The 57282-nt window shown below is 43.7% G+C and overlaps 1 protein-coding gene across 1 annotated transcript; it reads left to right on the top strand.

Annotated features, from left to right (window-relative positions):
- Window positions 1-8215: 8215 nt before the first annotated feature.
- On the top strand, window positions 8216-32403 carry EXT1 (exostosin glycosyltransferase 1; the record flags this gene model as incomplete). Its single annotated transcript, XM_009876265.1, has 10 exons — window positions 8216-8309; window positions 10955-11062; window positions 14687-14806; window positions 19798-19930; window positions 21266-21384; window positions 22117-22212; window positions 24931-25020; window positions 28782-28942; window positions 29924-30095; window positions 31947-32403. Coding segments are annotated over 10 exons (1279 nt in total), but the record flags the coding sequence as incomplete, so codon positions are not given.
- Window positions 32404-57282: the final 24879 nt, after the last annotated feature.

Genomic DNA, 57282 nt, shown 5'->3' with positions numbered 1-57282 from the left:
CAACCCTTCCTGCAGGCGGTTCAGGACATTGGTCGCTCGAGACTGACCCCAGAGATGACAGTCTTGTTCGGTAACATCCTGAATGACTGAGCAGCCTTTTTCAAGGAGAGCACTGCTTGCTCCACACAGAGAGGGGCCTAGAAAAGGTGGCCTAACCAAAGATCATCTCCACTCTCCACCTGGTTGGCTAACTGCAGCCAGTGGGCATCTTCTGATGCAGTTGAACAAACACAAAGAGACAAAGGCATACACCTGCCTCCAAAGGTGTGTTCAGATTGACAACGCAGACAGAACCGTGCCTCGCCAATACCACCTAAGGAGACTTTCCGCTGTGCCTTTTGCAACCGGACTTGCCTGTCCCGCATCAGCCTTTTTAGCCGTCAGCGTGCTTGTAGCAAGTGTGAGTAGAGCCCTTCCCATATCTTCATTTGCGAAACCTGGTCATGATGATGATACTGAAACGCCACCGTAAGGTTTCCCCGGAGCCTTCTCTTCTTCAGGTTGAACAACTGCAACTCTCTCAGCCTTTCTTCAAAGGAGAGGTGTTCCAGCTCTCTGACCATTCTCATCGGGACCTGCTCCAACAGGTCCTTGCTTTGGGGTCACTGGAGCTGAACACAGAACTGCAGATGGGGTCTCACCAAACCAGAGTAGAGGGGGAGAATTTTCTCCTTCGACCTGCTGGCTGTGCTTCTTCTGATACAGCCCGGGATATTAGTTTTCCATTGAAACAGCAAAACACACTGTCAAGAGTTAGATATTACTTTCAACTTACTCCTGCATTTTTCTATGCAGAATACTGGGGAAAAAGGCTGAGTAAATGAAGCCCCAGTTCAGGCTCCATGGTGGTCTCCCCATCAGTGAAATGGAGATACTGCTTTGTTCTCCTGCCAGCAGGCTGAGGTTCTGTTCAGAAAGAAGTTTTTGATCTCCAGAAAATGGCAAGGTGGATGTACCATAATGATGAATTGTGTTGGTGGAGTTTATCATTAGAAGAATCCTGCTAGAAAGAGCCTGCCTGAACAACTGGATCATTTTAACAAGTTGGTCGTGTCTTTACCGTGTTAGAGTTCAGCAGCTTGATGAGCAGTAAGTGCCAGATGGGCACATTTCATGCAGAGAGGATTCGTATACATTCACATCTCTTCAGAGGGAGTGACAGGGGAGGTGGGGCTACATAAAATCTTACCCTGAGGCTGTGTATGTGTGTCCTTGTGCATACATCCACACTTGTGTGAGCATCAGCATCTTCAGTGCTTTCCCACCGACCTAGAAGGTGTTGAACTCACGACATGTGGCGTTGCGTTTACTTCTCTCAGAAGCGAGCGGTGTATTTGCTTCCTCATAGACTTTTCTTATTCAGGAGTGTTGTGAGTTTTCTTGCTGCCAGCACAGCGAGGAGCTGCTGTGAAACAGGCGCTCTTAGAGGACTTCAAAGCCTGGGAGCCAGCGTTTGGTTTTAGAAGCAGCACTACACGATGCTGTTAGTGGGTTGCTGGTAATTGGGGCGTAATGGTGCCTAGAGAGGCACCTCGGCAAGGTTTGCCTCTGACACGCTATTTACAAACCCTCTCTGGCACACACGTTAAATAAGCAGTTATCTTTAAATATCAGATGATGTTGCTGAGACCACATTTGCTATGTATAAGACTACTTGTTCTAGATCGTGTAACCACCACACTGGGAGCGGGTTGGATAGAATTTGGCAGTCCAAACGTTGTGCGTGCTTTGCATGCGCCATATAGGTTTACAGGGCATTCTGTGTATATATTTCGACAAAAATCGTTAGAGCATTTTTATTTGCCAGGCTGTACATTGACTTTAATGGCTTGTGTATTCAAATGTTTCTGTGCCTAATATCAAAGTGAACTGAATACAAGCATGATGTCACTGAAGACTTTAAAGATGATTTAAATTTCAGTGTTTACCGTCCATCTTAAATGTAACAAAGTTCCTTTAGCAGTACATTAAAGTAAAAACTCTACTTCCCTGTTATGCAGCCTTCTGAACTAAAGAAGATGCTGGCACAGAAAGGAGAAAACAGTTGTACCTTGACATTAATGCTAAATGTTTGCAGAGTTTCATTTCCACTGCCAGGCCCAGAAGAATCATGCAGGATTTTCATTAATTTAGCAGCATTTTCTGACTGGGCTCACGCTCATACCCATACTCAGCTGTTACCCTTGTGCCGAAATCACTGTTTGCAGATAATGCTGCTGTACTTCCACCATAGCATCCCTTGGAGTCCTGCAGCCAGGACAGCGTGGCAATGGCGGCTGCGGTAATGAACCAGACTGAAAGAAATACTCCAAATCTGCCTTTCTGCACTTGGCAAGAAAATCCTTTTTATGTTAGTTTCAAGGTCGTCAGATATCATTATAGCCAAGTATTAAAAATTTCAAAAAAAGGAGGCACTGTGTTTGATTTATAGAATAATTATCTAGCTTTAGCTCTAACTTGGCTTTGGCAATGGTTTTGCAAGCACTTGAAAATTAAATCCATTTTTTATGGCACTACAAGGTATTATCTCACAGCAAATGATAATTAAACACCTGTGAAATCAATTAGCCCTTTAAGCAGGGGGAAAAAAAAAGTTTTCCAACTATGTTTTTGCACCTCCAAACTTTCTAATTCGAGAACCAACGCTTGCAGAGAGGGAGGTGAACTGCCAGCCAGTAGCCTGTTAACTAGCATTAAGATCACCCCAAAGCGTTTCACAGCTGTAAATCCAAAAGGAAGCATTTCGCGGCGACGGCACCTTTCCAAGTAGAATGCTTTAGCCTTTCGAGCTCAGTCTTGGGCAGCTATCTATCTGATGCACAGCTGAGCTGTCAGCTTTTCTACAAAGGCAGTTACTCACTTGGTGTTTTCAGTGCCAAGTTTTACTTGACAGTTTATTTAAAAAGCCAGCATACCTTACTGGAAACCAAGCAACGAGGCGCTCTGTGTAACAGAGTGGGTTTCTTTTCAGGCTTTCCAGCCAGTAGTTCAGACCGATCTGCATTAAGCCGGTTGGTTACTCACTGGAGCAGAGTATACCGGAAAACTGGGGAGCCCTTCGTTGTATCGCCCTGTGTTGTAGGTATTTAATAACTGTCTTTGTTGTAGCATGTGAACTGATGCAGACTTCTGGAAGATGCAACGTGCGTTCATGGGTTTGCAGGTTCAGGTGGGCAGCCCTGGGTATATTTGCTTAAGTGCCATCAAAAGTTTTGGCTTGGGAAAGACAAAAAACACCTCTAGTCCCATCCGACATCTACAGTGGTACGTACTGATGCTCCCTGCCAAAGATTAGCTCCGGCATTTCTCGAAAGATAGATTATGCGTGGCGCTGTTAAAATACACGCTGCTGGGCTGAACCCATTGTATTCGGGCTGAGTTAAACCCATTGTATTTGAGCTGGGTTCAGCTCGTGTGTTTCCATCTGCATTTTGATAACCATAACATGTGGCTGGTTTTAGTGAGTGCTGTATCAGCAGAGTGGAGGGGGGCTGGTGAGAATGCGAGGGTTTACATTCCCAAGGTCTGTCTAGCTGCTGGAGAAGCCACCAGTCATCTATATCTCAGTCATTTCATCTGTGAAATGGGAATGGTGACGGTATCAGTGGTCAGAGGATTAGATAAGGAAAAAATGTGTGGTACTTTGTGATTCCTACATGACAGGTAACACAGCTGGATAAAGTATAATAATCATTACCTCTGGGTCGCTAGACGTATCTGCTGGTCTAAATAGCCAGAATATTTTTAGACCTCTCGTCAATCAGTTATGATGATGATGAGGCTTTGGGAAAAAATAAGTTTATATTAAAATTGGTAGTGAAAATGTTTCCCAGGCTAGTTTATAATCTTTTAAGTGTAGTGACATGGGGAAATGCTTAAGCTGTAAGAAGGAATGTATGGCATGGCTGATTAGTCACTGCAGCGCCTCTGCAGCCTGCCCAGACTCCTTGGGATAATGGTGAACCAGGAATCCCAAGCAGCTCTCTAATCCACATGCTGATTGACAAGGTCGGCACATAAGAAGTAAAAAAGAGAAAAAAAAGGTAGGGATGGGGAAAGACAGAAGCAGTGTGCTGGATCAAGAAGTTAAAACGGTAAGAGCATTTGGCTGAGCAGTGTTTCTGTTTGAGATAATTGCCCATACAGCGCTGCAGTGTTTACACCTGCGTGATAGATGGGGCCGAACATGTTTTCTCAGCTATGGGTGGTAGCAGGGAGGGGATATTTCAATTAAAGTGTGAATAAATTAGAATTGATTGCAAATAGAGCTATTTTTTATATGCTGCCTAAAAAGGTATTAACTGTGAACTAGGTGCATTTAATCATGGTGGAAGGAAGCCTGGAAGTTAATAAAACATCCTGCTGATCCTTACGGAGGGACGCCAGCTTTGGGTTAAATCTGTAGCCATTTTAGTTTTAAAGCCCCAACTGTCATTTTAAATGCATATGCATTTGGATTTTAACATGTTCAAATGATGCAGCTGAGGCCCAGGCCAAACCGACCCTAAAATTGGCAGTAAAATGTTACCTCCGTGCAAGCGTGCAGAATGAAGGAATACAGGAATATGAGCGATAAGCATGTGCCTCCTCTCCCCAGCAGCCTTCTAACATGGAAACCAGGAGCTTTCTGGAAATAAATACCCTCTGAGCAAAGCAGAGGACTTCTCTCAGAGCTCTCCTGCAGTAAATGCTTGGGAAGATTAATTGCCAGCAGTAAAGAAGAGGAAAGCACCAGGAGTGGGACCCTGGAGCAGCCCAAGTAAGGAAGAAGTGCCCGGCCGGCTGCCTGTGCAGTTGCTGTGCAGTGCTGGTCTTCGCTCCAGTTCCTTGGCTGCAAGTAAAACCTGAAAAACCTCCACAGCTGGGTAAAACCAGAGTGTCTGGATAGGCAGGTGTTGCAGCGCTGTCCCCACAAGCTGGCAGTGTGAGGTTTGCAGAAACCACAGCAAAGCGAGCTGGAGGACCGTAACAAATCTCCCTACCCTCTTCAGATGGCTAATGGAAATAAGTAGTTCTGAAAACAGGTATAACCCCTATTTGCCAAGGGAGGAGAAGAAGAGGAGGCTCAGAAAGAACCTTTTCTAAACACTTGACTATTTTCTCTCTAATTAAGGCCCCTCCGCCAGTTCCAAGTGGGGTTATAATGCTTCATTGCCTCCCTGAGGTCTTGTTGAGATTAGTCACTGAAGATGGTGGGGAAATCAAGCCCGTCATTGTTGCGGTACCGGTATTTGCAGTAGATGCCAGATTGGTTCTTGCTGTACAAGTGTCCTGCTGTAGCTGAGAGGGTGTTCCTGGATGTCTGTGCCGGCTCCTATTTCTCTCCTGCAATTTCAAGTCCAGCAAAGATTTAACTGAGATACGTGCCTTTAATCATAGAGATGATCTCACTGGCTTCACTGAAAACATTTCAAATCCGAGTTAAGGGAACTGCAGAGATGCTTTCAGGTGAGATGTGTATGCTTGCTATGTGGAAAAAAACGCCAAATCATACAAAAGCAATTTTCCCTCCCTGACAAACGCCAGCAAAGCTCAAACTTCCTGCTGTGTGCGTGGTTCCTGCAATGCTGATTGGGAAGGAGTCTGAAACTAAGGGTTGCCCTGACACCTTCTGCCCCCTCCATGGTCTGTAGGCTGGAGCTTCATCCATTTTTGTGGCCAGGATCTCCTCTGAACGCTGCCTGGCAGTCTGAGAAACACACATGAAATGATCTTTGCTGCTAACTCAACTCCGAAGTACTATTTGGTACATGTGACTGATTTCCTCTGCAAGCAATGCTTCAAATTACAAGCGATGCTTGCAGCTTGACAACGATGTTTGTGTATTTGTGGCTGGCTGCATGTGTGGTGCGAAAGGCATTTCTGAATTTATTTTTAAACACATTAGGCTCTCTTCCATCTTTCAGCTAAGGGGGTGTGCCCCTGTTGCTTTCTGTGCTACCCACAAACTAGCAGGAGTAAAATTAGCACCTTGTGTTTAAGTATTTCTAATAGATGCCTGATCCTGGAGTGGTCACTGAGGGGAGAGTTAAACTGGAAATCAGTCCCTTGGCACAGCACTCAAATATCGTGCTGAGCCACCTTAAAACATTTGGGTTGAAATTGCAGAGAAATTTGTTCATGAGAAGAATCTCTGGTGCAATTCGTTCACTGCAGCAGCTCTCGATGGATATTGCTTTACTCTGGGTCTGCTCCTGTTGTATTTGCGGGTTCTCCCTGAATTGAGTGGAAAGTTTGTGCCCGTACATCAAGGTTAGGGTGAGGCTCTCATGTACGTGTGATGTAGATAAATTGCTTGATGACCAGGAAACGTGCCGTTCCAGAACTCACCAATAAATCACACGTTAGGCTTTAAAATGCACAAATGGGAGCAAGACGCTAACCGGTTTCCAGGTGGGAAATTATCAACAAAATCTTTTTCTCTCTTTTTTTTTCTTTGTAAATATATCCTGATGTCAGCAAATTAGATATGAAAGAAAAGGTGCCCAATATAAGATGCCACTGGAATATGGAGGATTCACTTGCGCTGACGTCGTTCTCTACTTTTCTTTGTGTTCTGATTCTGCCATCGATGTTTTGTGGATATTGTTGCATTCCAGAGTATTAACAAGATTTTATATTTTTAGCTAGCTAATGATGGGGGCCTTCTGACTGGCATATTCTAGCCCTACGGGGTATTCTATTTTTGGTTTTTATTAGCATTTTCTGTCATACAATATACAGCGAGAGCGATCAGCCGCAGACCTCTTGGTATGTAAAAAAAGAAAGGTTTAAAAAGACAACTTTTTCTATTATTTTGGTATTCCAATTTCGTAATATTTTCCCCCATGTGCTGTGTCACTGCTGGCTGATGAGCTGGGACATGGCTGCTAATCAATCTCTCACACTGAGAAAAAGAAATTGCTGCCACTGAGATGGAATATGTACATATATATTTTAACCAAAGTTGAGATACGATAAAAAAAAGAAATACTTTGAAGTCTGTTTTGTAGTTTTAATTAATGCAGCAAGGGTTTTTATTTTACTCTCAGCGCAGATAATCTTAATCCATTCACAGTGACCTTTTCTTGTGCAAATTAGCTATACACGCTTGTTTAAGCAAATGGGCCCTTGCAAGATGTCTCTTCCTAAAGACGGAGCTTATAATTGAAAATTGGCTTACTCCCATCTGTCTGGCCTGTGTGAGAATACAAACGTAGATCCGGACTTTTTTATATATGAAATATAATCATATACATATGGATATACATGCACATCTACATACATACAAAAAAAAATTGCTCTGCCTGCGGGCTGTGGTTAAATTAGATTATTAGTGTTCGAAAATTTCAGTGCTACAAGTTACTGTCAAAATAATATCTGTCTGCTGAGTCCAGGACATTCTGGAGAACAAAGAGCGTTTAATTTGAATCCTTTTGTCTCAGACAAGGTCGATGCCATTCGCAGTTTCATGGGTTTGCCAGAACTACAATTAGCTAATAACAGGCTGGAAACTGTTAGGATTTGATGTGTGGTTTTGGTGAATGCTTTTGAGGTGATTGATGGAATCAGAAAAAAAAACAAAACAGGAGTGTCTATAAGCACTATAAGTTTTAATTTGGAGGAGCAGGGGTCATTGCAGCTATGTTGTTAATTGCCAAAATTTGGCAGTTTATCCCTCTCACTACACTCGACAATAACCACCAAGTGAGTCATTGTAAACCTCCCTCATCCCCTTTTTAGTGCCTGCTTGATAAGGGAAGATTTCTTTGGCATAGTTTGAATATTTTTTGCTTTGTACAAACCTCTTGCACACAAATGAACACGGTTTTGCATGACTTTGACTAAATCTGAATAGAAATCAGGGTTGCAGAAGTGCCGCAACAGTGCTTTGGGTATCAAAATATTTCGTATAAGTTTGTTGTGAGAACTCACCCACACTTTATGTAGAAACGGCTGATTACTGGGAAAGCAAAATTATTTCCGCCCTTCTCAGTTTCATTACCACTCTCCCCAGCTCTCTCCTGTGGTGGTTGCTCCTGAAGATGAACAAAAAGGAGCTGGGGAGATGGCTGCCACACGTGCACAGAGGGAGATAGTTAACCTGGCAGTGAGCGGTCTTGGTCGGGGATTATTTTATCCAGATGTGTCTCAACAGCTGTTTGCATTTTCACGCCCAGTTACTCTAGGACTCACTGCTAATTGAATTTTCTCTTTTCTCCCCTGTTCTTGTTAGGTATGATTACCGTGAAATGCTGCACAATGCCACTTTCTGTCTGGTTCCCCGTGGCCGCAGGCTTGGCTCTTTCAGGTTTCTGGAAGCCTTGCAGGTAAGAGCTGCAGTTTAAAGCATCTGCTACACTGGCTGCAATTCAGTGTGCAACAGCAAGGAGGTGGGGGGGAGGAGAATGTGTTTCATTTCCCCCGTGGACAGTAATCCACTTTGCAAAAGCTTCTATTCATACTTCTGGAGCAATTGGCAGCTTCTTCCCAGGAGGGGCTGAGCACTGAGCTCATCTGAAGGTTGAATTGCGTTGCCTCCAGGAAGAGGGTTTCCCTGGATTCGGTGAGGCTGAGAGGTTGGACCAGTTTAGAGCAGTATTTTATCAGGCTGTGAGACTTCCCGTGGGAGACACTGGCCTCTACAAGTAAGCCTTGGGGCGGTAAAAATAGCTTTTGGTTTTCACTTAGACAAAACAGACCTGCTTATGCAGTGCCTGTCTTGACAGTTTTTTTGCAGAAGGTGGCCTGGAGGTTGTAAAGCTCCACCTTCACATAGGGTGGATATAGGCTGATCTCAGCTCACAGTCTGAGACAGCACCTGAATCCCTGTCGCCTCTTACAAACGTTTTGGCTAATGGTCTGCCTTTTTGCGTTGCCCAGCAGCAGAGGGCAATGCAGAAGGGCTCCTGAGTCACCGCGACAGCGGGGCTTGGCAGCGCAGTGATCAGGCCTGGCACTGACCTACTCTGCTGCAGCTGATGTGACTTTTTTTTTTTTGGCAAACATCAGCTTAGCCCTGGGGTCCTGGGTCTTCAGTCAGCCGTACAGAGCATCCTGGGAGATGCTCAGCTTCCCTCTAGAACTGGCATCTGGATTTCCATGGAGGCTGCAGAGGGAGGGAGAGGCTGAGGCGCTTCTTGGTAGTGGTGAGATGGCAAATGAGGATGCCTTCCAGGGTCCTGCCTCCAGGTGCCCTTTTGTCATTTGGGAAGTGTCCCAGCATTGGCAGTAAAGCTGTTAATGAATAGCACCACATAACTTTTCTGCAACCACCACAAAATGTCGCAGCCGAATTAAAGAGCATTGTTTACCACAATGCAGAGCAGGATTCAGATACCTAAGTGTAGGTGTATAATGCCATTTTAGAAGTCATGGAGTACCCTTCTAGCTTTCTGCTACTTCTCCAGAAGGTCTCCAGTAGATCCTGTGTCATGTCTGCCAACCTGTGATGGGTTTCTTGGATACCCGAGAGCATCTCAAATGCACTGAGTGCTTAGGTTTAGCCACTGAACCCCACACCTACTGTCATATTTGAGATCCAAGTTCTGGACTGTCACTTGCCTCTTTGCTCCTACTCAGAAGCATTCACCCATTATGATGAATTCCCAGTTTCTGTCCGGCTCCAAGGCATGTTGAAAGATGCAATCCACGTTACTGAAATGTTTTAAACATGAAAACACATTGCTAACGGGTTTCTGGTCGGGTTTTTTTTTTCATGCACTAATGTCCTTTCCTTGCAGAAAATCACAGATCTTTATATGTTGTAAGCGCTATGATAGTGTAGAAATTTGACCAGTCCAGGATTCTGTGTGTAATACATGTTACCGAGGAAGGTGGAACAGTCTGAAAGGTTCCCCTTTATACCACCTTTTGAGAGGTATGGGGAAGTCTGAGCTATAGTCTGGACCGAATTACAACATAGAATGGCCTAGGCTGGAAGGGACCTTAGAGATCATCTAGTCCAACCTCCCTGTTGCGGGCAGCGCCACCACCGCTCGGATAGCCCAGGCAACACAGGGGGACCGAGCAGCAATCGAACCCGCGACCTCAGTGTTGGTCCTTGTTGCCAGCACGGCGCTCAAACCACTGAGCTAACTGGCCCCCTAAGCTTAGCTTGATCCAAAAGAAACAGAACCAGATGCATATCTAGATGCAGAACCTTGATGCAGATCCTCTGGTAAGAGATTCTTTTATCGCATCAGGTTTTTGATTTGGATCTTAAGTTGTGATATCTAGCTGACCGAAATGTAGTGGTGATCGTTTATTTACAGACATGACACCCTGTATACTGAATATTCGCAACCTTGCTGTCTGTGCAGAGGAACTTGCACAACTTGCAAAAGATTAAATAATTCAGACAGATCATACCAGTATGAAATAGATACTAAGTGTTCATACTTTTTGTTTGTTTTAAGACAGAAAGCAATTCTTATTTTTGTAGACAGGTGATGACAGATGAATGGTCTTTGTGCAGTTGCCTCTGTTTGGAGAGTTGATATCGAACAGGATAGAGAATTCACTCCTTTGTGGAGAAAGTGCTGTGGAATTAAATGTGATCTATATTTTCTTTAGGATTGTCTTGCAACATATTATAAAAATTGAGGGAGTTAGCTCCCTGCTGAATGGTTCACAAAGCAGTGAGGGAGGTCATCATCCTATATTAAATTCTCCAGCATTACATCTGCCGCATTTTAACAGTTCTGCCTTTGTCTGGCAGTGTAAGCCCCTGATTTCCAGTGCCACTCTCCATGCAAACCCCACCTTTCCATGAATGCATTTAAGCGCAAAATAAAAAAAACAGAAACATTTGGGCTGCCCTCCCGTGACCTCTAGCTTTTGGTGTGCTTTGCCGTGCTGCCTCTCCTCCTGACCTCGTGCAGAAAGCAACGGTCCCGGTGTTGGTGCTGGCCTCAAAGCTTGCCCTAATCATGGGGTACCCGCTAATGACTGCGATGCCTCTGTGTGCGTGCAGGCTGCCTGCGTCCCGGTTATGCTCAGCAACGGATGGGAGTTGCCGTTCTCGGAAGTGATTGATTGGAACCAAGCTGCCGTCATAGGCGATGAGAGATTGTTATTACAGGTAAGAAAAAGACTGCGGCCTTCAGCGGATCAGTTGATTATTGCTGCTGCCGTCTAAATGGATGGGAAAGATGAATCCAAAAGGTCAAGGCTGTAAAAGAAATTTTATCATGGAGGGATTGTCTGTGTCACACCGGCTATGAACTCACTTAATATGACATCATTCAATTTTTGACCTGAAGGTCATTGCAGCCACCAGGCCACGTTCTTAAACTCCGGAGACTCTTTTATTCTTCCTAAGAGCATGAAATCTCCTCTGGTATGGAGCACCTGGATGCCTCTCCGAGGCAGAGCTGTCCTGGGCCAGGAGAGAGAAAACATTTGAAGGCAGGTTCTGCTCTAGTCCTTCAGAAATAGTTTATTCTTGGGGGTGCCAGCAGCAATCTGTGTCTGGCTGAGGTTTCCTTAGGCAGGAGTTGCCACCTAACAATTTTGTGGGAAGCAGAATCTGTCCCATTTCTGATGTCTGGACCGTGCAACATTGCTTTCTGAGGCAGTGTTCACATCAGTTATTGTTAATCTCCTTGAGATCATGGAACAAAAGTAGGCTGAGAAGTTAGAAATTCCCTGCTACCTTCAGCATCTGCTTTGGTTTCAAATTCTCTAGTTTTGGGGTTGTTTTTTTTCTGTTTCTCTAACGGGTTTTATAGTCTAAATACATTCTGTAAAGTATGTGGGGAAATTGATGTTAGGAAAAGTTCTTGAAAAATTGGTTTCACCAAAGTAGCATTAGATAAACGTCATTTCACAGCATGAAGCTGAGATCCATGAGATGTGGAATAGCCACAAAAGTAGCGACTAAGAAGGGCTTTTCTATGGTTGAATTTAACTCATTTCCAAAGTGCCAAGCTATTGTCATCCACAGAGGGAAGCCTTCAAAGCCACAGGTGTCTTTGCACCCCAAAAATAAAGTACCTCTGAAAATCTCATTAGATGCCTATTTACTTGTCTGAAGAAGTAAATATTGGTGAAGAACTGGCCGAGCGAGTCTTGCAAAGCACTACCTGTTCTCCTTAATGCAATACAAGCTGCAGATATAAAAGAGCCATTTGATTTTTGCTTCTGTGGACTGCACATTGTTCTGAGCAGAATTATTTCTCTCTTTAAATAATAATAATTTGCTGATCTTCATGCTTTCCGGTAACATGCCATTCGTTCTCTTCACAGCTGCTTCCATATTGAACAGCTACTGCACCATTATTAACAGTGTTTTTAAAGAGCTGGCAGAGGGCCTGAATGTCTGCTCTGGGAAATGTTTTTGTTGTGTTACAGTTTTTCATTTCCTGTTTGAGAGCAGCTCGGATGTTTTTATTTGCATATTCTCCGCATCATAGCGCTGGGAGAGCTTAATCCAGCCTTTCTGCATTTATTTGTGCAGGGTGGTTTTTCCCTTCCCCCTACTTATTACTGAAATGACCTTTTATTAAGACGTCATCCCGTTCTAATAATTCCAGTGTAATCCTGCCAGATTAGTATTAATATATCATTTTCCCCACCCGTCTTTCTGGACAAGTAGATTAATAACTAGTAGGCAAATGCAGTTAAAATGAGAGCTCTGATTTTTCTTTCCAGCTGTTGTAACAAAGCAAACACCCAGGCTCTTTTTTTAACCTTGGCACTGTGTTGGCAGGCGCTCGCAGGCCCGGTGTGGTCTGTGAAATCCTAACTTCTCACAGTAACCTCCACAGTCAGAGCAACCTCCCCTTTCAAAAGGCACAACTGGGAATGAGTATTGATTTTGTTTGTTGCGCACACACATACGCACGCACATACAGGATTGCACATAATGCAGTGAAATGTTTAAGTTTATAGAAAAAACACTGTGTCACCACTGTGAAGTAACTTATGTTTGCTGCTGATAATGGTCCTGGGTGTGATTAATACACGTGTGTACAGCCAGCATCGATAATGTTCTTCATCCCTCTACTTATTGGAACTTATTGGAAAAGTAATGCAAAGAAAGAGTATTCACCTCAAAAGATGAAATTTGATGCAGTTATTTGCAGTATTATGTCATGAATAGTGATGTGATCAGTTAGAAAAAACATGTACTAATACATGCTTTTAGCCTCTATATTTCGTACTAGTTTTGCAGGGAATATTCTGCCTAAAGACCTATATTTTACCTAAGGGGCCTGTAGCAGAGGAATGTAAAGGACCATCTTTGACAGTTTGACCATTTGCTTCTGTTCTGCTTTGCTGTGGTGGTTAACTCTCTCATAAGCTCAAGTTCTGTACTATAGTTAGGAGTGTCTCTAAGATGAAGGTCTAAGAGATGAAGGGCTTAGAGAACAGAGATTGTCCCATCTGACACTGCACCCTCTGGAGCCATTTGGAAAAAATGTCAATAAGGAATGTACTGATTCTTGTGGACATTTTTTACATATATACATATTTCACGTTTCACATGAAATCATTTGATTCAGGAGATTGTGAAAGCAAATAATGATCACTGCCACCTCTCAGAATATCTTAGGAATGAGCAAAATGCGTTCTGATCAGGAAAGGGTGGGATGTGGTGGGGTGCAAGTAAACTTCAAAATAAGCTGTGGTGTTCAAAAAGCAGCACACGGGTATATGCTCTTGCAACTGACAACTTGAGTAAAAGAATTACAAGAAACGAGTGTCTGAGAACAAGGTGGTCTAATTTGAAATCACAAAAAAGTAGGCGCAAAAGCACAGCTCTTCATTGCTGGAAAAAAATAACACAAATAAGCAACATACCTTAGATGCCTTTCTGGTACTGTGAGTAGCCCTTGTAATTGAAGCAAATTGCAGTTAAGTTCCCATGATAATGTCTCTTTGCACTGTCAGAGGGATGTACTGGAGGCCTTGGTCAATGTCCTGAGGTAAAGAATGACGTAGACGTATATTAGTCTCTCTCCAGAGTGGAAGAGTAACGAGGGGATGGGGAAAGATGTAGAAGTGAAGCCCTCCCCTCCTGATCCAGTGAGCATTTTTTAATGGCAAAACGTTGCAGCAGAACAATTGGGGGTTTGTTTGTAAGGCAACTAATACTGGAATTAATGTGTTGATTTAATGGAAAGGGGAAAAAAGAAGCACTGTTTTCCCTTGTGAATAACAGGTGTTGGGGGAGGCATTATTCTTTCCACCCACAGTAATTAGTAAAATGCAGTTTGATCCATGGGCTCCCAAAAAGTGGAGTCTTTCTCAAGACTTTCATTAGTGTTGCCATGCTGCAGTAAATGCAATTCCACATCCCTTTAATATACTTTGAGAGTGGGAGTTATTGTTGGACTCTCAAGAACTTGAGGTACTAGTTTGCTAAACTAGCAGCTCATGAAAAGTGCGTGAGGGGTGTGTGGAGGAGCTCCTTTCTGTGCTGCGCCATAGCGCTGGAGAGAAGGGGCTTTTGTTGCCATAGAAGAACCAAAAGCTAAAAGAAAGCAGAAGAAAAAAGATAATCATATATTCAGTACCAAAGGTCACGAAGGGTTGTTTCTCATTCATTTTACATCAAGACTTTAACTGTTGACACATGCATCTCTGTCGGACAGGAGCGCTGAAGCTGTGCGGCTTGCTAATGGAGGAGAGGGCTTGTCAGTAGCATATTAATTTGATGAGATTGCATTGTTTTCTGACTCTATTATATCTTGTATTACAGATTCCTTCTACAATCAGGTCTATCCATCAGGATAAAATCCTAGCACTTAGACAGCAGACACAGTTCTTGTGGGAGGCTTATTTTTCTTCAGTTGAGAAGATTGTATTGACTACACTAGAGGTAAGTAAAAATTGTCTGGGACCTTGCTGAGCAGCGAGGTTTTCGAACTTGTGCAGCTGCTCCTGTCCTCGGCCAGCATCGGACCTTGATTTTCATGACATGCAATTGGTCACTGGGAAAAAAAGCTCAGCATCCTGATAAGTTTTCTCCCCTAAGGAAATACTTTCTTCATTATCGGAATCCGCGTTAGAAAACTGACACGGTGAAAAATGGGAGCTACCCAACACATGGAAAAGTTATCATGTGTGATCTTGCCTTTTTAAGGCTTTATGTCTTATGAATCACTACCCTTGCCATTGGTAGTGAATGTGTTTCTTTAAGAAACCTTTATGGAATTCATTTTGGAAAAAATACTGCTGTAGAGCTCCTCCTTGACCATTCCTTAACATTTTGACGTCTTGCGATGGGGCTGTTGATCTCGCTCAATGAAAACCACTGTCTCTTTTCTTCACACACAGGATAAGGGAAAGGCCTGATCATCCTTATAAAATATTAATAAATAATCATAATTAGACTGCTATTAAACAGGGAGACAGATGATCTCAAATGTGGAGAGAATCCTTTCTGAATTCAGAGACAGAGGAGAGATGAAAGGCTCTTTAGAAGTAGGGCCCAGGCTACAATTTCAAAAGCAGGTTTCTCTTCTAATTGTTCCTCAGTTTTGCACATAAATTTTTGACACACTTTTACTGCTGGAAGTGACTCACTTTGTAGGTTCAAATGCATTCATTTTATGCTAATGCTTCTGCAATTGCATCCATCTTTGTGCACAGTTGTAAAGCTCCACATTTCCCGCTGTGCCCACTTTCCCCTGAAAACTGCAAATGAGCGCTGCTGCCTGCAGTACAGGTTGCCCGTGGCTGATCTACCTCCAGCTGCTGCAAGACGATCCCTTAGATTTTTCTGTGCCAGGGAAGAAAACCAGCCAGGGAACATTTTCAGAGCCCCTGACGTATCTATCCTCACAATGCTCTCCTTGCCCTCCGAAGAACGTGTCTTCATCTGTGCTGCCTGTTGGGAACTGCTCTGCATCCTCAAACTCCCCATAAGCACTGATGAGGTAGCGATAATTATCACAGCCCACACCAGGATCAGACTCACAAATCTGGAAGACGGTGTCCCAGTGTTCACCATCTAATTTACCCATGCAGAAGCACTCTGTGTGACAAGCAGGGTGGGTGCTTCACATATCATCTGCCCCTTTCCTGCACACACCCTGGTATTTTTAGGGATTGCTGAAAGGAGCGGGGTGCATGGATCTCCTCACTGCCCTTCTCCTGCCTGTGCTGGGCTCGAGGGGACATAACCTGCAGCCCCCACAGCCTTGGTGTCTGTCACATCAAGCTCTGATGCTGACAGATGTGTATTCAGCTCTGCCCTGGGACACATTGGCCCATGTGGCCTCAGGTGCTCAGGGGAGAGCAAAACCCGTAATAAAGCTGAGGCATCTGGGCAACCAGCAAGCTGGAGTTTCCGCTCAGAGGGGGAAAAAATCTTCCTGAAAGGTTTAATTTAATGAAACCGAGTAATGTATGCCTGGTGTTGAAGTTATTTTCTGATTTTTTTTATTTGTTTGCGAGGGTGGTTTTGGTTTGGGGTTTTTTTTGTTTGGTTTTTAATTCAGGACTCTCTGAAATTTTGGAGACAGCTGGGAAGGATTCTGTTCTTATGAACAGACTCGTTTCACATTTCAACTTGCCTAAGTAAAATCCTGAGAACTTTCCTTAGGAAAGGAATAAAACAGTTGAGAGTGATTTTTGGTGTCCAAAGTCTGCAAGCAGTATATCCTCTTCTTAAAGTCTAATGCCTGGGAGTAAATTCATAGCGGGATTATTTTTTTTCCTGGTGGATGTTATCCATCTTCTGTTGTAACAGTGTTGTGTCAGAGTGCTCTGATGATGCTAGATACTATCAGAGTAATCACTTGCCTGCTAACTGCAGCGCTGGTACACGTCTACATATGAAGGTATCAGTACAGAAAAAGTCTTCACCAACCCAGATATCTGCAAGGACATCACAGCTATCCTCTGCCCTCTATCTTAGCCACCTTTGAAAACATGAAGTCATGTTTTAAGGTCCTTGACCTTCTCATACCATTTGGTGACCTAAGACAAACAGCTCATAGCCCAAAATAACAGGTTTGAATCCTTTGGCCAGCAACCCCACACTGCAGGCACAGAGGAACTTGCCAGTGCCCTGGACACAGTGAAGGTTAGGAAATAATGTTTGTGGGTGTCTCCTGCAGGCTGCTGAGTGCGAGCACCAACAGCCCAGCTGTGGACTGCTGTGAACATCATCTGGACACATGCTCTCCGATCTACCTGCACCTTTTTCAGCTTGGTTTTCACAAAAACCAAACCAAAAATGTCCCTAGATCCCTGCACAGTGGACTTAGTCCTCCGCTCAAGAAGAGGAGGGGAAAGGGACAGCTCAAAGTACAGTCAAGAGGTGTTTGATGCTTGGCCAGAGCATATTGAGAAGCAGCAATCATTAAGGCAATATGTGAACTTTTTGAAGTATAAGGGTGTGGGAGACAAAAATATTGGACTGTTAATGAATTCCAAAAAGAAAGGTAGATCTCACCAGAGAGCCTAAACTTTTCCTTCTCTTATTAAACTTCCTGTCATGCCTTATCATTGGAGAGACCATGTAGCTGCTGTCTCTCTCTGCAATATGTGCTACACTCTACATTCTGCATTTTAATTGATTGGTCGTCTGTGCTATCTTTTTTTATACTTCTCTGTTCTCTTCCTGCCAAGTTGTCTTTTCTTCTCTCTATCACGACAGACAGCTATGTTTCTTATGTAGACCGGGACCGTGATAAATTCATCTTCCCTTTACTAAGTGTGATAAATCGCCGAGGCCAGCTCCCCAGCCTGGTGTGGAACCTGGTGAGGTTTGTGTGCCTGACATGCACGGCACCAGGGCCCCACTCTGCGTCGGAGCTGTGCTCGCTCCGGGTGCACCGAGGCAGCGTTGAACGGGAGCCATGTGTTTCCCCTGCAGCCTTGTTGTCTACCAGCGCGGTTGGAAAACTCCACCGTCTGTGAAAACCTACTGACCATGTAAACTCACAGACTTCTCCTTATCTGATTATGTCCCAGTTCTGAGAAAGCAGGAGGAAGGAGCTGTAATATTTAGGCTGTGTGGTAAACACTCGAAAATATGTACTTTCTAGGTCCTGTCTTTGTTTATTAGCATAACTTGCAGATGGAGAGACAGCAGTTGTCGTCTTTTTTTTTCCTCACCCCACTGCCATGCAGGAGATCTGACAACTGATACACCTAATCTTCCAAACAGAAATACTCATTTTTGTCACTGGTGGAAATACAGTCCTAAGTCTGTTATTCCAAGACCAAAAGAAATATTTTAATTCACTTATTCGTGTGAGTGAATTACTACATATTAGCTATGGTAATTGGCTGGAGGCAAAATTCAGACAAGCGTGCAAACACCTAACATTTGCCCCAGTTCAGCGGTACGGATATCCCCACCAGCAGTCTAACACAATATATCTTGTGTTTTAGTGGGGTTTTGTCGTGGCAATCAAAAAATCCAGGAAAACCACTGCTTGTGGTAACACTTGCTCATGTTCTGTATTGACCAAATATCCCTGAACTCAGCTGCCTGCAGAGATTTTAGCTTGTTTAGTCTCCAGTAGCTGCCTTTCTTTGGCTGGTGTTGGGTCTTTTTGCTTGCTTTTTGTTTTTCTGTGTTGTGGTTATATATGTTCTTTAGTTTCATGGATTTTAAGGCTAGAATGAATGATGAGGGATCAGATTTAGTCAAACTTCAGAGCCATAGAGTCTCACTCAGATACACCTGTGTTAAGGGCAGAGACCTGAGATTAGGAGAACCAACGTATTCTTGACACTTGAGCCCTGTGCAATGCATAAACTGGCAGTTACATGAAATCTCCTTAGGAGATCGCAGAAGATGAGCTGCGGAAGAAGGCAAGGGGGTCCTGCTTAGCCGACTTTGGGGAAAATTCTTTCTTCCATACCCTCTGGCACTTAAGAATGTCCCATCTCCAGACCTGCCAACCTCTGGTACTCTGAAGAAAGGCAAATTTGTAAGAACCTTTGGCCCAACAGCATATTGCACTCAGAAAGTTGCACCTCATTTGGAGGCTGAATTTGTCCAGTTACAGCTTCCCCCACTGAGTCTTGTTATGTCTTTGCAGCAAATTTGAAAGAACTCCCAAGGGTGTCAGAACCGCTGTGGTTCTTGCATACAGGCATCTGATGAGAAGTAACTGCAATTAGTTTTATAAACACATAGTAATTGTACAGCCTTGTATATTTTTTTTGTGGCTTGTGATATTGTAGACGATAAAGTAGATGACCTAGCAATCTGTTCTGACCTTAAAACTGAGGAATCCATGTTTGTGGCCCTCTGCAAAGACAGACAGTAGTTGCCAAAAGATCTTTTTCTGTGTCATCCAACAAGGAACTATTATAGAACTGAGATGTGGAATCAGTGATGTATCTGAATGTTAATATCCCTTTATAATTAAGCAAAAATGCATAATTAGTGCAGCCTGATTTGCTGAAAGTCTTTGTGCTTTTGAATGCTCTCATTATCTCAAAATAATACCTAGCTTTGTAATGCCATCCTCAAATAATTATCTTCTGTGAGTTCTGTATAGGAAAACTGACAGTGAACTAATCAGGCTTACAACTGCTAAGATGCTCTAATAGACAAAATATTTTCCTTGGAATGCAAAATACAATGAATTGCAAAGTCCCCGTGTCCTGAGACACTAATGAGGTGTTCTGAAACCTATTGCACAAAGACTGAGATGCTGAAGGGGTGTCAAAGTGTGCAGGTTCTGTGTCATTTTTAGAGAGATTAAGCAGGAGTGTCTAGTAATTTGTGTGCCTCAGCTTTTTTGCAAACTAGGTGATGATTCCAGTCAGGTGGAGTCACTGAAGCTTCTACCAGTGACTATTGCAGTCTATTTAGAAAACATTGCTGCTCTTGTTTTCCAGATTATTCAGGACAGAATATTTAAGCACATATCACGTAACAGCTTAATATGGAACAAACATCCTGGAGGGTTATTTGTACTGCCGCAGTATTCCTCATATCTGGGAGATTTTCCGTACTACTATGCTAATCTCGGTGAGTGAATCCTTGCTATAATCTCGTGGTATTTGGAATTTGTAGTGGAAATGTAGAATTTGATCTTTGAGTAGCATGTGCCAAGTGACTTACCATTCATTTCTGGTTAATGGTGGCTTTCATTTATCCTGTCTCATTCTTCCCTGCCCACTGCAGACTGGAATGTCTCTGACTCATCAACACGCATCATGTGTCTCTCACCTGCAAAGATTGTTTTTAAAAAAAATCTATGCCGCTTCATACTTTTCAATTATTGGTAATTAGTGCCTGCGCTGCTGACCCATTCATGGCCCGAGGGGACATAAGAAGAATAGCTCTTTGCTTTCTTTGTTCATTTGTGTTTGGAAAATTGGAAAAGTGGTAATTTACCCATGACCTGATTATTGGAGTGCGTAGTTGCTATGGATTTATTCTCCATATTATGTCTTCATATGGATCCCACCAGAAGGAGTGTATAGGACATAGGTTCATGGCTTCTTCCTGAAGCAGAGCTTAAATGATGAATTCTACAGGGGAATGTGCCTGCAAGCTGAAGTGATCCTGCTTACCAGACTGCTGCTACTTTTGGCTCAGCCTGTGCCATCCCACTTGTGTGGATCTGTACTGCTCACCTGCTAAAAATTCACATTTACCATGTTAAAAAGGGAGGAGAAGGTTGCTGTGTGAATTTTGATGAAAAATGGGTATGACCCCACACAGATGAATTTAAATGAGATTGAGAGCAGTAATGAAGGGTAGACATGAGTAGGATCTGTTATTTCAGGCAGGAAAGGAAATCATAGCAAGAGAAAAATTCCAGAATGGAAGGCAAGGATGCAAGCAGAATTATCGTCTCAGGAGGTAACTGAAGATGAGTGAGGATGGGGCTCAATCCAGAAAGCACAAAAATCTGACAGAGGCCGTAATAAGACTGAGGAAATGGAAAAAGCTTCAGGAAGTTGTGGAGATAATCTGTAGAAAACATCAAGCATCCAGAGCCAGGCAGCAAAACAGAGCCTACATCAAAACAGACATTTGATTGAACAAACTAGATGTCAGTGTTATCTGTGGGACAGACTGGGTGAAAGAAAGAGATTGCAGGACACCTTTGGAAATAGTGAGTAAGAAAAGGCGGTAATTGTGTTGGAGTCAGGGATTTCAGAGGGCATGGGAGTTAAAGGGAAGCGTGACCTCCTCTGAAGCATCTGGTATCCTAGTCTGAGACGAAAGGAGATAACCTAAAAAACACAGCAAGGTTTGCATTAAGTGCAGATTATTTTTCTGTCTCCAGAGTCCTTTAATCTGTACTGACTGGGACGTTTTTGTCTTTACTGAATGCATATCTCTTTACTTCAGGTCTGAAGCCTCTTTCCACATTCACTGCCGTGATCCACGCAGTAACTCCCCTGGTTTCCCAATCTCAACCTGTGCTGAAACTCCTGGTTGCTGTAGCCAAGTCCCAGTACTGTGCGCAGGTGAGCAGTGCTATTTGACTGTCAGTCACAATGGAGACAAAACTGTTATCCCAGGAGCGAAGAGCCTACTGACTTCAGATCTTCTCAGTCCGGTTTCAATCCCCTGTTTCAATTCTGATGTTTCTTTTCTCTGAGATTTCTACTGTCTGTGGCCTGCATGCATGGAAAACAAAATTCTGAGTATAGTGGGAGTGGAATGGAGGCAGTAATTAAACCCCTTTGTTTCATGAGGCAGGTAAAATAATGACTGTACTTTAAAGATCAGGATTGTGTGTACAGCAAACCTCAAAAGGATGTTTGTGCCTCAAGAGCCCCTACGTGATCTTCCTTCCTCCTGCTGTGGCTCTTAGTCTCAGCAGTGCCAGGATTTTGGCTTCTCTAGAAGAAACCCTGGGGAGTTCAGTGGGGCACCCTCTTGCAGTGGAGTGTCACAAGTGATTTAGCCTTTATTGAGAGCCAAAATAAATTAGTGACATCCGTATGACCAGGCTGAGATAAAGACTTCCTGAGTTCCTGTCCAGCCTATATTTGCCTGCAAGGATGTATATTGTAAATAGTCAGGATGAGTGAAGTTACTGTAGGAAGTGTTATTTTTATACAGATTTTTATCATTGTTGTTGATTCTGAAATTCCTGTGTTGAATTTAATGTTTCTGTCTGGAGATCCGAGTCCTTAGGGTTTGGACTGCATTGCCACAAAGGTCTCTGATCGTGGTCCAATATTCTCTTTTAGATTATTGTTTTATGGAATTGTGATAAACCCCTCCCAGCCAAACACCGCTGGCCTGCCACTTCTGTGCCTGTCATAGTCATTGAAGGAGAGAGCAAGGTAGGTGGAGAGAAGCGTGGTAAAAGATTGCCTGTATTCGCCAGTGAGACGGGAAGTTATTTTTCCAGCTGCTTTGGTGAAAGCTTTGTAGCTCTCAACGGTGTGACAGCTCCTTTCTATTCCTTGGCCTTTTGTAGCAGCTTGGTCACACATTTGTGTTTCGTGCATGAGGCCCATGCTCTCAGAAGTCATCAGCATGGCAATTAATGCCATGAATCTGAGATTCACAGGTGGGACCTGGTTTTGAGCTGTGGCCCTGAGAGTAGCTAGTGCTGACCCCATCTTTGGAGATTTCTGTCTCTGCAGTGCGTGAAAGCAAAGAGGCATCTGGATTCATTGAGTCTGAGCACTCAGATGCAAAACTGTGAGGTCAGCTGAGGGCTCAAAAGCTGAGGAAAATAAGAGAATGAGTGGTATCAACTTGCCTTTGAAAAGTACCTTCTCTCAAGGCCTTGTAGGGTACTGCTGCCGGTGGTGGGATCCCACCACCAAAAAAACCCGGAAGGGACAGGGGACACTTGCACAGGAAAAGAAAACACCGTGTCATCTCTTGCTGTGCAGCGCACTTGTTTGCACTTCCACAAAGCTGAAACAGACACCACCCAGATCAGAAAATATTTTGTTGAAATCTGTACTGTGCAGATGATCCCTTTCCAAATACAAGCCTGAGATAAGCAAAACTTCTTGCTTCTGCACTCTGACTGAGACAGATTTAAGCTGGTCCCCTCTGCAATCTCTGTCAGCTGGCTCTTGAGCTCTGCATTTGCAGAGGGAACTTTTAGTTGCTTTGGCTGCACAATCCTATTATGAATTTATAGTTCTGTCTTTGGTCTTTTCCCCCAGTCACCTTAACAAGGGGAAGGAGAGAGTCCTGCAAAGTTGGCAGCTAATGGCTCTGGCCTTAGCTGCCCATGTAAACAGTATCAGAAGAGTTGCTGCAGGGCCAAAAAAGGCTGTAGTGATTTCTGAGCCTTTTGAATGTTGTGGGGTTTTATCCTTTCTTTTTGAAAAACTTGCAGAGGTGAGATAGAGGAGAAAATCTCTGACCAGTTCTACAGTGTTTGTAGAAATTGGCCCCAGGCACTGTTTAGATTACAAATGAGTCTCCTGAGTACACAAAGGTGTGTTTATAGTGGACAGTCTCTTCTCTCTAATATCCCAACGTATGCCAAATGGCTTCTTGCACAGAAAAGCTGTTTGGACAAAGCTTGCAGAGCCAGAGCAGTGCAATTCAAAGGTTGCACAAAGGAACTGCTTTTCTTCAGACTTAATGGGAGTGTACTGGCAGGCACAGTTACTCCGTGCATCACAGTGGTCTGCCTTTGCCTAACTTTCAGTGTTGCCCAAGAAATCAAGATATATTGTCACACCCATTTAACAAAAGGGCACTTTACAAAAACAAATAAATACATGGGCAGTCCCAACTGTTGCACTATTTGACAATTTTGTGCGGTCTTTAGGAGAGCTGGAGTGAGAACGCAAGTCTCCTGCTGACCGCTTGCTCTGTGTCACCTTAGCATAAGCCAAGCAAAAGCATCAACCTCTGCCAGATCACCTCTTCCTCACATCCTCTGCCTCCCAGGACCGAGGCCATCGCAGCGATGAAGAGATGCTCTCCAGACAGGCACTGTGAGCATCCTGATCACAGAGGCAGAGCTTTCTCTGAATCGAGGCATAGATCCCAAAGAAGTTGCAGGGGCTGCAAAACTAACCATGTCTATTATGAGGGACATGTAAAACTCCCTCATGTCCCTATTTCCATACAGTGATTTGCTCTTAATGGGCCTGATCTTTGTAGCATTTTCTTGGCATAATAAATTGGAAAGGAAGTCTATTAACTAGCTAGGCTATTTTTCGTAGTAAATGAGGGAAACAAATAGTGTTGTGTCCTTGTTACTATTCATCAGTTCTCAGAAGGTGCTAATTAGTCTGCTAAAGAAACCATATGGATTCTCATTTCTTGCAGTTTTCTTTTTGATCCTGATTTCCCATCTATTTCCTATTACTTTGAGCTCATTCTGCCTATAGATTTTATATCTACAGTAATGTCACTTAAAATGTGACTTTTTAAAATGCTACAATACCAATATAATTCTTCATTCAGGGGAAGTTTGACAGATACACATGTTCTTTGGTATATTCTCCTCTTCTGATGGAGAGTGTTGCAGCATTTGACAGCAGCTCCCTGTGGATACAACAGCAATGCACCGAGATGGAGCTGTACCACTTTACAGGGGAGCCATCCTGGCAGCATAACGTCCTTCACACACAACCTGGACTGCTTGGTGTGCCAGCTGCCTAACCTTATGAATGCTGCAAAGTTCTTCTCAGCATTCATTATCTTTGATCCTCACACCCCATAGGGGAGCAGAGGGACAGTTCTAGCTAGGAAAATGTCTTCCCTAAAGAAGCTGTAGGTACATCTAATTCTCAGTGTGGACCCTTGCAGTCTGTCACAAAAGGCAAGCAGCTTGCTCCAAAGAGGGAAGTCTGTTTAGAAATTACTCCTCAGGTAGGAGGTGTAGGCTGACTGCTGGGGTGACGGAAATGACAATCTTTCACCCTTGAGCTGAAGGGTTCTTTCCATCAGACAGAGAGATGCCATGTGCCCCAGACAAGAGGAAATAAGAGTGAAGAATAAAATGGAGTAATTTCCCTTGGAAATGAGTCCTTCAAATGATTTTTTTTCCCTCCCCTTCCTGCCTTGGATACCTACAGGTTATGAGCAGTCGCTTCCTACCCTATGACAACATAGTGACAGACGCAGTGCTAAGCCTGGATGAGGACACCGTGCTTTCAACCACTGAGGTAAGGGTCTCTCTTGTCTTGGGAGTCTGCTTGGCTCCTCCACTCAGCCTTTGCACAGCAGATAGGCTCTCCTCTTGGCTTTGCCAGTGAGCAGATGTTATAAGATTTCCTGCTACGTTCCTCACATGTAACGCGTTGCACTTGTTTCAGCAACCCTGCCACTGCCTGCCATCAGAGGAGCTTTTCGCCCTGGTTAATTGGCTCATCATTAGCATATGGTTCTTCCCTTCTTTATTATTTTAGTAACATAGCTGCAAGCGGGTGTAGGCAGCAAGAGCAGTCAGCTTTAATACTCTGTTCTCACTCTTCTGATTGGGGTAGCTATTTTCCCCCCCACATTATCAGTAGGGTGTAGGTGGGGAAGGAAGGGGTGTCAGCAGCAGGGGCCTGCTGTCGCTCCAGAAGACAGATTTGCCACCCTAATGCAGGATTTCACTGAGGAATGCTCTCTCACCATTGTGGCGCCCCATAAAATCCGAGATCTTTGCAAGTTTAGGTGTCGGAGTGTTTGTGCCAAGAGCGAGACAGCTCTAAGAAAAGAAAAATACTGTAGAAAACCAATTTTTACAACTGGGATGAGTATTGATTTCTGGAACCTCTTCCTGAGAACCACAGGGGAAACTGATGACAGTTTATATAGAGTGCAATATTTGGGAAATACATTATTAATGATGGCTAGGGAATAGCTTGAAAAACTCGATTTTCCTTTGTTTTCCCTTTTTTCCCCCCCATGTTCATGGCCATTCCATTCTCTCCACTTCACCTTTATAAAAATGCTTTTTTATCAGGGATGGAGATCTTTCACTGACACTACCACTGCTTGTATGTCAGTGAAGAAATGCCTAACATTAGTCACCAGTCACTGCTGCATACCCTAAGATGTCACTGAATTTGTTCTAAATGGGTGAGATTGCAATTGCCCTTCTCCCCAGTATGGATCTGTAGTGCTGTGGTTAGACTGCTCCAGAAGGAGCCACAGTAGCCCTCTTCTGCTGCACAGATGGAGGAATTAGTTGGGATTGAAATTACCTGATACCAAGATTACATATTGGTAGTTTCTCCTAAATGAGGAAGAGTATGGCTGCTGCCAAAGCACTTGGGTGCAAAGCCCTGCACAGCCAAAAAATGCCAAAATCAATAAAAAGCAGTTTATTTTAGGGCTGGAGTTCCTAAGAGGTTATTGCTCAGGACAAAGGATCCTGTCACAGCTGCCTTGGGGACCATGGTAAGACCTCTCATGGAACTTCGTTGTGCTGAGGTGCTGTTTACAGGAATACAGCCTGTGAAGTCCACGAGGATTTTAGGCTTTGGGGTTTTTTTTGATTTGCATTTAGTCATCATCCAAACTTTGGAGTCATTCAGGATTCTGGAAGGCATGTGAAATAAATAGTGTTTCTCATTCGGCTGGGCTGTGTTTTACCGTAAACATACTGAAACGCAAATATTTGTTGTTGTGTGAGACAACATACACTGTTCGTTGTGGCTTCTTCCCTCCTGTCAGCAGCTTGCAGCCCATGCTGCGTGTTTGCACCGGGGGTGTTGACTCTCCCAGCCCTGTGGCCGCTGTGCTGCAGAGGGAACCAGCTGGCTGGCTCTTGCTAGCACCCGCCTTGCGGCTTCAACGTGTCTCTGCAGGGTCAGCAGCTCTTTTTGGTGGCACTCTCTGAAGAGCTGGGGCCTTTCTGTTGCTTCACTTCCCCATCGTATGGCTTATGCAAAAAACCAACCAAACAAACGAACAAACAAAAAAACCCCATTGAAACACCGACATGAAACGTGTGATGTGGAGCTTCCCGTGAAACTAGCCGCTCATGGGTGGTCGTTGTGACAAAGCTTCAGGGCCCTGAAAAGGGCGATTTAGAAACATGGTCAAACACGTCCCATTCCTGTTGAGAGGAGCAGTCACCAGGCTCATGCTCTGCTCTGTCTAGCTCTAGCATAGTAAAGGTTCTCCCTTCACAACAGAACATAATTGCCGTTGTGAGAGGAGCTGTTTCACGTGCGCAGAGGGATGTTTGTGTGGGAAGTAATTAGAAATCGGCGCGGGTCAGAAGCGATATGGGAGTTCAAGGGACTGGTAGCCTGGGCGTTTTTTTTTGCTGATCAGTTGAGTGGTAATGCTGGTGGAAATTGTATTGGATGAAGGGTTTTCTTGATAAAGGGAGGTTTTTCTTAGGGTCATTGCTTTCGTGCGTCTCCCTGGTACAAGAACATATACTTGAAAGCACAAGTGAGGGCACTGAGTGCAGCTGCTTTATTATTTATTTAAGTTTGAGATTCTCAGACTTCTCTAAAGAGAACAGATATCACGTTTTATGGGAAAGGCCTTTACAGGGGAAAAAAAGCCCTTCCATTCTTTCATGTGGTATTGATTTGGATGAGATCAGAACTATCACAACGGTAACTGGTTTGTGCACATTGTCTTTCTAGTTGGCCTCAGATTCCTTGAAACGACTTGAAAGAAAATAACTAGTCCCTAACTTTGTGTTCCAGTACATGTGACTCTTGTGTTTCGTAAAAACACTTGCAAATGTGCAAAATCTGACAGTAGAACACAAAATGTCGCTGTTCTCAGAGCAGCTATTCTTTATCTAACCTCTACAACCATTGACTTTGGCTGGGTTCTTGGAAGGTTTTTCAAGCATTCTTGAGCAAAGTTTTAGGTCTATCTATTACTGAAGGGAACTTGATGTGCAGTGCCAAAACAAAGACCTTGTTTTCTTGGATTTGACCAGGACGATTAGAATTGTCTTTAACTCTTTTGAAAATTTTAGTCTGCCTTAAGCTCCAGAATTTAGTTGAAGTGGAGGGACTGGCAACCAATTTTACGATGATAAAAATCTTTCCATATATATTTTTACCAAACTCCTTTCAAATATAGTTCTGACAAGCCTTCTGCAAACTACCCCAATCATCCTTTTCTAGTGTCACCAGGATTTGTTTGTTAGGATCCTGGCATAGCAATATCCTGTCACCTTTTCAATTCCCAGAGATTCGAGTTACTAAAACAGTTACAGCAAGACAATAAAATAAAAAAACACTGTTGGCAGCATTTTACATCTTCTTGTGGCTTATACAGTATCAAGCATCTTTCTCACTCCTAAAGCCATTTAACTACATGGGAATCTTATCTTCTTCTTTATTAAACCATATGTTTAACCCTCTTGGTCATATACCTTAAAATCATATATACCTTAAGATGTATTATCATATATCTTAAAATTATGACCTGCATGATCCTCAGAGGCTCAGAATGTATTGAAAACATAAAAGGACCCCACACTGATTGCCTGTTTTAATCTCATTGAGCCATGCTTGTAATGTAAGGTGTTTGACTCTTGATTTTCCAGTCTTTGTGTTGACAGTGCTGAAATGGTGGGTGACATGCACAAAGACGTGCAAAGGATTCAGTTTACCACACAGCTATTACCAGTCAATACTGCATCTAAGTATAAATGCATGCACCTACACCCATTCTTTCTCTAACTTGAAAAGGTTTGATATGTAAAGGGCAAGCTTGAAAATGTTAATGTAATGCTGTGATGCTCTAGACTTCCCTTTAACAGGAACCATTAAAATGTGCATAATTATAGGGCAAAATGTCAAGCAGTCAGTTTAATTTACTGATGAATACATAGAATTAATGTTTTGCAACAGTTCCAAGATTTCGAATTGCGAATTAGTGGCAAGGTAATGTTTTGTTTTGTTGACATTTGTTGAAACAGTTTCGGTATTCATTTGGCCTGTGCCTTTGTCCACAGGTGGATTTTGCCTTTACAGTTTGGCAGAGTTTTCCAGAAAGGATTGTGGGGTACCCTGCTCGCAGTCACTTCTGGGACAACACTAAGGAGAGGTGGGGCTATACCTCCAAATGGACTAATGACTATTCCATGGTATTGACAGGAGCTGCTATTTACCACAAGTAAGAACCCAGAGCATCTGCTCTCCTCCTTCTGTATGAAACAAAATAGTAAAGAGCGTGTGTGTGTGTGCGTGTGTGTGTGAACATTCTTCCGGGGAGGAGAAAAAATGGAAGGATAATAAATGGGTCTACTTTTTATGGGGTAATAATTTAAGTTCTTGGTTTAGCTCTGGGGATCTGGTAATCATTATTGCGCTTGTTGGGTCTCTTTGAAGTCACTTGTATTTTGAGGCAGTCGGGCTGCTCTTTTTAACATCAGGAATTACACACTTCAAAGAGTTGCCGAATTCATTAAGCTGCTCGGCTGAATGGCCTGTAGCACAGCAGAAAGGAGGTTACTTCCAGACCAGCTCTGGGTATGTGTTGCCTGACAGCTTCAGACTGCAAAGTCTTCTGGCTACTCTGGAAATGTAGTACAGTGGACGTGTCATAGTTGGACACGTCCATGTTGGAGAAAACCCCGGTTGTTAGGACTTGAGCAGACCAAAGACTTCTCTAGATTTTAGGAGAAAGTCAGGAAATTCTGGAATATATAATCCACATCGCTGCAAAGAAGACAGGCCACACGGAATGATATAGGCCCATAGGAGAATAATTTCAACACTAAGAGCAGTAGTAGGTCAGTATAATAGAGTTCTCTCCAGCTGTACAGTTTCGAAAGAGGAGGTGGAGGATGGATTCATCTGTGTTGTTGTACCACATTATAACAATGTGGTGCTCTCTTTCCTACTTCTCCATTGGCTTGGTACTTAAGTCTGCATTATTTCTTTTAACCCAGTTACAAAAAAGGCTTACATTTTCTTTCTCCCTTACCATTGCGTGCTGTCTTGGCGAGATACTGATTTGTTCTCCCTTCTTGTTGGAGGATGAGGCCAAAGAAAGGAAGTATTATATCCAGACTCAAGTACAAAACTTATGCTGGAGTTTATAATCCCTGAAAGCCCAGTGGCTTGTGCTAATAACTCTGCTTTTGGTTTCCAGATATTATCACTACCTGTACACTCATTACCTGCCTGCCAGCCTAAAGAATATGGTGGACCAACTGGCCAATTGTGAGGACATTCTAATGAATTTTTTGGTGTCAGCCGTGACAAAATTGCCTCCAATCAAAGTAACACAGAAAAAACAGTATAAGGAGACCATGATGGGACAGGTAAGTATCCACAGCATGTTTTCACAATTAGGATGTATTGCTAATATAATGGCTTAACATCCAGGTTAGGCTTACAGAATGGTACAGCTCTATTTTCTTGTGGTTTTTAGTTTAGCAGAACTGTAAATAGACTTTAGATATGCTTATTGTAGTGAAGGAAGAGAAGTAATGGCAAACGTCTAATGTGGATGACAGGTTCTCTTCATAGTTTTCTCATACTGTGTTATGGTGAACCCAAACTCCTGGAACTGATGATTCTGGTGAACAAATTACAATTAAACTCCAGTTTTCTTAATTAATATTCTAGACCTAAGTTTTCATCATGGAATGCTAGAAGCAAAAGTAAATTCCAGAAAGGTTTTCTATTTTTAATTATTATTAATTAATATAATGTACCAGACCATCCCTGTGCTATTTTAAAATATCAGTGTAATTTAAGCTCTGACAGTGGCCCATCACAATAGAGCTAATTCATGATATTCAGGTGATTTTTCCCATGACAAACATTTTGTCCCACAGTGACACCATCACTCACTAGCAGCCATGAAATGCTTACTTAAGAGCCTCTTCCAGCTACTGTATTGCAGAAATGGATATACCTTCTAGTAACAGGGATACACGGTAACCTGGGGGCACTCCTCCTGCCGTGTGTGAGTGAGCGATGGGAGGAATAGCAAGTCCTTCAAGTCCTAAAAAACCTCTCATCTGTGCTGCCATGGTGTCTGTAATCTGCACTACAAACAGTACCAGGTTTACTATGGGGCGGGAGAAAGAAAGGGCTCTCTATTTCCCCTCAAATTTTCTTCTATTAGCATTACTTGGATCTTTGAATGGTGAGCGGCTGTGCCAGTTGATGGACTCTCTTACATGTATGCCACTGCGCTTTCATCTGAGCTATAGGTAGTAATTCAGCAATTCTGACTTAACTGGCTAACCAGGAAACCTTCTATGAACAAGAAGATGCCATCCAGAAAGTATATATTGCTTCCAGCTTGAGCTTCCCCTCTCCACAGGGCCACACTTTGACTGTTTGGCAAAGTCTGCACATCCATTTTTCTTCTTATAGCACGGGTGACTTGAGTCAGCCATGAACTATAACTCTCTCCTAAAGACAAGTTGTTCCTGCAGCTTTGGGAAATGTAATGGACCATGTTCATAATTCCTTGAAAGACAAATAAAAAATTAACATAACCTCAGTGTTGTGACAGAGATTAATAGTTGTATGGAAATTCACTGTTAATGGCCAGAATGCCTGCTATAATCCTCTAACAACAAGCGTGTGCTTGCTCTTTGGTGGCTCGGTATAATCAAGAGGCTGTAATCAGTGCACATTATAACCTATCACTTGAGCTAAACTGGACAGGCCTTGGACAAAGGTCAAGTCTGATACCACATTCTTTTGGCAAGTCCCTGACTTTGTCAGTTTCTTCATGTTTTAATTAACATACTCTGGATTTATGAATTTGTATTTGTTTTTAAAGTATAGTGGAAATGTTAAGTGCTATAGAGAAATGCCTGAGAAGCGGAACAAAAAACAGATTCGGTTCTCCACACTCTGACTTTATCTTAAAGAATAGTTTTATTATGTTTATACATGTAGCTTAGATACAGATAGAGAATAATAACTGCTCCAAAGCTGTTAGGGCCTTATTTTACAGAGATGCTGAGTTTCCGTGGGCTTTCATAGGAGTTACAGCTGCTCTGAACTTTGGAAGATCAGGCCACAGTATTTTGCATGTATGCATGCAAAGGCCATCGTCTTTTCCTTTGCTCAGACTTTAACCTAAAACATGCTCGCCATGCTGCCGTGCGGCGTCCGATGCCTGATTTCTGCTCTCCTCTTCCACACAGACGTCCCGGGCCTCGCGCTGGGCCGACCCCGACCACTTCGCCCAGCGGCAGAGCTGCATGAACACTTTTGCCAGCTGGTTTGGCTATATGCCGCTGATCCACTCTCAGATGAGGCTCGACCCTGTCCTCTTTAAAGACCAGGTCTCCATCCTGAGGAAGAAGTACCGGGACATTGAACGACTCTGAGGAGCGCTGCCGAGGGGACCGAGCCGTGTCCCCATGCCCAGAGCCAGACTGAGGCCGCCAACAGCGAGCGCTGACCCCGGCACTGGGGCTTGTGCCGCTCCGGACTGCGTCGAACCGCCCGTCAGGCTTCTGTTGCTCAAGACTAGGTCGTGTACAGTTTCATTATGGAACATTAAATAATTATTTTTGAAATGATTGCTATGCAGGTTTAAACTTTTTTAATGATCAAAAAAAAATCCTATTAAAAACAGAGTTCTTTCTTTAATCAAAATTGTGTTGGTTGTGAATATTTCAAAGCTGCCGTTTCTTTCTTTCATGCATTTGATTGTCGATGCAGTTTTCATTCATTTTCCCCTGCGAAGTTTAAATGCTTGAATCTTATGGGAAGAAAATGCAGCAGGTTCAGAGAAAAACTGAGCACAAGCAGGACAGAACCGAAGTATTAGCATTCCTCATTTACTGCTGACTTGTTCATTATTCTTTTTTTCCTATTTTCCCCGAGCCACTAGCAGCCACTATGGCAAAACTCCTTTGGATGGATAGAAAACTGGAGAACCTCAGACCAGAGCGTAGATCCTTCTGGTTTGTGACCTGGTTTTCGAAGGCAGTCAGCCTTGCCTCGAAAGGAGAGAGGAACATTACTGCCAAGGAAAAAACCGGTGATGTGGAGCACAGGGAGGGCTTTGGCACAGCAGAGGTGTGGTGCCCACTGTGTGTTCTGGTAGGAGAATCCCTCACGGTCCTGCCCACGGGTGAGCACCGGAGGGGCACGGCGCAGCGTGCATCAGTCCCTGCTCTCCGGGGACAGGGGTACCGCTTGGCCCCAGCACCTAAATTCCTAGGAATAGCTTTGTTTTGAGGGGTAAAAGGGATGTTGGCAAAAAAAAAGAGAAAGCATATTAATATTTGCAACACAGGAATTTGGCCTGTAACAGATTGATTTATTTGAAATCAAAGCATGGGCTTCTCTTTTTTCTTTCTTTTTCTTTTTTTTTTCCCCCCTAAGTTTTTTGAAAATGCAAATGAGTGGAGAAATTCTCTCCTGGAGATCTGACACTCAAAGTGTATGGTCAGACATTGTAGCAGGTGCTCCCAGGTGTATTTGGGGTAGGGTAACTCGGACAAAAAAATCTGTCCCTGAAATACCAGCGTTGCTCATGCTCCAAAACAGTTTTAGCATTTCAGATGGAACTATTTTAAAATTTAAATATTCCAGTTGTTTATTTCTCTATAGGGCTTTGCTTATTTATGTATTTCTTTACACTGACAAATGAAAACAAAAACAGTGATTTGGATCAGGAAGATGCTATTCCAATTTGCTAAGAAAATAAGCACTTTAAAAACATTTTGAACTCTCATGTTTTTATGAGGTACGTTTGGGGTGCTCTGTAACAATTGCCACCCCCAAGAGCTCTCTTAAAGGCACAGCGAGAGGGTTTAGTGCCAATGCCCAGATGACCAGCAAGCCTTTCAATACCTCATTCTTTTGTAAACAGGCAGTCCGGTAGCAGGGGTTAAGAATAGCTGGAGTGCTAGGAAATGTGGACCAGAATTACCACGTTTCATTCAGGCTCAGGCACCAGTTTATTATGCAGCTTTAAGCAACTCCCATAACCGAGGCATGCCTCAGTTTCCTCATTTGTAAAAGTAATAGTTAGTTGGTTGTAGAGGGAATGCTGTGAAAGCTAAATTCTTTTGCTGGTAAGGTCAGAATCCCTAAATGGAAACTTGCTTTAAAAATGCAAAATGCATAATGCTAAATGTTTGTATGCAACCTGACATGTGAAAGCTTGCAAAGAATTTTTGTGTGGCGTATGCATTGCAATATTTGAACCGAGCACAGTGTGTTAGGGCAGGAACATCAGGTTCCTGGCATTGTATGTTAAGAGTCGTAGAATCACAGAATGGTTTGAGTTGGAAAGGACCTTAAAGATCATCTGGTTCCAGCCCCCCTGCCATGGGCAGGGACACCTCCCACTAGACCACGTTGCTCAAAGCCCCATCCAGCCTGGCCTTGAACAATTCCAGGGCTGGGGCATCCACACGCTCTCTGGGCAACCTGTTCCAGTGTCTCACCACCCTCAGTAAAGAATTTCTTTCTAATATCCAGGCTAAATCTACTCTCTTTAAGTTCAAAACAGTTACCCCTCGTCCTATTGCTATGTGCCCTTGTAAATCTGAATGAAATCTTTAAAGGAATCTGCCAAAACCTGTGTGAGGCTCCAGCTAGTGATTTATACTGCTGAAAGGAAGAGGTGTCACTTTTCCCTCCACTCCCATTGCTCTCCCAGCCCCTGGCCACGTGGTGCCCACCAAATGCTTCTGTGAACATGTTCAACTCTCTAAAATGGCAAAAAACTATCTGGTGTTTTACTGGATTTTTGAATGCTGTTTTAGAGAGTTAAATCAGCACATGGAGAGATGTGTAAAGAGGCAAGAGTAGGTAGGCAGGGCCAGGGAGGGAAGGGGACAGGACAGGGCTCCTGTCCTTGTAGGGTGAGCTGCTAATTTAGGCCCCACATCCCATAAAAATCTAAACCTCCCTTGCCTGTGCTCTCCAGTCTGAGCTTGCTATGTGCAGGGGAAGGTGAAGATTAGTTTGATTTTCCGGAACGAATGGTTCAGTGGCTTCCATGCTGCTTTTCACTCTTGGAGATTTGGCAGCTCTGTGAGCGCCTGCAATAACCCTTCTCCTTAGACTTTCTTTTTGGAAAATGTGTCCAACACTGGATGAGGTTGGCAGGGCTTATGCTTTACTCATATCGGAGTTTGTGGATGTGTCCGCAGGAGCATCTGCAGCTCTGGGAAGCAGTTAATGGTCTGTAGCCAGCAAGAGCAGCCAGGGAGAGGGACAAGGCCAGGGAAACAAGAGACCCTACAAAACCAAGAATTACAATTCTGCTTGAGTTTTAGTTAATGCCACCTTGGGGCACGTGGGTTGAGTTTTTAGTAGAAAGGAGTAGCTAACCATTTTTGGAGAGCAGCAGGTCAGGCCAAGCTTTCAAGCTGTTTAACATTCTGTTACCGTCACTTTTTGGGGTGGCTGAAAGAGACTGTGCTTAAAGCTTGTTCTCAATGCGATTCAAGGCCCTTTCTGTTTACAGATCGCTAATTAAACAAGTGACAATGAAAGGCTTAGCTCCAGAAGGGATGCAGATAGGTAGGAGCGTTTCTCTTTGCAGCACGTTACCCGGGCGTAGCCGTCTCTCTAGGAAAGAATCTGCCTCATGGCCAGTCTCGAGAACAGCCATCAGTCTCCATGTCCCTGGCTTGGGGACCCCTGTGAAGAGCTGGACACGGATCCAGCTCAGAGAGTTGATGTGTTGATGCTATCAGCCGGTGCTCCTAAAGACAGTAGCATGCTTCCGAGCCTCCTGTCTCGAGCTGCGTTGTTTCCTTAGTGAATTAAATCACCCTTTAGTCATGTCCTATGTGCAAGTTAATGGTTCTTTGTTCTTTTCTTTTTTCCCCTTAATTCAGATGGTGCTGAAACAAGGTTCACTCCTTGTTGCTCCTTTTGTAGTTGGTTTTTTTTAATTATTATTATTATTATTTTTCATTAACAGCAGGCTATGTTAGCCTTTACTTTACAGGTACTTGAATGCCTGATGACTTGACTGAGTGTTACGCATGTGGCCTTTCGTAAAGGTTACTGACCTTAATTTAATCAGGGGTGAGATGGATGGATGAATGTGAATAGATCCATGCCATTAAAACAGAATAAAAGTAGGGATTAGAGTTAGGGAGAACTGATGAATTTTTAACTGAATTTATTAAAGGAAAAAAAGAGGACGAAATAAAGAAACCTTTCCCAGTTATAATTTGAATGAGATCTATTGCTGGAGGAGGGTTTCATAATGAGAAAAACACGACACAAAAATAGGGGCAAACTTCCAAGATAGAAAGTGCCTGGCTCTCCTTGCAGTCCCTTGGGCATGTGTAAGTTTTTATTTGCCCTCTTTCTATTTTGTGAAAAACTAATTATTACCATAACTTTTTCTAGATGTAAATGTTTAAGCTTTGTAACAATTCCATAGTGAACACACTGGTGTGCTAATGCATGGCTATCGAGTGCTTTGATCTTTTCCATCGGAAAACATCATGGATTTGATCAATTTCAGATTGCAATTTCTCTTTTAGAGCCAACTTTGACAAAGAAATTAATCTTTCACCAGTGAGCGCCTTTGGAAATAGCTTATTTACCAAAAGATGTCACTTGGAGAATGGAAGTCATCATTTGACGGTGAAGCAGTGAAAGAAACAGCTAGACGTCAACTAGGATTTTTTAAAAATCTTTACGTTCCCAGCGTAAAATGCTGTGCCCTCCTCTTTCTCACTCCCTCCATACTGAAACTAAAAGGCTACTCAGTGTTTGTCGTAACATCTCTGTTGATTGACAGCAGTTTTTATTAATTCCTCAAGTTAAACACCCTCTTACAGTGAGGGGTGCATGGGTGGTCTGCTCCTTTTTTTTTTTTTTTCTTTTTTTTTCCAGGCTGGCTGTGCTGTCTGTCGCAGAAATGTGGCATTCAATGGCATCAGCCTGGCAGAGCAGCTCCCCTGGGCTTTAGCGAGATTTCACAGGGGTGGGCCCAGGGTCTTCTGAGAAGGGACCTATCCCGTGCTGGGTCTTAGCTGTTGTCTCCTGGAAATAAAACCGTATCTTCCAAAATCTGGTACATCTCACCCTTGTTTAAAACTAAGTCAAGCTGGCCTTTATACCGCTGTTTTAACTGTCTTCACACACGTTTTTTTAAGTTGGAGTTAAATTAGGGGGAGTTACAAGACTCATCAGATGCTTTAGGATGCTCCCTCCCACTCTTTCATGATGTTTTTAGTGAGTATTTCACAGTGAATTAGTGATGATCCAATAGGGCCTTTTGACCTTGTACATAATTCTGTATATTTATTTTGAGAGAAAATATGTATAGTGTTTGGATTATGAGAATGGAAACCTGAAATGGGAGTTCTTAGGTGGGCAAATGTAAAGCAAAAAAGCAAACAAAAATACAGTCTTATTTTGTATAAAATGTACATTTTTGAGAAAAATTTTCTAATGCATTACCAATGTTTTCATAGTGCTGCCACATCTTTTTTAAAGTGTTTCTCCCTCTTTGTTTGACTATTGACAACATGGTGCAATTAAACCTAAAGCAAGCGTGTGAGTGAGAGAAAAAGAGAGAATGAGAAATTAAAAAGCCATATAATTTGGTTTACTTCATTAACCTGTATAACATCATAGGTTTACCATCTAAGATAGGTTGTTTTTATAGATAGTGTCACCAAAGAGTTTTTTTCTTCAGATTTATTTTGAAAAGTTGTTAATAAAGGACGTACATTTCTGTTGCAGTGTGGTTTTATTTTTAAGGTAGAATAACAGATCTTGCTTGTGCAGTGAGAATGCTTGAGAATGCAAATTTGGGAACACGATTACCATCAAGTTGAGGGTATTTAAGTGAATGGCTCTTCACCTGCTTTTTCCTCAGTTTAAACTGAGCAATGACCCTATGTGTATCCTGCGTTTCTGTTACATAGATAGTATGTTACAACACACACAGTGGTAACTAGTCCAGCAACGCTGACAGGTGTTTACTGTTTTACCTAAGGGCAAGAAAAACATTCAGTCTGTGTCGCTTGTGCATGGCAGGAGAGTATCCCTGTGTTGTGACACAGTTGTTGGGAGGTAACGGCCTCTCCACCAGCCTGAAGGCCTTGGAAGGCTGATTCCTGCAAGCTGAGAATATATTAATTTACTGACCCATATTTATTGCTAGGGAGTTGTCAGAAGCCCATCACCAGGCTTCATCCCACCTAACTCTAGATGCTTACAAAGCACTCCTCTCTGTCAGAGCTGGACTGCACTGTCTCCCTGTACAGTCAATGGGCAGAACAAAGTATTGCTTGGGATTATCCTCCTCACCTGCTTCAGACATGGGCTTCAGCATGAGATAAGTTGCACTCACGTGTACTGGTTTCTCTCTGCCGATGGTACAAGCCCACTGACGGCAGGTCCTGGAGCACAGACAGATGAATCCCATGCTGGGAAAGTTCCTGATAACACCAGTGAGGTCAGGGTCACGGCTTGTAAAGGTGGGGTATTAGTCACCAGTTTGTTCCCATTGGAGTTGTCCAGGCTGGCCTCATCCCTTCTGGGGTTCAGACTACCAAAGCATGGAGAGGTCCTCATACTGTCATCCCATCTGATCTGCCAGTCCTAGAAGACTGATGTGTCTTGGGATGAGGCTGAAGGATGAGGGTGAGTATGCTCTGCCCCTGATTTTCTGAGTCACTCCAGGTTCCTGTGAAGGAGACCCTCCCCGCTGCCCATATTGGCTATGGGCTTCTCCCTGTGAGAAAGCAAGCAAAAAATGTTACCCTGAAAACAATCCAGGAACAGCATTCCTTCTCCTTCAACACTTGAGTTCACCATGTTATATACACAAAACAACTTGGGGTTGTTGTTTGGGGTGTAATTAATTTGATTAAATGCAGGTGTGCAGGAGCTACCAGAAGGCTGTTGTCGTCAACAGCAGTTAGCCTGGGCTGGCTGGAGTAGAGCTGTGGTCTGAAACCTGACTTTCATGCTATACACATCATGGAGGTGATGATTGAGATGTGGGGTTGGAGTGCATCAGATCTATGTCTGCACCTTCCAGCTTAGTCTCATCTGCAAAGGATCCATTCTGTGTGCACCAGCGCTGCCCCATGATGCAAACCAAAACGAGGTAAGTGGGGAATATCGAGACAGTCACCTCAGAAGTGCAGTGCTGAGCTGAACCAAACCACTGCTGCCGCTGGGCATCCCTCTGTAGTCACTGGAGATCAAATCCAAAATAAATCAGATGAATGGGATTTTCAGAGCCTTGTACTTGCCTCATCTCTGTTGTATAGACAAGTGGTCTGTAGAGGAAGAACAAGCTCCATTGGAGACCTCTGTTGTACTTGTTAGGGTAGGGGAATCCTACACTGAGCATCGTTTTTTCTTGTTAACCTGCCACACAGAGAACAAAAACTGATTCATAGCTAGAATAAAACAAAGCTAGGTCTCTAAAGTCTCCGGGACCTCGCTTGCTTACATGAACTGAAGATCTGGCCCAAAATATTTAACACAGAATCAGTTCAGCTTTAAATGGACTTTTGAGGGCTTTTTTGAACAATCTTGCTGAAACTCATTGTGCTATCACTTGAATGGGATAGATAAGAGTTGGCACTGATCAATGCCTTATTTTATTTTCTCTTTTAAATGATTAGCAGAGAGAAAAGAAACAAGTCTTTGCTTTCCCTTTCTAAAGCTATTAGCTAATTGTATCCACAATGTTATCAGAGAAGCAGATTTTGCTGAAGATTTTGAGCAGTGTGACGGTGACATTCTAGGAGCTGCATGAAGTGCTTTATTCCATACTTTTGTTTCTCTACATGGCATTCAAAGCCTGTATGCAGGTTTTATGAGCTGCCTACTCCTGGTATTGCTAGTGCCAGGTAGCTTTTTGCACATTAAGGATGGATGGGTGCTCCATGCTGCAGCAGCTCCTCTGTGCAGCTTGAGCTCCTTCTCGTTTCCCTTCTGTAGTTAACTATTGTTTTGCTGCTGGTGGTGAAGTGAATTACGGATCTGCTTGTTTTCTTTCCAGAAAACATAAGATATAGCCATTCCTGAGACTTCATGAGAAGAAGAATGTAATGTTAACAACAACTGCAGAGGCAGTGCCTGCAAAAAAAATTACACAAGACTCTCTTTGAAATTGCAACAGAAATGGGAGTTTTGAGTATCTAAAATTCCCTCAAATTTCTCCCTTTATGTAGAAGCAGCTCCCATTCATAGTCACAAAACAACCATGAGGCAGACCAGTTGCTGGCGACTGAGAGTTACACTCTGGGTTTTCTTTGTTTCTGAAGTGGATCTGCATCCAGTTCCTGCTTGTGTTAAGCATCCTGAGGTCTGTGGCAGCCCCAGTGGGGTTTTCAATGAGTAGCCCTGTAGAAGACTGAAAAGCTCCTGAAGGTTTGGGAACAGTTTACCTTTTCTGGCATCTTGGCTTGTAGATGGAGAAGCAGGGGCATCTGGAGCAACTCTATACTCTTTCAGAAATACAAGCCTGAAGTGAGCTAGTCAGATATTTAAAAATGTTCAGTTTTTAGTTCTACTATGATTTGCTATGTAGGTACTAGGTTTTTCCTGAAAATCCGTCCCATTTTACTGTCTCGTCACCTAAACCTGCTGTGTGGAGCTGTACAATGCTGTAGAGAAGGTACCTCTGGTCTGATTGCGACATTCACGCTACTGCTGAGGGGACGTCAGGGAGCTGGGAAGACAATATGAAAATGGACAAGTTAAGAGTATCTGAAATTTCCTTTGAAAACCAAGAATTTAAAACACAGTAACAAAGGGTGATACAGCAAAAGGAAATGGATTGGCGTAAATCCCTCTTATTTGTGTTGCGGACAGTGGATTGTTTGGGGGCCTGAAAAAAAAATGAAGTCACAATACCTTTATATTCAGTAATGTCTTGATCCTGCTAGATAACAGAGAACATTTGCAGTGTGAGCAGCACCTTGTGAGAGGCTGCCCTGTTTCCTCTGCTTTCCCTGAAACAAGCAGTTAGAGTACTATGTTAATGCCAACCAGTGACTACATCAAGATTATTTTTAATATCCAGCAAATCCTCAAGAGAAGCTGAAATAAAACATTTGTCACTTTATAATTTTTAAGGAAAATGCATACCAGTTCATTGCAATTCCATTTCCCTTGCAGCAGTAATAGAATTGTTGCTATTAGGACTAAAACTGAGTCTAGCTCAGGAAGATCTCAAAATTGGGAATTGCTTGTGATACCAAGCAATAATGTTGTTTTCAAAAGGCACAGATGATTTAAATGCAATCCCCTTAAGTATTGAAATCTGTCTAGTTTGCTCCAAAGGCAAATAAATCCAATGCATATTTTTTTCTCCTCCTCATAGAGCAGAGCCAAATCCTGCTCTCAGCAACACAAAATTATTGCAGTCTTCCTCATGCTTCCCCCGAGCCGTGGTCCCACGGGAGATCAGTGAGTTTCCTTAGCTGTGTGGCTTTGCGGTGAGCATGGCCCGAGGTCACCTTGGGACTGAATTTTCCCCTCGAAGTCAATGGAGAGGGTGCAGTCACTTTGCTGTGCATGTTGTGCTGCCATGCAGTACAAGTCCAAAGCTGGGACTTGGTGAACAGGGTGGAGATGGGACTTAACCTCTCTGAATTGTTTTTTACAGCCCTAGTAAGAGAAGTCAAGTCTGATGCATTTGGAGGAATAATGTCAGTACTAAGTAGCACGCAGAAGAAGAGAGTTTTCATGTAATGAGACCAAGAACTGGTTAACAGGATTCTTGGCCCTATTCCCAAATATTCTAATGATTTATTCTGAGGTAAAAACCCATTTAACCTCTCTTCACCTCTCTGTTCCTAAACAGCAAATGGATATTCATGAATATCCTCGTTTTGCAAGGAAGAATGTGAGCTTTAGGTCTTCATACCAGTGCTTTCTGGCCCTCAGGTGAAACACTAGGTTTAAGAGTAAATTTTTATTACATCATATGGAAGAAGCTCTAGAACTGGTATGAGTAGGTGGGAGCACTGGAGGTGGCTGTTTCTACCCCCCTCATTTAGTAGCATGTGTAATGTGTTGCAGTCTCCACTCATTTATTCCATTTAACCTCTAAATGAAGAGAAGGCTTGGAAAAGCATAGTGATTTATGGTGACACACAGCAATAACAATATCACAGTCACAACCACCTACAACAATGGTTCAAAATCATTATGCCTGTATAACAGAAAGGCAGACCTTTGAGATCCGGTCTTGTAAGGCATGGCTGCCCCATCACGTTGAGTCCCAGTTCATTACGTATTACGGATACACACGGTCTGCAGCTCCATCTGTCCTGGAGGTTACCTGTGTCCACAGCACCAATTTAGGAGATGTTTGGGCTCAGTCATCTGCTTGCAGGCTCTCAGCATGCTGCCCCGATGGAGAATCATTGTGGGGGTGGAAGTGGCAGCACGCAAGTCCGGGGCAGGTGCCCATCATGCCGAGGGTCTGTGGATCCCCGCAGAGCTCCTGACCAAGTCACCCACAGGGGATCTTCCCAGTCCAGCTCATTCACACTAAGACAGGTTAGAAAAGCTCACAACTTCATCTCTTGGGCTGGGTGGAGAGCAGCAGAGAAACCTCCTCACTGTCTGGTCTGCGGGACAGGGATTTGTAGATTTGGGCAAGGGGGAGCTGTTGGAGTCCCCAGCGTTGTCTCTCAAGAGTTTCAGAGGGTCTCACAGGGTCTTTAGCATCTTTCCTGACTACAGCGGCAAGAGGGGAAAAAAAAAAGCAAGTAAATCAATGCCAAGACAAGGAGAAGAACCCAGCTTTCTCAACAAATAGTGTCTTTCTAGGACTGTGTTGCCTTTCTCACATTTCTGGCATTGGATATTCCCCAGGGTGTCATGTAAATGAAGAAATCTGAGCCTTCTCATAGCCCCCAGACTTGAACTTTCTGAGGACAGCCTGCCTGGTTTGTGTGTGTGGACCAATGCCATGCAAATGAGTCAAGTCCCACTGTACTCTGCAGCTGGCAAACTTAAATGCTTATTTAGTTTTTCAAAGTTTTACCAAGTTTTCTTGTATTTTTGGTCTGGGGAGAAAAAAAAATAGCAAAAAAAAACCCCCAGCTGTGCTGTTTCAATCAAACCAAACCAAGGAAACTTGTCAAAATTTACAGGCCTGAAGCCCTGACTGCTGATGCTAACAAGGCAAACTCAGTGGGAGAGAGAAGGCAGTGCCAAGGTGACCTCAGCTGCAGTGCTACCAAACCCAGTGTGCCACGCAGGAAAGAGCACATGTGCGTGCAGAAGTGCTGAAAACCTGAAGTGCCCAAACTATTTATTTTGCATCCTGAGATTTTCCAGCAATGGCCTCTAGTGTTTTTCATGTGTTATGCATCAAATGTAATCAGCCAGACGGCACGGTATGATGAAGTAAATGCATTGGGTCACTGAAGTGCATTAAGTGCCATTTACTGCATCGATTTAATTCTGTCCCTAGTCAAACTTATAATAACTGTCTCTGTCCCTTTTACTGCCGAGCAGGCAATACCATCCATTTTATCCGACAGACTACCTCAGTGTAGCTGATAACCCAAGCCCACTGTCATCAGTCCCATATTGAGCAATGCAGCAGAGCAGAGGGCTGTAGGCATTCCAGGCTGGCAACTCAGCCCGAGTTAAGTGAGCCTGCAAAGCCAAAGGCTTTTCTCACTGTCAAAGCCTGGTAGCTCTTGTGCTCAAGAAATTCAAACTTGCCCGCACTGATTTTTTTTTTTTCTCTTCTAAGTTACACTTTGTGTGGGAAGCTTTCCTTTAGCAGAGCAGGTTTTGTGCGCTGCGCAAAAGGCAAGTGTATTAGCACGGTGGGTTTGAGTCTGCAGACTGGATGTGTCCATCAGAAGAGTTTCCTCTGCAGGAATTTGTTTATATCGTTTGCACTAGGTCTGCATTTCCCCTTGTACCACTGTGTAAGCGCTGGAGCGGGTTGAAGGTCAGTGCACAGATTAATTCTTTGTGTAGAAAAAGGCTTTTTCTTTCTTGCTTTTTTTTCCCCTCTCAAGTGCTTATACAACCTCCTTCTTTACTAAAGAGTGCTGAGTCTTTCTTTTTTTTCACTTTGAATTTCCAAAACACTGGTTTAAGTGTGCTCTGTCTTGCACTCTTTTGTGATTACCCTCCTTTTTACCTCATTACAAATTCATACTACTTTGAATTTAAATCACATCATATTAGGGCATTTTGCAAACACTGGGTGAACAATGAACTTCCCACATGTAACTGCAGGCTGAAAGAATCTCTTTGACTCTGTTAGAAAGTTAGTACGTGAATACTCAGAATTAGGCAACACATAAGTTTATTTTCACTCCACAATATAATTAATTTCAATGTTCAAACACAGTCTGAGGAACGAGGAAGATGTTGCTGGATAAGGTCATTGCAGTATTGCTTCTCCTGAGAACCTTAGTCCTCTCCTCTGTGCTCCAAAGCAGACGATTTTGAAGGGTTTCCCATAAAATACTTGCTAGAGTGTAATTTTACACAGAGTCATTGTCTTTAACTGATTTAATTACATTTCCATTCAGGATCTACATTTCCCATCCTTGCCATCTGCATTGTGCTGATAAAATGAGGTCCAATGTGGCCCCAAGAATATTGTGGGGGCCAGTTCTTCTGATAAACTCCAGCTGCTTTGTGCCAGTCTACTAACATAAAGCATCTGTAAACTCAGTTTAACTGGGTTTATGTTTACTCTGCTGCAGCAAAGTGGCCCTCGGCAGCTGGAGCACAGCAGAAAATGGGGTCTTCAATGTTTAACATCTAGTATATGTCCTTTGTCTGGGGTACACATCTTGCCCTTGCAAGGAGATGTATAGCACAAGTCTTTCATCTGTAGATATTGTGATAATATACTCAGTTCAAGCATCTGGAAACATCCCGTTAGGGGCAGTGGTATGCTGTTGCTTTGCTGTTCACAGCAGTGCTGGGGTAGATGTCTAGTATATTTAAAAATACTTGAAGGAAAGAGGCAACCTGATTATGCTGAAGGTACTAATAAAAACATAGAAGACACTCTCACAGGGCTGTTGTGCATTTTGGGAAGCCAGATCTGCTTCCCAACGACTTCAGAGGATCTTTCTGTGCAGCTATTTCCACAGAGGAGGAGGAGGGAAGGGGAGGGGCAAAGGCTCCTCACTTTCCAGAAAGGCTGTCGGTAGCTTGGATGTTTCAGGAGGTGAGAGGAAAAGGAAAAGAGGATTCTGAGCTTTTTCCTCCCATGACCACCCTCCCTGCTCTGCTGCAGAGCCTGATTTTTTGTCTGCTTCTTCCTCTTCATTCTTTCTTTTTTCCTGCTTCTTTTGGAGAGGTTCACTTTTTATGACTAATTAACAATTAATTTGGCTAGAGAGCAAGCCAACAGAAAGATGTGGTAGAGCATATGGAGGAACATGCTGTGCTTGGTCCCTGAAGATCTGAACTGAGAAGCAAGGTCCAGGAACAACGAGTTTATGAGCAGAATAGGCTGGGAATAAGCTTTGGAAGAGGAACAGAAGAGAAATGGGAGCAGAGATCCACAAAATTCCTCACTGAAAGTTGTAGAAAAGGTGAAGAAAAGCCCCAAGGAGTCATTAAAAATATATGAGAACAACCAAGCGAAGTGGCAAAGGTTTCCAGACTGAGAAGAAAGGGGAAGACAAATTGGGCCAGATTTTTTTGCAAAGAACAGGAGCATCAAAATTGTGTTAGTATAGTCATGAGAGAACTGAGGGTGTTCTGTCCTGGGAGACTTTGGGGACTAGAGGAAGGCGAATCCTTGACCTGCTAGTAGAGGGGAGAGGGAGGTGAGACTGCAGGGAGCAGAGGGAGGAGGTGACATGTTATTTGCCTGGTCTCCTTTGCAAGAAATCCCTGGAGACAAAAGTTAGATGAGACAAGCTGAGGTTTTGAAGAGTGGGAGTCTGGGTTGTGTTGTAGCAGAAACTGATTGTCTAGCAAAGACAGCAGCAAGAGGAGGAATGCTGTCTCTGAGGCATAGAAACTTGCCTAGTTTATATGATTTCCACTATTAGTAACATGTTAATGAAAGCATCAACTCATGCTGCTGGAGTAAGGCATGTGAGACTCAGACCTTTGACTTTGGTCTTTGGTGCAAAGAAACGAAATAAAAGCAGGGGAGAGCTTGCTCCCATAAACTGGAAATGGGGAAAGGCTGGAAAATGATTCCAGTTAGGCAGCTAAAACAGTGCAGGATCTGCTTTTCAGCCCTGAAGCTGACTGTCATGGCCTGGCTTGCACCCGTTCACCTCAAGTTTTTCCCTTCCCTCTCTTTCCACTCTCAGAACCAATATGGCAGGGACAGTGTCCAGCCTGTGCCATCCCCAAAACAGTGCATGAGCGATGTCTGGGAGTGAGCAATGTCTGGGAGACAAGGAACTGGCACAGGCAAAAATTGTGCCAGGAAGTGAGTTGATGGGGAAGAGTGCGGGCAGCTGGCTGCTCTAGCCCTGCTTTATTTAATGGCAGAAATATTGCCAAGCTGTTCACAGACTGAGAAGGGGCATCTACAATCCAAAGCCAATAGCCTGGTGGTGTCTGGGGTGCTCAAACAGCCTGGAGAACCACCGGAGCAGAGTACATGTTGTCCAGGCACCTTAGTGCAGTTTTTTTTAATGTAGTAGATCCTGCTTTTGTTTTGTGTGTGTTGGCATTGGCCAAGGTCAAGAAGAGTCTCTGTGCCTGCAGGAGGGGTGCTGCCTGGGGTACTGTGGTTGTTGGGTCCTTGCCCTTCTTTCTCCCACTTGTCTTTGGCTGCCCACATCATCTCGCGTCCTGGGCTTGGGAGTGATCCACAAGGTTAGGCTGCTCCAGATTGGATCACATCCATGCTCTCCTGACAAGGGAACAGCTCCCTGCCACTTACGGGGCTGTTCAGAGGCGAGATATTTTGCCCAGGGCTCAGCTCCCGTTTAAGCACCTGCAGATGAGGGCCAAATTTCCTGAAGTGCTCATCAGACATCTGCCTCCCCTGAGACACTTAATCACAGAATTTAAAAAAAAAAATAAAAAAAAAAAAGGCAAAAAAAAAAAGCAAGCTGTGCTGAGCTGTTTGGAAAGACCCAGCCATTTGTAAGCCCTTGGGAGCAATGACTATTGTTTATTTTATGCCTTTGCCTAGTACCACAGAGCCTGATGTTGGGCACATGTCCTGATGATTTATATATTAACTCCTTAGTCCCCACATTGGAGGAATTGATAGCAATTTGCCTGCTGTTTTCTTTAGAAGCTGAATATGCTGATGGAAGATAAAGGCTTCAGATTCCTGCTCTCTCGGTGCACGAAGAGGCTGTTTGCTCAGTTCACACCATCAAGTAGAAATGAAATTCCCATTTTGCTTTATATTAACAGATGGATGCTGGAGGAGGAAGTGTTAGTTTTTAAACATATCTGAAGAAGTCAGAAGTCCACCTAGGTCAGACGCATTTAGCATTTAAAGGCAGGTTAAAATTTCCCCCCGTTTCATACCAGGGTGAGAAAAGCAGCAGTTCTAAGACCTGAGCTGCTGAGAACAGATGCTCTGGTTCAGCTGACCGATGGTCACTTGGGATCCCTGCCACAGCCTCAACATGTGCCGTGCCCTGAGACCTGCTTTGGCAACTGTCCTGGCTGTGCATGGACAAGCTCCTGGTTGGTCACCTGTGAGCAAGGGCACATGGTTCCTCAGCAACGCATTGCCCCAAACTCCCTTCCTACTATACCAATTTTGAAACCCTGGCTTGCACACTGGGAGTTTAATTCTTTCCCTTTTTTTGTTTTTACTGGAGAAGTGTGGCTGTTGAAAGTAGTAGTCCTTCGGTCAGAGCAGGGTGGTGGGGAGGAGGCTGAGGTCTGGAAGCTGTCAGTGCTGGTGCCCTGCTCTCAACCACAAAATGACAAGTCTTTCTGTCCTGGAAAGTAACAGTCAGTGACTAAAGCAATGACTAAATGGCCTAAAGCAGTTATCTCCCTGAGAAATCACATACCCTTTTAAAGAGACCCTTGAGCTCTGTGTACCTTGCTATAGCATGATTAGATGAGCCCCCATCACATAGGCAAAAATATTGATCCCCTTGATCACACAATGTAGGAAGTTTTTGCAGCCTTCAGCGATGTAGGCAGCGAGTTTGCTATGGTCAAAATGGACCATTCAGTCCAACTGTACCTAGTTTGTAGTGGTAGATTTATGCTGCACTTTCAGGGCTTTTCTCCTGCTGGACGCAGCTTGAGAGAATGCAGGGAAGGGATGTTCCTTTCTTTGATCTATTACTGGGGTATTGCAAGAATTTAGCCAAACTGCTTCTTGAAATTCTGAGCATCCGTTTCTCCACCAGTAAAACAGGAATGAAGCCATCAGCTTCCTCTGAAAAATGCTCCAAGATGGAGGTTGGGAAGCACTAATGAAGAGCTGGCTATAATTACATCCAAATTTAGAAAGAAAAAGGGCTCTTGTTCCCTTGGACCTAATGTAATAAATAAATAAATGGAGCAGTCCTGACTTTATTGCCAATTCCATCTGATTAGATGGAATTTAATTTCCGACATTTTTCCTGCTGGTGACCGTATTATAAAGGCACCCCACAGAACCAGCTTGACCTTTGGGTGCCTCATAATTTTCCCGGGTATGAAGTTACTCTCTCACAGAATTAGTTTCCTCAGCATGCCTTGGTGGGGCTGGTGCTTTAAATCAGGCAGACCCAAGCAGCTGTAGCCCTGACATGGTCATTTTACAGCTGGCTGCTGTTTGTCGCCTCTCCTTCTATCCCAGCTGGTAAGTACTGTTTTACCTTTCTTATTGCTGTGGAGATGACATTATCTTACACTGGAGAATTTCCCTGCCATACAGTTGCTCTGGATAATATTTGTGTACAGATGATGTTTATGAAAGCCAGGGGGCAATTTACTTACTGCAGCGGGCACCGTTGCAACGTGTAAAATCATCATACACAAATACCATTGACTAAATGGCTCCCTTCCTTCTCATAATTCATTATCGGAACAGGTTACCCAGGGATGGGAGGGAATCTCCACCACTTGGAACCTGTAAATCAGGCCTGCTTGTCTTTCCAAGGAGCGTGCTCTCACTGAGCTGTGCAGTGTCAGGCGGGATGGGGGCATCTCCAGGGAAAACTGATGAGCTCCCTTATGCAAATGGGTCAGTGAGATGACTATAACAATCCCACTGGCCTTAAAGTCTGCAAATCTACTGCTGTAACTCTGGTTGTACCAATGCAGAAATCAGAAGACTGATGGATAAATATGTCCCTCTGCCTTCCTGAAATCTCTCCAAAGGCTAGGCCTGTGATACGCATTGAGTACACCAGTCTGCTCCTGAAATGGTAGAGCCAACTTGCATGGAAAACTTAATTTCTTTCCCTGCCTGGACCCCTTGACTTGTTGCCATCTGTGGAAACCTGAGTAAAGACTGTGAGGATCCACAACGGTCAATGGAAAAGGACTGTCTCAAGCCAAGAAGGAAAGGGAGTGCTCAGCCAAAGCCCTTGCTCGGGATGCATTGTTCTCCCCAATTCAGCTGATGACGATGGCCTGAGGAGGGGATGAAGTGTCTTAGCACTTACTCCCTTAAGCCTCTGCTTTGAAATAGTTTCCTGAGCTCCATTGCCTTGTTCGTCTTGGGTCTTGTCTGTCCCAGCAGCCAGGTCTGACCACATGAGATCACTCTCACTTGCTCCTCAGATGGGGACAGTGTTTGGGAAGGCAGCGATAACACCAGGGGGAATGTGTGAGCGTTTCCATGCAGCCTGGTGCTGCACGGAGGCTGGCAGTATGCTTTTGAGACTCCAGTGCTTGTGGTGTGGCTCTGAAGATCAAGACTGAAAATGAACAGTACCACTCAGATTTGAAACATGCAAACATACTGAAATTATTATGAGGGGTGCCCCCTTTATTTCGTCTTGGACTTTAACTGGGAGCATAAAAGTGCCTGCTTGGGATAAAAAGTTGCTTTTATTATTCAGCAATTACTGACCTGTGCAATGATTAAGTTTATACTATTTTATTGATGTTGTGCAAAGAACAAGACTAAAATTATTTCAGACCATGCCCTCTTGTCTCGTGACAGGACGAGAGGACACGGCCTGAAACTGCGTCAGGGAAGGTTTAGGCTGGATCTCAGGAAGCCCTTCCTCATGGAGAGGGTGCTCAGGCACTGGGATGCACTGCCCAGGGAAGTGGTGGAGTCACCGTCCCTGGAGGTGTTTAAGGAGAGGCTGGATGTGGCCCTTCGTGCCATGGTCTGGCCGATGTGGTGGTGTTGGGTCATGGGCTGGACTTGATGATCTCAGAGGTCTTTTCCAGCCTCAACAATTCTGTGATTCTGTGATATATTATGCTCTCTGTGACATCAGTAGCCACCTGCTCTCCTTTGGTGCTGCCCTGTCTGTAAATTCATCAGGGCAGAAAAATTCCTGTTTTGCATGTACCACAGCAAATCTCTGACCTCCGGTCTCCCAGTGATGGATACTCTCCTTATTTCAGGTACAAAGTTTCTTTGCTTCTAGACTGAAAGTAAGAGGATGGATAAGGACTGAGATAAAGAGGTTTCTGCCGAATTTGGGTTCAGCTTGTGCTGACAGTGACTCCAGGATGCTATTGCATGTAGTGCAGGCAGTCAGCAGCTGTGGGTCTGCTCCAGACCTGCCTCAGCCCTAGTGTCTGGGAATGGCAGAACTTGGTGCCTCATCTCATCACTCCTGGCAGTCTTCCCTGCTGGTGAGTGTAATGGACACTCCTGCTCACCCTGGTGCTCACTCCTGTGAGACTTATCGTCTGCAGCCCCAGTCTCCAGAGGGCTAAACAGAGACTCACCCTGTGCGCTCCAGCTCACTCCAAGCTCTTTGAAATGTCCCTGCATTCACTGGTTTCAAAAATACAGGCCAGTAACAGCAGGACAGTGTCCCCCACTCTAGCAGAAAAGTTCTACATCTGTGGCTGCCAAGCACTCTGCAAGCATCAGCCTGTTGGTCCCCAGGAAGCTCCTGGGAAGTTAGAAGCAATATTATCCCTATTTTACACCCAGGAGTGAGGAATTTGCCTGAGCCTGTGCACAGCTGGGAACTGAAGCCACATACCCGTAAGACCAGCTCCATCATATTCTTCAGTCTGCCGGTATTTTCCTGTGTTGGATCTGTGTAGACCATTAATAGCTGTGTTATTGCCTTCCTGCACAGCATATTTCATTTTTACTTAATACAAAATAATCATCATGTTGTTGGAGTTTATGTTACGGGTTGTTTACTTCCTGCATGAGATGAAGGTCATAGGGAAAGGTGTTTTTATTATCAGACCGATTAGTATATCTGGAAGAAAGCAGACAAATTCTCAGGCATTTGAGCCCTCTGTCTGGTCTGAAGCAGAAACAACAACCTTCTCACTATGCTCAGGCTGAGAAAGATTGCTCAGCAGCCATGGCGTGACATTCTTTTTCATCAGCATTACTCTCCCTCAAGCAGCTCTGCTGATTTCTGACCCTTGTCACGCTGCCACCCGTCACCAGCCCAGCTATTTGTGTGGCCCTAAAGGCAGACCAGTATGCTACTGCGGCTGAAGAACTTCTTATTTCATGGGTGGCATTGGCCACATTTCCCATCGAGCCACCACATGGTCATGGGCACAGTGGTACCCACTGAAGGCAGGCACATAGGAAGGAATAAATGACAGCAGGACATCAGGGCTGGCACTTCGGGAGAAGTATGATGGGACCTCAGTTGGATCAGCTGTCTGGGAAGTAACAAGGGAAGACCTGTCCTAGGCTGTTCCCAGGCTTCTTGTCAATCTGCAATCAACAGTATCTTCGAAGGTCAACAATTACTTAACTGCAGTGTCAGTATCACAGAGGTTATTCCAAGCAAGCAGGTCCCAAGTTTTTTCACTCTCCTTGTATGTCCCTGCTCTTGCTGCACGAGGGTCTGGTCAGTGGCTTGGACACAGTGTGTCCAGTCACCAGGCACTGCTGAACACAGTCCAGTAATGCTCACCTGTAAAATGTGATTTTTGGCTGCAATAACTAGGCGAGAACAGCAGTACTTTCAGCCTTAACACTGTTAAATCTGGGTTCACCGTCTTTTGTCCTCCTCTCCATCTAGTTAGAGGTTTAGTACCCGAGTACCTAAGCACTGAGAACAAGAACTGAGCATGAATGCTTTATTTATTCCACACGGACCATGGTATGAACATGAAAATTTGGATTCCTTTCTGAAAACAGAGTGGCCTTAAGTGTTTAAAAAGAAATTTTCTTTTGCCTATGTTTTCAGCCCTCAGAAAGCAGAGATTTCAGCAGTCGTGGTTTTTATCCTCCCCTAGGCAAAAATGGTAAAACTAAGTTTGGAAAGATTTGCTGAGATGAATCTGACTGAAAAATCATCCCTCTGGAGCTTAGCATGATGGTTACAACACAAAAATTGTCAGGTTGGGTCAGCTCCTTGCCCAGTGTGGGAGAATCATCTGATTTCTGGTAGCTGTCCCAGCTCATTCAACCCATGTGGTTAAATCAGGAAACTATTAGTTTTCCTCTAGGAGGACAGGAACAAATAACCCCATTCTTAGCAATTTCTGGCCTAGCTTTTCCATCCCATGTTTCAGCTGCTTCTTTTTGCTGCTTGGCCTCATCTATTGCAATATGCTACTAGTTAAACGGCCTGTGAAATCGGATGGGATAACATGTGCTGGACAAGCAGACCCTTCTCGACTAAAGACACATCACAAGTGACAGTGATCTGAGCCAGCATAGCTCTTATGGTGACTGCCTCTCTCTCTTATGAATTTGGCCATCTGCTTGCATGATACCATGTTTTTTTAATGCCCTTGACCATCTATTCTGAAACTTCAGACCACCTGTGTGTATAACAGTAACTTTCCCTCTCTGCTGCTGCACATTAGCAAGAAATAGACAATGCAAGGGTTTCAGCAGTAACCCTGGGGTTAGAAGAAATAGTGTCCTGGTAACAAATAGTTCTATTAGATCCATACAGGAATGAAATTAATAATATTGAAATTAATAATATTAATCTCTCCGATTTGTAGCATGGATTTTTGGCTCCAAAGCACAGAACAAAGACTTGTGTAATGCTCCTTTCAGCACCTACCCTGCAGCGTGTGTAGTCCCTCCTGTATGACTGGTAGAAAGAATATGCAAGAAAGAGACCGGAGAGGCCACAGGTCTTGCTCAAGAAATGAGTAGTCCTGTGTGAGTCTCCATATCTCTCTGTTTTTCTCTTTCATCCTATCCTTAGGAAAAAGAAGTGAAGCTGCTTTCCATAAGAAAATATGTAGGTTTGAATGACTGTGCCTGGTCTCCCCCATGACCTACCTTAAACTTGTTTCTTTTGGAGCTTGGCATTCACAAGCACTTCCTAAAATCCTCCCTGCTTTCTACCACCAAGCACTTAATGCCTTTTGTTCTCTAAGGATTTCCAAGAAGTTCCCAGGAAAAGCTACCTGCAAATCCCACTGCAATCAATTAGGGGAATCTGACTGACTCAGAGAGCATTTTGTCAGGCCCAACAGACGACGAGGATCACATGCAGCAGGATTAGGAAGTTCAAATCAGGGAACTCCCCAACAAATGTCTCCTGTTATGAGATGTGGTGCAAGATTTCTTCTATCTAGAAACAGCTCTAGGGTGCTCATTTTCAAGGGCTATTTTGAAGAACAAGGCTGAAGGGTACTGAGGAAAGGGGCTTTGGTTTATTTGTTTGTTTTTAAACTATGGAAGGAAGCTGAACCGTTCTGACCTCGCCAGGAGCTGAACACATGTTGCTAAGATAGTTTTGCAATATCGTCTGGGTCCTTGAAAATACTAAATCATCTCCTGCTTCCACATAAACCTTCTCATAGTTTTTTTTTTGTCTTCATTCAAACCCCTCAGTCTGCTCTGAGATTGCTAACCATTTCCACATAAATTGATGTGGTCCAAACAGTAATGGAGTCTGATGACACTTTATAAAACAAAGATGAGCAACAACATGCCCATATGGCGACTCATCCAATCAGTGATAGCAAAGGTCATAAGGATCATAAGCTATTCCATGACTCCCATGCACCGCCAGGGACAGTTGAGCAGAGCCACAGACGATGACATAAACGACTTTGAGTGCGCTAAGAGCTGCGCCGTCCCATGGCTCCACCAATGGTGTTGAGATTGAGAGAAGCCAACACCGCTGATGCCAGCAGAGGGCAGGGTGTTGGCAGTCTGTCTGTCCTGCCAATCCTCGTCAAAGGCAGTGTCAGCAATCTGCTTATGCTGCCCATATTGGTCAAAGGGAGAGTGTCAGGAGGCAGAGTGTCACTTGGTCACTGTCCTATGGCTACGAAAATGTTGTAAAGTAGCCTATCACTATAGTTTGAGCAGGTGTGCATGTTTGAGTCCTTTGTTCTCAGCTCATCTGGAAGAATCATCAGCACCAATAATATCAACAGAAGTAGCTCATCTCTACTTCATAGCCACCCTGCTCCCCTTTCACCCCCTGTGCAAATAGAGGAAGAAAGGTCAAATGCTCTTTGCTGTTAGTGACCTGGGTGTCATCTACATTTACCCAGTGCTTTACACTGCATTGTCTCAAAGCTCTTCATGTCACCATAGTAAGCAGATTGGTTTTTTCCTCCACTGTGTAGATGAGGAGACCAGGGATGACAGGAACATCCCTGGGTAGTAGTGGAGGCAGATAGCTGAACATGGCTCTTTTCTGAGCATATAGGAAGAAAAAAGCATCACCAAGTGTGGGTGGTCCAGCTGGCCTGCGTGACATCCACAGTGTAACATGCTGTGAAGAGAGATGGGACTCCATTGCCATGTCTTTGTTGAAACCTCATCCAACCCTTTCCCCTGCAGTGCTCCACAACGCCATGTGCTCCCATACTTTCATTCCTCAGGATTTGGGGAAGGTGGTGGAATACGCTTTCAGTCAGCAAGTCAAGCATGCTTTGTAAACCATGCTATGTTGTTAACATCTCTTCTGTCACGCCGTGTAGCAGGAAACCTTTCCTTCCTGTTGGAATTGCCTACCCAATAAGCAATGCATATGCTTAGTCAGGGCCTCATTCTACTTCATCTGCTCCTCTGTCATGAGAAATATACTCTTACTATTTACAGTGTTTTTCTAGTGCTAGCATTCATATCCCTTCAGAAGAAGAGCTGTCTTTACCAATGTACCATATTAACATTCCTATACTGAATCCTTCAAAAATATTGACTTTTGAGAATAAAGTGGAAGAGGTCCAGAATTGCATGAATCAATGATCTAAGCATATTTACTGAAATTCTCTTGGGCGAGGGCTGACACATCTAAGGATTCACTTAAAGAATCTCTGACTGTACAAGGCACATTATGATCTTATTGCATAAAAATGAGTCTATCCAGCAAAACAGTACAATTCTGTTAAGAATTTTCGGGTCCTATGGGACAAAGGTGTTCTACAAACATGAGATGATTTTTATTATGACTGAACTAGATGAAGTTCATGTAGTGTGAACCACTCACTAAATAGCTATATGTGTTAAAAAGAGACAGAGAAATAGCAACCACAATTTATGCTCTACAATATCCGCCAGTAAGAGAAAATACCTGTGCTGGCTTGATATTACACCAAGAATAAAGTCTTTCAGTAGAGACTAACTCACTAAATGCTTGTGTGGTGCATATGACAAACTGTGATTAAGAGTGATACTCTGAAGGTGTAGGACTGCAACTGTCAGACGCATTTAGTCCTTCCACAATTTCAGAGAATCCTTTGCTCATAGGTCAGCAGATCTTAACATATGCAAGGTGCCCTTACCCAAAAAAATGTCCTACCAGTAGGACTATGGACCCATTGGATATAGGGGTTTGAAGGGCTAGAGGAGATAGCAGAGGCACTCCAAGGAGCTTATGTAACCTGAGGGTGAGGATGAAAGTGGAAAGCCCTGACAAGAGCTGGGAGGATCAGGACTATTCAGTACCTTGTGCGTGGCTGGAGGAAGACCCTCGAAGGAACAGGCTGCTGCTAGGAGAGGGAGACAGCCCTGCTCTAGCTGTGCTGAGGCACTGTCCTTGGAGCTGCGTGGATGGCAGGACCCCCAACACTGTATTAGTCCCTGTGAAGTTTTTAGAGAGCAGAATCCTTTGGTGCAAAGGCCAGAAAATATTTTTTTTCTCCTTCCCATTTTGCTTTCATGCAGGCTGGTTCACGAGTGTGTAGAGTGAGAGACACGAATTCACACAACTCCCGCCATAAGCATGAAGGTGGGCATGGACTGATGGGAAGTCATTTGGCTGTCAGGGCAGCAGGTGTAGTTTGAACAGCCATTTTTTGCCTTCTCTGCCCTGTATACAACAGGGCAAGGTATTAGGAAGAATTTCTTTACTGAAAGAGTTGTCAGCCATTGGAACAGGCTGCCCAGAGAGATGGTTGAGTCACCGTCCCTGGAGGTGTTTAAGAGATGGGTGGGTGTTGCTCTGGGGGACATAGTTTAGTAGGTTGATAGAGCTGGGATAAAGGCTGGACTCAAATGATCTTCAAGGTCTCTTCCAGCTGAAATTGTTCTATGATTCCATGATTCTATGACTTTAGGAGCTTCCAGATATGCCATGTGAATGGATTAGTATACAAGAATAAACAGAAAAGCATTTACTCCTTAAAAACAATGCAATTCTCTCCTCACTTGAGGAAGGAAATTCTGCTGACTCGGTTGGTGTTTCTCCTGTCTCTCAGAGCTGAGACTCAGGCTCTACTCTCTTTTCATCCTTTAAAACCTTCACACTGCAATTTACTGTATTCCTGACTCAAAAGCAATATCCACCATACAAATTATTGGCAGAAAGAGATCATTTTGTATCCAAGGTCAGCACAAATTTACACTGAATTCATTATATTGCAATTGGCTTGGAAAGATTGTTGAATGCTAAGTTTGTTTATACAGTTTTTATTTCTTTATCTTATGCAGAGTTGGTCTTACACCTAGAAAGATATTTTGATGTTTTAATGGAAATCTCTAGTCATTTTGCACAGAGAATTGGAAAGAAATAGGAGTGCTGAAAAGGACTCTCTGTCCCTTGCTCTTCCTTCTTCTGAACCTGCAAACAAGCCAAGAGCAGCTGGCTGCATATGCAGCTGCAGCTCTTGCGTGTGTGCAGTAGGTAGGTGTAAATGAAAGCCAGTGATTTACCAGCCCCTCTGTACTAATGGCTGCCAGTCACATGCCCCGGGCAACTGTGATTCACTGTGTCAGGCACGATCTGTCATGGCAAAAGATGTGACTGATGCTGTTTGACATGTTGTGTCATCCAAGGAACCTGGAAAATGAACAATGTGATAAAATTTCTTCTTCTTTTTGTTAGCCTCTCTTTTAAGGAGAGCCTCTTGATAGTCTGTCTTTCTTTTTTCTTTCTTTCTCTCGTTCTTTCTTTCTTCCTTTCTTTCTCTCTTTCTCTCTTTCTTTCTTTCTTTCTTTCTCTCTTTCTTTCTCTCTTTCTCTTTCTTTCTTTTCTTTCTTTTCTTTCTTTTCTTTCTTTTCTTTCTTTTCTTTCTTTTCTTTCTTTTCTTTCTTTTCTTTCTTTT

Source organism: Apaloderma vittatum, unplaced genomic scaffold (genome assembly GCF_000703405.1).
Source record: "Apaloderma vittatum isolate BGI_N311 unplaced genomic scaffold, ASM70340v1 scaffold2179, whole genome shotgun sequence".
NCBI classification, from domain to species: Eukaryota; Metazoa; Chordata; class Aves; order Trogoniformes; family Trogonidae; genus Apaloderma; species Apaloderma vittatum.
This window is presented reverse-complemented; position numbering and strand designations above follow the sequence as displayed.